The sequence below is a fragment of the Thamnophis sirtalis genome, unplaced genomic scaffold (assembly GCF_051295495.1).
Source record: "Thamnophis sirtalis isolate CommonGarterSnake01/CBP01778 unplaced genomic scaffold, rThaSir2_p1.2 scaffold_4, whole genome shotgun sequence".
Lineage (NCBI taxonomy): Eukaryota > Metazoa > Chordata > Lepidosauria > Squamata > Natricidae > Thamnophis > Thamnophis sirtalis.
The window spans coordinates 79,499,170-79,571,258 of record NW_028261384.1 but is presented as its reverse complement, the minus strand read 5'-3'; positions in this window follow the sequence as shown (position 1 = coordinate 79,571,258).

Sequence of the window (72,089 nt, the reverse complement as noted above, 5' to 3'; positions counted from 1 at the left end):
TTATTGATATTTCAATTAGTAATGTTCTTCCTTCTTCATCTGTTTAGGTTTTAGCCAGTCCTTTATATATACTGTGATTCCCCCTTTCTTTGTTTCGGCCAAGACCAGATGTAATTTCCCTAACTTCAGAGATTCCAGGATACTACCATTTCCTTTTTTAATATGAACTTCCTGTAGGCATGTGATGTCCATGTTTTGTTTTTGGAGTTTAGAAATTGTTTGTCTTCATTTTATAGGTGAATTTAGTCCATTTATATTGACCAATATTAATTTCACTTCTTCCTTCATCCTGTTACTTATTTGTTGCCTTTGTTCCTCTACTTGGTTTTGTTTCTCTTTGGTTTCTTGTCCTTACTCCTTCACTTTCTTGAACTTCTGTATCAGTCTTCTCTCTCACTTCTTGATCTAATCCTTTTCCCCCCATCTGCTGCTCCTCTTGGCTTTTGGTTTCCAACTCCTCTCTGCTATCTGATTCTCTCTCTATGTAATGTTCATAGAATTCCTGGGCTTTATTTATGGTGTCAATCCTTATTTTCTTATCTTGCCTGTATATTAACATGCCTTCTGGTATCAACCATGGGACATTATTTTATATTTTATCAGCTGTGCAGAGAGAAATTGGTAGTTCCCCCTTTGTTCTCTGATTCTCTTTGGTATCTGTTTGAGGGTTATGACTTCTTTTCCTTTATAGACCAGCTGTTCATCCCTCGTTCTTTTATAAATTTCATCTCTGACAGCCTTTTTTTGCAAATCTTATATGGCTTCCAAGGTGACATCATATTGGACCAGTTGCAGGGGAGTGAGTCTCTGTTCTCCCTGTCTGATTTTTCATGTCTGGAGGCTGTCAACAGCAAAGCTGAGCCTTGGAGAGGACAATGATAATGAGGGGAATATCCAATGGTGATGAGGAGAAGAGGAATTTCCCCATTGCAAAGGGTAGAATCCCTGAAATCTGACATGGAAGAGACCAGCTGTTATGGCCTGACCCTGAGATGTGACAGCCTGATTAATGGTGGAGGAAGCAAAAAAAGTGAGAAGCGGCAGAAGTGTCAATGGAGTGTTAAATAATCTGAAACTCCGAGACACTTCTCCAAGTTGGTGGAATTTACAACAGAGCAATTAAGTGGGTCTCCAAAGAAGGAAAATCGGCACCTGTGTGGGGGAACAGAAAGACAAAGAAGACGAATTACAGAATCTGTAGAGATGAAAGTGATTGAGGTTGCAGAGTGGAGAATTTCTACTGATTTCTGAGACTGGATTTTCGGTGATATAAATTGAGAGTTTTGTGTGGGTGGTGAACGGATTGAGAAAGAAGGAAGAACAGATCTCCTTTGCAACAAGAGAGACAGACAAGTAAGAAAATGAAGAGAGAGGACAGTGACTGTGCAATTTGAGGGCAGCAGTGATTTTGAACACAGAGAACAGGGAACAGAGAACTTGCAAGGAAATAAAGAGATTGAGGAATTCCCAAGAACTGTGGTATTCCCAACGGAGGACTTTGGATTGGACTCATTTACAACCAGCTTTGTATACTTCAGGAATTTATGATAAAAGCGCAAGAATCAATAACCAAAAATCATGAGGAAATGAAAGGTGTTCTAGGGGAAGTGAAAGATGATATAAAGAAGTTAGATGATAGAATGGGGAAGATACAGGAAACAATAGCCAAAAATGAGCAGAAAATAAAACTGGTAGAAGCAAGGACAGAATAAACTGAAAAGAAATTGGAAGCAACAGAAGGAAGACTGACTGCAGCCAACAGAAAACTTGGGGAGGCAATAGTCCATTTAGAACTGGAAATATCCTCTTTCTACTTCAGATTTCAGAACATACAGTAGTAGAGACAAAAGATGAGGACCTACCAAAACTCATGAGGGATCTTCTAGCTGACCAATTACAAATGGACAAAAGTGAACTGAGGAATAATATTGATGAAATCTACAGAGTGCATACTAATTATGCACGAAGACATAGGTTTCCCCGTGAAATACATATAAGATTAGTTCACCCTGTTTGATTACTCCTTTCTCTTGCTACATTTGGCCTACCAATATGACCTACAGCCTCTGTAGTCTAAAAAGTATATATATATATATATATTACTTGTATATATCTATGAGTAATTAATTTCATAGTTTCAGTTCAAACTATTTTAAAAAGCTAGTGCTTTTTAAAGTGATGGTGAAGGTTTTCAAAGTATTAAAGTATATATAATGTCAGAGTGGATGTTTAAAAATGTAAATACAAGCATTTATGAGATAAAATTCATTTTTGCATTTTTTTCTTGATTTCTACTTTAGTTAAAAACCACTAATCATTTTAGAAAAGAAGTAGGTAAAGAAAGTATTTCAAGCAAGAAGTGCAGCATTTTAAAAAATATTAATACTAATATATTGTTCAAAGCTATGGCTTAATTAATGAAAAGTCATCTATGAAATATTTGATCTACAAATTACCATGATCAAATTATTCTATTTTGAATATATGATGCAAAGACTCAGTTATCTGGGAAAGACCCTAATGCTAGGAAAGGTGGAAGGAAATAAAAAATGGACCAACAGCAAGGTGGATGGTCTCAGTTATAGCAGCAATGGGTACATCATTGGAAGAACTGAATGAGTGAGGATCATAACATCATAGAAAAATCTACATGGTTGTTAAAAGTTAGCACTGATTTAATAGTGATGTAATCAATACTTGGTAATGTAACAGTAAGTAAGAATGATCTTGAGAGACCTGGTAAAAAGATGCTGCTATGGGAACAATCAGATAAGAGATAGCATAGCTCACAGTAGATAATGGGCAGGGCAGAGGCTCAAAAATATCTTCGTTTATTTCATTCATCAGAAAATACTGTCCCTAGTTTCTTAATCTGTAAAGGAAATTGGGGGGGGGATTGTGTTTTCATATTTGCAAAATTCTGTCAATGTAGTTTTACAATGAAGTGGAATTAGTGCATCTGATATACTCCATAAGGCTAACAAAAAATGTCATGTAAGAATGGTAAAATTGTTACGCCATGAAATTTATTTAGAAATGAATGATGAGGCAACTCAAGTTCTAGAGGTATAGATTTAAATCTAATATGGAGACAGGGAGGACTGTGCAGGGCAGGGTCAAGAGAGAAGTAAGCATAACCCTGTAATTGAAGTCTTGTCCTTTTTATAGGAGTGTTGCACATGTGATATATATGAACAAAGGTTGAGTTCTTGATTTTTTGTACTTTTGGAGGCAAGCATTATTGGGCTCCATAGGCAGTAAGTTTGGGTCTTTCAAAATATTATAAGAGAATAATTCCCTATTGGTTATGACTAGAATGTTTGAAAAAAAGTTGTAATTTATATCTAAAACTACAAATAAGCATGGATGTTTTTAAAAGATATGATTATCACTATGTCAGGTCCGGAAACCATCTTTTGCATTGGGCCTTCAGGCCTGCTGTGGGAATTCAATGCTGTGGGAAAATGGGATGAGATTATACGGAGTATGGGAGATACATAGTCATAATAACACTTCTTTCTCAGAGAGTCAAGGACATTTTGCCCTGCACCTGGATGGGTATACTGTTGGGACAGTGCCTGATTGGGCTATGTGATGGACATGTGGATGCTGGGCAGGGGCTTGGACTTTCATTTGGGTGAGGAAAACCTGGAAACTTTCAGATTTGTATTTTCCCAGATGTGCCAATATGATATCTCTAATAGAATGCAATTTTGAGGAACTTCAAGCCTCAGAGTCTTCTTTTGTTGGGGGTGTTACTTGGAACCCTGACACACTATATATTGCCATTACTATTTGCAGAATCTCCAGCACCTGAAAAGCCAAGCCAATTATGTTAATACTATGCTTAAAGAAAGGACAGTTTGTAAATATCTCTGTTGACCTCTTCATTCCATAATAAAAATCCTGGTTAATTATTCTGTAGGTAATCTCTTATTGTTATTCTGTAGATAATCCCTTATTGTTTAGAAATGTTGGTTTAATCAAAAATGCTGGCAATTCCATATAATTCCTGTACTGAAATATTTTTGTCTACTGCTTTCCTCATTGTCATTTGCCTAATGACTATTATAGTGCTATTAATCTGTATTTCAGATTGCCTGCAGTTTCATGCATATGTACCACAGGGTGGCATGAGAGGTTTTCTTTTATGTTTTTGTTTGCAAAATGATCTGTTACTGATATGACTTGCTTACTTCATCATATGCTACTAACTTTATTTATGGAAGTCCAAAGCAGCAGAACTCTTCAGGATTCCCTATTGATGTAAATGTCTTATTCACATTCTGTCCTGAATTAGGCTAAATATTTGTAGGTCTCTTCTTGCATCACAGTATCTATTAAAAGCTTTGGATTCACTGAATAACTCAGAGTGGAATCATGGCATGATGATAATCATGAGCTGAAATTGCACATATACATCCCAACATGTCCTTTTTAAAGATAAAAAATCTTAATATGGAGCATTTTTAAGTGCCTTAGATTGCAGGATACTTGTGTATTTGAGAAATCATTAAATAATCTTTTTTTCCATTTGTGGCTGTTTTTCAATAAATCTGTGATAAACCTTTGCACTGTAATATCCATTCACAAATAATTTCATATTGTTCCTCAAACCTTAACCAAAAAAAATCATTTAGTCATCATAAACCAACTCAAAATAAAGCTAATGTTAACCTAGTCCTGACTGGGAGCACAACCAAATGGACTCATTCTACTTTATTGTGAGGCTACATTAATTGAATCTTGCTGTGACTGCTGAAAGTATATTTCTCCCCCATCACCTTTCCAGCCCAAGAAATGAGGGAGAATCTTGTCTGAGATATTTGTCATGCTCACAGCTGCCTGTTGTCTGATTATTTTCCTGGCTATGGCTATTCTCTCTTTCTCTCAAGGTCATCCCCACATACCAATACAGTTAAGTGATTGCAATTAAAATGAACATACATTCTTTTCTTGTGATCTTCACTTCAACAGCCATGCAACCACTGGAAATTAAGCAACATGCAAATTCACAATAAATGTATTAAAAAAACACCTCTTTACTCAGAGTAGGAATTTGTTTTTTCTAATTTTGTTGTTGTTCTTTAAGACATAATGAAAATTAATGTCTTCCTCCCACTTTTTAGAGCTGGAAACAGAGCCATTTTACTGATCTCCTGAATCTCAGTGCCATTGAACTATCTTCTGCTTTTTGGTCTCTTAGAATAGAGAACCAAGGTGGGACTCTCCACCATGAAGGAGACTAGATTCTCCAATCACCTTATTGCTTCAGATATCACCATCTATTACACTACAGTAAATACTACTCCTTCACCTTTGTGGAGGAACTAGATCCATTGGCTTTTTTTCTCTACCTCTGTGACATAAATATATTAATAATTGTAAAAGCTGGTATTGAATTTGTTTTTCCATCATCTTCATTAATTTGTTCTTTCCTGCTTTGTTGTGTCTATTAGAATGGCAGATTATGGGTACTTTTAAAAATTTCATTAATTATTCTGGAACCAGTGTAAAAATGTTTCAAATAATTACAGTAGTTAATATGTTAACAATATTAACAATTATGCATACATTTCTTGACATTTGGTAAATCCTAATTCCCAATGCATAGTTTTCCAGCTCCAATAGGGACAGCTGGACATTTATTAGGATGTCTTATATTTTTATGAACCTTGCTCAGCTTTTCTTTAGAATAATGTGGACTCAACCCCCTGGAGAATACAGAATTTTCATTCATATATCTGAAAAAATTAAATGACCAATCTCAGACATTTGTGTTTTTGATCCCAGATCAACTAAATTTTAGCAGTCATTAAAACACACACATCTTTACAATTTTCCCCGTAGTGAGATTTTTGGGTTCTATAGTGTTTCATAGTTCTAAGTATATGGTAGACAAAGAGAAATATATATATAGATAGATAGATATTTCTAGAAGTGAAGAGTCCATATCATTGGTGAGAAAGAAAAAGAGAGATATTGGGGAACAGAGATAGAAAATAAGTTTCAAAGGAATTGAAGATAATACTCTGAATGTTAGAATAGTACATCTTTTTTCAATGCGCAATTACCTAAAATTCATAGGACAGGTATACCATATCATACAATATCTGTCCTTTGGAACAATTAATATCTATTTGATGTTAACTGAAAAACTATAATCAACCAACCTTATCTGACCAAACTTATTTAACAGATAGCGATCTTTAAAAGGTCACTCTATATGAGACAGTGAAATGAAACATGATGTTCTCTGTTTAGCAAATACAATATTAAGAATTTATAGGTTTGCAGTGCCTGTCTGTACAGATTTATGGATCCTTTGAAAGCATCCTCTTTGCATGTTAATTCAAAAATACTCTAGATTCAAGTCCCAAAAAATAAAAGCAACAAATGTTTCAGGGAATTTTGATTGAAATGCACTCTGTAGTGTCTGGTGCACAAAAGAGGAATCTGATCCATATAGAATTGTGCAACTTGTTTCATATCTGTGTGATTTCTCTGGCAATAAGTAGCTGAAAACCAAAAAAAGCATGAACTGATTAAATATACATGCATTATGAACAAAGTCTCCTATTTAAAATCCATTTATAGCAACAAGATCATTGATAATACATTCTTATTGTTTTTTTGCAAACCATTGTTAACTGCTATAGGATTGGAATAACATTGACCATTACAGTTTTTGCTTCTGAATAATCCCTTTTCAACTTTATTCATAATAAATAATCATGATGGGGTAAAACTGAATACATTTATCAAGAGACTATCATTTACAAAAATATTTAAATATATTGTTCAGGACTAGCAAACATAACTACTGCACTAGAAAATTCCAAATAATGTTCAGAATTAATATAATTTGATAGTCTAGAGCAGTGTTTCTCAACCTTGGCTGGGGAATTCTGGGAGTTGAAGTCCAGACATCTTCAAGTTGCCAAGGTTGAGAAACACTGCTCTAGAGGAAGATATTTTGATGTCTCCTTGTTCACCTTGGCAATAGATGTTTCATTTTCCATCTTCATATTGAATCTCTTTCCTACTTTGGTGAAAGTATCCAAAATAGTTGAACTTCCATTTTTCTTGGATTAATAACTGTTCAAACCATCACACTGTGTTCTTCCACAATATGTGGCTGTTGACAAGAACCAAGTCCTTATCCAACAATGGAATGTCTTTTGCAGAGACCTAAAGATGATGACACTGTTTTCCAAAACAAAGAACACAATTCAAATTTTCATCTCAACAAACTTTCCTGAAATTATTTATTTATTTTTTGGCATTTTTTGCTTGCATAGGCTGTCATGGTTTAAGATTATTTAATACTTAAATATTTGCATTAATAAGGATTTGTATTCTTTTTTCCTCTAAATTCTAGGTGAAGTACATTCAGCCATTAAAATATCATTTCTTAAATGACAATCAATTGAAAATGAGTAGGGTTTACACAAATTCTGTGAAGTTAAAATTTGAACCAATGGGAAGTTGAGTTGTCTTGAAAATAAAGACGAAGACTAAGAGTCTTAGAGGGTCTAAGTCTAAATTGTTAAGAAGTCAATGAAATGTGAAATGCAGGTCAAATCCCACCATATTAAGTTACACCATTTGTCAGAGACAAAAGAAATTCAATAGTTGTAGAGCAATAGTCTGTAACCTGTACTAGTGTTACTCTGTCAAACATTTTGTGAAAATCAGAATAAAAATTCATCAGTTTGTGTAAATGTGATGGAAAGGAAGGGGAAATAAGTGCTTCTAGTAGCTATTATTCTCTATGTCACTGATAAAAAGTAAGAAGTACAAGTGAAACTCGAAAAATTAGAATATCGTGCAAAAGTTCATTTATTTCAGTAATCCAACTTAAAAGGTGAAACTAACATATAAGATAAGACTCATTACATGCAAAGCAAGATAGTTCAAGCCATGATTTGTCATAACTGTGATGATTATGGCGTACAGCTCATGAAAACCCCAAATCCACTATCTCAGAAAATTAGAATATTACATGCAATCAATAAAATAAGGATTGTACATAGAACAATATCGGACCTCTGAAAAGTATAATCATGCATATGTACTCAGTACTTGGTTTGGCCCCCTTTTGCAGCAATGCAGCATGGCATGGAACCTATCAGCCTGTGGCACTGCTGAGGTGTTGTGGAAGACCAGGATGCTTCAATAGCGGTCTTCAACTCTTCTGCATTGTTCGGTCTCATGTCTCTCATCTTTCTCTTGGCAATGCCCCATAGATTTTCTATGGGGTTCAGGTCAGGTGAGTTTGCTGGCCAATCAAGCACAGTAATCCCACAGTCATTGAACCAGGTTTTGGTGCTTGTGGCAGTGTGGGCAGCTGGAAAATGAAGTCAGCATCCCCATAAAGCTTGTCTCCGGAAGGAAGCATGAAGTGCTCCAAAATCTCCTGGTAGATGGCTACATTGACTCTAGTCTTAATGAAGCACAGTGATCCAAAGTCCTGTTGCTCCTGGTCCAAAGTCCTCTTTTCTGATGAGAGCAACTTTTGCCAAGAGCATCAAAACCTGGTTCAATGACAGTAGGATTACTGTGCTTGATTGGCCTCTCCATTCTTCCTCCATACTCTGGGTCCTTGGTTTGCAAATGTGATGCAAAAGTTGCTCTCATCAGAAAAAAGAAAACAAGAGAAAGATAAGAGACATGAGACCGAACAATACAGAAAAGTTGAAGGCCGTTATTGAAGCATCCTGGTCTTCCATAACACCTCAGCAGTGCTACAGGCTGATAGGTTCCATGCCATGCCACATTGAGGCAGTAATTGCTGCAAAAGGGGACTTCCTGGGAGGAGCCTGCTGGTGGTGGCAGCAAAAAATCAGCTGCCTCCGAATTCCTGGCTACGTACCTGTTTAGAGGATCTTCCATCTGACGTCTTATCAGGTTTTCTTATCCTTCAGGCAAGAAGGAAAGAAGAAATTGTTTTGCTGGCAAATGCTCTTCGATTTTTGCAGCTTTTGTGCTTGCAGGGAAAGGGGGGGCTAGTCCAAGGCAGAACGGCTGTCCGTGCTGGGAACTTCAAACTGCCTTGTGCGGGACAAAGTAGGTCTCCCCCACTCAGTTCAAAGTTTTGTTTGATTTAATCTTATCACGAGCTGAATCCGTTTGCGTGGACAATAATTGTTTATCAACATTTTAGCTTCTTTTCTTTTTCTCCTCCAAAAAATTATTTACTTAGAGGCTTTTAAAATGGCGCCGAGCAGGCTGGTTTCTCCAGTAATAACGAACACTTTTTGTTAATTGTCACAAGAATTCAAAACAAAAGAGATTGCTTATCATTTGTTTTGGTTTCACAATAGGCCAGCAGAAGCTTTTTAATTAGTTTCATTTCTACAAGAATTTTACTCCTTCATTAATCTTGCTTATCTGGAAGTTAAATGGTGATGAATCTGCTGAACGGTCTTGTTACAATGTTTACTCACTGAAAGTTTAGCCAAGCCTTAAACTTCAAAATAAAAGGGGAACTCAGACTCTTTATTTAAAGCTGCATATTCAGGCAATAGAGTTTTATTAACTGCAGGCAGATAAATTTTGAAATGGCTTCAAAACCAAATATTAACTTGAAGTCGTCACCCTCTACTTCCAGGGGCACATCCTCAGTGCCTGGCACAAAGCTGCAGCCTCCGCTTCCTACGCCCCCTGCTGGGGATGTGTTAACGAAAGAATTTTTCCTGAGTAATCTAAGCAAGGCTCTTAATGCACAGACAATTAAAATGGAAGATAAGTTTAGAGATAATAGAGAGGTGGTAAAGCAGGAGAGAAAAGAGGAAATAAAAGAAATGAAAGAAGAAATTAAAAGTGAAATAAAAGGACTTAAACAGGAGCTGTATGAGAAATTTGACGCTAAGGTTGGTAAAATTAGAGACGAAATGCTGAGACTTGTAACTGTATTAACAGAACATATTTCTGGAATGGAAGATACTCTAGAGGTTCTTAATGATGCCAATGCTAACTTGACATTGAAAACAGAGGTGGTGGAACAAAAAGTGGAAAATGCTGAAAAAGAAATTATTATGATACAGTACCGACAAATGGAGTTCGCATTAAGAGTAAGGGGGCTGCGTGAGGAGAAACAGGAGAACCTGAAACAGATCCTATCGGAAGCTTTTGACCGCCTGATGGGAAGACCAGGGACCAACCTAGACTGGCAAATTGACAAAGCTTACCGCGTTAACTCCTGGCTGGCAAAGCAGAAACAGCTTCCTCGAGACATCGTTATATATTTTACTACAAGAGAGCTTAGAAATATGGTACTGCAAGCGTCTTATAACACTAAGCTTCAAATTGGCGGTCAAGACTTGGCTGTTTTGAAAGAGATACCACCTCAAATGTTAAGAGCCAGGAGAGACTACGCTTTTTTGGTCGAAGAACTCAGAAATCGTCAGATACAGTATAGATGGGATGCACCATTTGGCATCATATTTACATTTGATAAGCAAAGGTACCGCCTCAACTCTGTATGGAAAGCCCAAGATTTTTATTATAATATATTGAAGGCCGGATACCCTGCACCATCTGGACCTAGAGAAAGACCACAAGAAGAACAGGATAGACAGCAAACTACACAACCACCAGACAAGATGGAGCATCTCTCTTCTCTAGAAGTGCAAGGTGCTATGGAACCAAGACCTAGCCGCATGACTACTAGACGTATGGAGAAACAAGCTAAAAAGCAACAGCATCAACAATCATCGGCTATCGATCAAGGAACTACAATAACAAATCTGGAAGCAGTGGGAGGAGCTAGACCTAAGGTTAAACAGGCCATGCAGGAAGCTCTAAAAATGCTTCAACCAACCAAAGATGACAACTAAGATTTTAACATAGAATGTCAACGGACTGAATTCTCCACCGAAGAGGAAGAAAATATTTCATTATCTCAAACAGTTTAAGAACGATGTAATTTGTTTGCAAGAAACTCATATCAAGTCAACTGATCAAAAATATTTGATCAACTCAAAACTTGGTCAACATTTTGCAGCTTCTGCTATGGAAAAGAAGAATGGTATAGTTGTATACTTAAGAAAAGATATGAAAGCTGAATTAATAGAAGCAGATCCCTTCGGAAGATATATTGCTTTAGACTTAATCTTAGAAGGGAAAAAGACATTACTTTTGGGAATTTATGCTCCCAATCAACAGCAAGATAGATTCTATAGAAATCTTCATGCTAAATTAGTACAGTGGGACTATAGTTCCTGTATACTATTGGGTGACTGGAATGGAGTGATAGACACTAAGAGAGATAAGAAGATTTCCCGCCTAAATACTAAGATGCGAGCAAAGTTACCCAAACCTTTCTTTGACATTATGGACGATTTTGAATTGAGAGATATTTGGCGAGAAAGAAATGCAGAGGAATATGACTTCACTTTCTTCTCGGACAGGCATCAATCCCTTTCAAGGATTGATTTTATTCTAACCACTAATGATTTGCTTTCTAGGGTCAAGAAAACAAAGATTGCGGCTAGGGTCCTTTCGGACCATAACCCAGTTTGGATGGAGTTGGGAAGGGTAGTGCAGGCAAGAAGGTCTTGGAGATTGAATGAAAACTTATTTAGATATGAAAAGTATATTAATGATTGTAAAAAATTACTATCTGAATATTTTGTTTTGAATATGAATAAGGGTACATCTATGGAATTTGTATGGGATGCAAGCAAAGCGTATATGAGAGGAGTCTTGATGAATATAAATAAAACACATAGAAATAAGCAAGGGTTAAAACGAACAGAACTGGAAGAGGAAATTAAGAGAAAAGAGCTGGAGTTAACAATGAACCCAGACGATACAAAGGTTAAGGAAGCTATTAACATATTAAAATCTCAATTTGACATGTTGATCTCTGACCAGGTAGCTACTAATTTATTATATGCAAAACACAATACTTTTTGTAATGCAAACAAACCTGGTAGATGGTTAGCTTATCAGATTAGGAAAAAAAGGAAAACTCGAAATATATCTAAACTGATTTACAGAGGGAAGGAGGTGTTTCAACAGGAAGAGATTCAAAAGGCTTTCTGGGAATTTTTTACAGAACTGTATAAAGGGGATAAAATTAATGGTTTAGACATAGACAAATATTTAGACAAAGAGAAAATACCTTCAGTTAGAGAAGAGCACAGGCAAAAATTGAATCAACCAATAACCTCGGGGGAAATCCTGCAGGTAATTAAGCAATTAAAGTCAGGGAAAGCACCAGGTACAGATGGCTTGACAGCGGTTTACTATAAAAACTTACAGTTAGAAATGGTAGAACCTCTTAGAGAATTATTTAATATGATTCAAACGGAAGGTAAAGTCCCTCCATCTTGGAAGACAGCGTTTATATCTTTGATACCCAAAGAAGATCAAGATACTACTCAACCCAAAAATTATAGACCTATTTCATTACTGAATGTAGATTATAAATTTTTTACTAAAATATTAGCAAATAGGTTAATGTTGGTTATTCAACAATTGATACATACGGACCAAACAGGTTTTATACAAGGGAGACAGATGAAAAGTAATGTCAGATTAATTATTAATGCATTAGAATATTTGGGAAAGAACAACCAGATCCCTGCTGCGTTTATATTTTTGGATGCTGAGAAGGCCTTTGATCGAGTTAACTGGCAATTTCTGCTGAAGATATTGCAAAAAATGCAGATAGGAGATAATTTTTTACAGTCAATTAAAGCAATATACCAACAGCAAACAGCACAAATCATAGTCAATGGAAGTTTAACAGACTCTTTTCAAATTGGAAAAGGTACAAGACAGGGCTGTCCTTTGTCCCCATTATTGTTTATTATAACTTTGGAAGTATTGTTGAATAAAATACGGGGCTTGGATGGTTTAAAAGGGATCAAGATTAGGCAGCAAGAATATAGAGTCCGCGCTTTTGTGGATGATTTGGTCATAATATTGGAACAACCGCAGGAATCCAGTATGGTTTTAATGAATATGATTAATCAATATGGTCAAGTGTCTGGCTTTAAAATAAATTTAGGAAAAACCAAAATATTAGCTATAAATATGAATATTAAACAAAAGGAAGAATTAGGAGTGATGCTAGGATGTGAGGTAGTTAAAAAAGTCAAATATCTTGGAGTTAACATTTTAACTTCAAATGGGAAATTATATAAGCATAATTATGAACCACTTTGGCATAGCATACAGACAGAGATGAAAAAAATGGGAGAAATTGCACTTATCTTTGCTGGGTAGGATAGCGGCAGTGAAAATGAACATTTTACCAAAATTTTTATTTCTTTTCCAAATGTTACCTATACTTAAAAAAGATGCGAACCTTTTAGAATGGCAGAAGGGTATCAACAAATTTGTGTGGGCAGGAAAGAAGCCGAGGGTAAAGATGAAAATAATGCAAGATGTACGTGAGAGAGGAGGATTGAAACTACCTAATTTAAAACTATATTATGATGCAGTGGCATTATCTGTAATTAGTGATTGGACTCATTTAACCAATGATAGAATATTGAATATTGAGGGACACGATCTGGTATTTGGCTGGCATGCTTATCTGTTATTCAACAAAAAATTGGATAAGAATTTTAAAAGTCATATTTTAAGAAATGCTTTATTGCGGGTTTGGAAGAAATACCAATATAAATTAAATGACAAGATACCCATGTGAGCAATTCCTAGACACGCAATTGAAAATATGAATACAGCACAAAAACAGGACAGAATTACTTACAGACAGCTTCTTACCTCGGAAAGGGGGGTATTACAATTAAAATCTTTAGAGGTATTAAAAGAGGAGAAGGTAGTTCAAACATGGTTCCAGTATGGGCAATTACAGGCTAGGTGGAAAATAGATCAATTTTTTTTTATCCAAGTTGAGGATAATCTGTTTAAACAAATAAGAGATCAAAGCTTAATGCATATAAAGAGGATATATAATGTATTAATACAGATGGATTCGGAAACAGAATTAGTTAAAGATTGTATGATAAAATGGGCTCAAAATATTGAGGAACCAATAATGTTGGATACATGGGAAAGAATCTGGGTAAGAAATGTGAAATTTACACAAGCTCAAAATCTGAGAGAAAATTTTTATAAGATGTTCTATAGATGGCATTTAGATCCTAAAAAGTTGGCTTCTATGTATCCGAATGTACAGCCTAAATGTTGGAGGTGTGGTTCTCTCGATGCTACATATTATCATATATGGTGGACCTGCCAAAAAGTTAAGGCATTCTGGATAAAAATATGGTGGGTCATGCAAAATATTTTTAAAAGAAGGATAAAGTTTATTCCTTAGTTATTTTTACTAGGTATATGTACTGACTTTACAGTGGTAGAGACTAATTTGATTCTGCACCTAATAACTGCAGCAAGACTGTTGGTGGCGCAATATTGGAAGAAGGAAGACTTGCCTACAATCCAAGAATGGACATTGAAAGTGACAAACTTAGCCGAGATGGCTAAAATATCGGCATATCTTAAAGATCATTCAAATGAGAGATATAAACGAGACTGGAAAAAATGGATTGACTATATACAAAATAAATATGGGACCAAGAAATTCCAGTTAGCCTATGCTTAAGATCAGAAATGATTTAAATTGTTAAAAGTTAGTTCAGTAAGAAGAAGCTAAGGTCAATGTAGAATGTCATTAATTTCTTTATTTCTTTTTTCTCAATAGATTTTAGACTGTGTTAGTTAAAAATCCATACCGTGTACGGGTTCTGGGAACTCGGGGGGGGGGAGGAGGAGGGGGGTTGGGGGGGTGGAGGGAGGGAGGGGCACACACACAAAAAAAAATTGTACTTCAATGTCTTTATGATTGACAAATGATGAAATATTTGTGTGTTTTTTTTAAAGAAATAAAATAAATATTTGAAATAAATTGCTGCAAAAGGGGCTCAAATCAAGTACTGAGTACATATGCATGCTTATACTTTTCAGAGGTCCGATACTGTTCTATGTACAATCCTTGTTTTATTGATTGCATGTAATATTCTAATTTTCTGAGATGGTGGATTTGGGATTTTCATGAGCTGTATGCCATAATCATCGCAATTATGACAAATCATGGCTTGAACTATCTTGCTTTTCATGTAATGAGTCTTATCTCATATATTAGTTTCACCTTTTAAGTTGCATTACTGAAATAAATGAACTTTTGCATGATATTCTAATTTTTTGAGTTTCACCTCTATAGGGAATCCTGTCATATCTAGTGTCAGCATGTTGAAGAGGGAGAGAGAACAATTCAATTCTTACTATATTTCAGAAATATATCCCCTTTTAAAATCCAGCATTTTTTTTAAAGGAAAAGAGAATAAAAGAATGTTTGGTTACTTCAGGCTGAATAACAGATGAGAGTAACTATAACACAATCAGACAAAGAATTTAGAAGATTAAAAAAATAGAACATTACAGCAGCAAATATGCTAAAGTGCACAAATCATGCTACTCATCAGTTTATTTTTATCCTACACAAAAAGTAAGATGCTACTAGGAAATCATAGTGATGTATTCCTATTTATCTTTCATTTATGCCAAACTAATCATGTCTCCCAATTCAAGAAGCTAGAGACTTTGGAGGTACCAGGATGAGGAAACACTATGCTAGAGAGTTCACAATAGGCTAGCATTTTGGAATTAAAGTTATTTTGTTTGTAAGCTGCATTTTGACTTGAGCAATCTTTTCTTGAATCACAAATGAAGCAATGAGCCAAAACAAAAAAATGCCTCATCCACCAGATGTTCCATAGCATTCAAATATTTCTTGGTATTCCTTAAGGGATTTTAAGGAAGAAGGAAAAATTCCATGAAAAGCAATAACAACAGAAGTATTTCATGCCTTCTAGGTAAATGGAATAAATTTTTAAAGAAGGAAACCACAACAGTTCCTAAGTATAAACATTCATCTATTTCCATGAAGATAATACAACATTAAGAAAACCCTATTTTGTAAAGTGAAATTTTAGAATCTAATCCTAAAAACAAAACTTCTCTGAAATTAAAATTAAAAAATTCTATGCATAAAAGCATTTTCTATTTTCCTTGCTTTGGCTTAAAATCAAAGTTGCCTTATGATAGTCATGATTATAATATTACTACCCTCAACCATATGCCCATTTAATAGGTAGCTGGGTCACAAGCAGAGATGGTATTGAGTTGGTTCTTATAGGTTCGGGCAAACTGGTAGCAATATCTACTGGAGGCTCCACCCACCCACCCTGACATAATGCACAATCTTCTGCTCATGCACGAGCGCACTCACATTTGTGAACAAGTAGCAAAGGTAAGTGAATCCCACCACTGGTCACAAGCTAAATACATCTGTAATTCCTTTCTGAAACCACAGTAAATTTAAAAACTCTCCCTTGTAGCCAAACGGATTAATTATTCAGAATGCTAATGGGTGAGGCTCAGCTTCTTGAGTCTTAATAGGATTTTTCATTTTTTAGCTTTGACATGTCTAGCTGACAACTTTGTCATCTAAAATATAAAGCGAAGAATTAGAGAGTCAACTATATTTGGCTTAATTCTCTTACTAATATGGATAAATGATTGAAGAAGTGGAAATTGTAAGAACCTTGGGTCAGAGGACTATGTCAGATTAGAAATCAACATGATGCAGACAGAGTTAACTAATCAATATTTCTGTTTTTTATCTGTTTCTCAATTATGTTGTGCTGAGAACATGACCAGAGGAAGCTTTGAAAAAAGGAATCCATGCTACTCCTTGGATTTCTCTACATTATAGTGTTTCACTTTAATTGCTCTAATTATGTGTCTATGGTACCTTTTCACTTATTGAGTTTTCTGCTTATATGAAAATATAAAAAAAATCCTTCTCTGAAAGCATTTATGCTGTATGAGGATTGTGAAGAGAAAAAGATCTATATTAACGGGCAGATATAGACAGCCCAGCCTTTTCAGTGAACAGGACTTATTCATCATTATGGGCATGTGAAACGGGCATATTTTGCAATGTTTGCTATATGTTTTATTTTGTTTTTAATCAAGAGTTTTTTTTTTGCCTAAAGCATGTACTTGAGAAATGTGTAATCATTGTGTGAATTTATAGTAATATTAATTAAAATTTTGCAAATTATTTGAAAAATATGTATTTTTTAGTGTGGGAATTGAGCACAAATTATGTCTTATTGAATAATTAACCAGTTTTTTATTTCAGCACCTATGGCTAGGTTTTGTGCAGCAGCATGGAAGATCTGTTAAACCTTGAGAGGCCAAGTTCTCTCTATCAGATGTATTCTAAATAATTTTATATATTATCTTTTTCAATAATTTTACATTATCACAATTTACTTTGTAATTTTAAATTTTGTAATTTTATAGACTAATAAATTATCACATTTTTATTGCTTCTTTCTGACTTCACTCAGATTTTAATTAAATGGATTTATAAAAGGGTTCAATCAAATGAACCCAGGTAAGATCGAGGGGCTGTGAATTCAATGGGGTTTTGAATCTGGGTTTTTCATTCTTAGTTTTGGATGGGGTTAGATTACTGCAACATACACGGAGATACCCTTGAAGAGTATTTAGAAACAACAACTGGAACAAAAATGCAGTCATGTTCTGGAGGCCTTATGGGTGGCACATGTAGCACCCACTGTTATATGAGTTACCCTGACCATTTTCCGTTTGGTTCCAGATCCAATTCAAGGTGTCAACTTTTAAAGACTTTATGGCAAGGATCCAGGATATCTGAAGAACCCTCTCACCCCAATGGGACTAGTTCACCCTACATATTCCAGTGAAATGGGCCTATTCCTACTTTGGACCCTATCAGCCAAATAATTTTAATTGACAGGATATAGGAAAAGAATCTTTTCTGCTTTGGCCCTTGCTCTTTGAAATATTTTCCCACTGGAGATGAAGTTCACTTTCTTCCAGTAAAACCTAAAATCTTGACTCTGCTGCTTGGCCTAGGGACCCAACAGTGGCCTTCTACATTGAGGGTGGATGACTGAGTAGAAAGGATCCCCACCTTCAGGCTGCCCATCATTTTAGTTTTAAGCTTTCTATTCATTTTTTAACATTTTAATTATTTTCTAATTTTTTAAACTTTTTTATTATATTGTAAACTGCTATGACTTGATATAGCAGTGAGATCGTCCACGTAGAAGTTCAATAGATAAACAAATAAACAATAAAATGTATTTCAACGTTGTCTTAAATTTTAGGATTTGTGCTTGTGTGCATTGTATGAGTGTATAGGTATAGTAGCAAACAGCTTATCCCTGTTGGCAGCGTTGCCTGTGAGGAGTTCTATTTAGTCAATATCACATATTCAAACCAGTTCTTTGAGAAATCAAGCCCTCAGGAATGTGTAGAGGTTAGTATTTGGCCAACAGTATGATTAAAATGGATTAAAGTATCTTAACATTCCTATGTAGTACTCTAACTTTATTGTGCATATGTTTGAACAAAATTGGCTTGTAACAACCACTTCTAATTATACAATATTTTACAGGGGTGAGGTGGATAAGAATCTATTGATGTCCCTTCCCTTACATTTCTATAATAACTTCTGTCTTATTTTATATTAACAGTCAGCTTCCAAGGAAAATTTCTGCCTAACGTATGTTCACTCTCTTCTTAGCCTTGATATATCTGAAGAGTTCTCAATAACTGGTTATGGTTCTCTGTAGAATTACATAATAGAATATTATACAAAATAATAAATAAAATAAAAATAAGATAAAATATTGATATCTATTAATACACACTATGTATATATATTGATCCCACACTTGTATAGCTTTGTAAAGTTAGACAGATTTGTAGCTGTGGAAGTAAAAATGGAAGGGATTAAATCTATTATTGTTGGATTATAATTATCCACATGGTATTAAAGATTTTTTTAAAAAAGCTTCTAATTGACCAAATGTCTGTTTTCATACAGAATTGTGGTAATTTGGGAGATTGGAATGGAGTACTTCTCACCCAACTTAACTGAACATCTAGTAAGAAAATTAAAATTAATCAAGTTAAGCTATTAACTTTTTTCTTTTTCTTTTTTTAATTTGATGGGCAATTTGTCATTGAAAAATTCTTGGGACAGAAAAATGGAAATTCAAGAGAATTTACTGTGCAGATTATTTTAGAATAAAAAAAAGAAGAACTACAGAAAGAATTTGCTATTTTACATTAAATTAAACTTTTACATCAACAACTATTGATGTTGACTACCAAATTTAACTATGTAAAAGAAAAAGAAAAGAATTTGCCAATGAACCAGTGAGATAGTTGGCCTAAAAACTGAAAAAAACAGAGAAACAAAATATTGCTAAAGACTGAAGAAGGTAATACAACATGAATTGATAATTCAAGTATTCAAAAGACTTTTTATTATTATTATTTAAATGTACATACAAGATAAAAAGTCTCTTTGGAAGAATCACAGAATAATAGGATTGGAAGGGACCTTGAAGGTCTTCTAGTCCAACTCTCTGCTAAAGCAGATCTTATACTATTTCAGACAAATGGCTCTCCATTTCTTCTTAAAAATCTCCAGAAAGATTCATAATTTATAGGAGGCCATTTTCACTATTAGGATTAGTTGTTATCAATATCAGGATTTTTTTTCCTTAGTTCTAGGTCAGTTCTCTCCTTGATTAGTTTCATCCATTGGGTCTTGTTCTTCCTTCAGGTGCATCGTAGAATAGGTGGATTTCCTTTTCCTTGCAGTAGCCTCTCAAATAATAGATTTATAATTATTTGAAAAAATAGAATTTACCAAAACGTACATAAGGAGAAAATTAAATGATAAATACCGTATTTTTCAGAGTATAAGACAGACCATTTTTCCTCAAAAAAGAGGCTGAAAATCTGGGTGCGTCTTGTACATCGAATACAGCATTTTTTGCCTCATGAAGCCCTGCCCCTTCACCAAAATGGCTGTGCATACCCTTATGGAGGCTTTCAGAATGCTCCTGGGGGCTGGGGAGGGCAGAAATGAGAAAAAATTGGACCTTTTTTGCCCACAAACCCCCAGCAGCACTCTTTAAGCCTCCATAAGGCTATTCATGCAATTTATTTTGGCAACAAATGGGCCTGTTTTCTCAAAAAAACAGACCTTTTTTGCTCGTTTTTGCCCCCTCCTCCCCAGGAGCACTCTGCAAGCCCTCCCCAAGGTTATTCAAGCCTTTTATTTGAAATAAAATGGGCCAGTTTTTGCAAAAAATGGGCTGTTTTGGGGAAGTTTGCAGAGTGCAAAAACTTTTTTTTCTTTTCAGAAAGCTCTTTAGTTAGAGTGATTGATGAGAATTACATTGATCAAGTGCTGTGCCAGCAGAAACAAGTCTTAGGTGCTGCAGTTGTCAGCTATTTCCTTCTCCAGCACATGGATAAATACACCTGGAAACATCTACCTACCTACCTACTCCTCCTCTCTCTCCCTAACTACCTACTCTCTCTTTCTCCCTACCTACCTACTGTATTTCGTTCTCTCCCCCCCCTCTATCTACATACCTACCAGTGATGTGCAGTCAGGGGAGGCAGGGCCTTACCACTGTCATCATGAAAAAAAAAAGGAAAAAGGCTGAGATAGTTGCTGCCAGAGTCACTGTGGATGACTCTGCTTAGTGCTTAACTGTTTAAAAAAGCCTCTAAAAAGTGCCCTCTGCAGGCGAGAGAACCACATGTCTCCTTTAGTCTATCTTTATGATCACTTGAGCAGAGTCAAGCAAGGGTTAACAGGCGAAAAATTCCTTATGCAGAGGAGGCACGTGGTTCTCTTGCCTCCTCCTGCAGAGGGCACTTTTTTTTAGAGGATTTTTTTAAACAGTTAAGCAGAGTCATCCATTGGAGATTCTGGCAGCAGCTAATCCAGCCTGATCTTGCCTTTTTCTTTTTACATTTTTTACATTTTCATCATGGCAGACAAGAACAGAGTTGAAATCCTCTGTGAAACAGATGGAAAAGGTATGTGGGTCAGAGGGAGGGGGGAGGAATTCAAAATTATTGTAATTTGTAAGTAATTGTAATGTGTATTATTGTAAGTAATTTGTGTGTGTGTGTGTGTGTGTGTGTGTGTGTGATTTACTCGCCTCTGCTGGTGCATGGGCTGGCACTTTATTTCCCAGCCCCAGGCTGCCACTTTATTTCCCAGCCCTGGGGCACCTTTCAGCGGTTGGTGAAATGCCTGCTCTCCCCGCAAAAGGCAGCCTCGCCACCTCCTCTCTCTATTCCCTTTGCCCTCTGTCAGTTAAGAACAAAGCCCACAGTGGGGAAGCTGTTTGTTTGTCTGTCTGGGATTCTTTGGGGGTGTGTATATGTATGTATGGCAGACATATTGCTGGAGAGGCCAAAAGCCTCTTTCTTGACAGCACTTTCAAGAAAGAGGCTTTTTGGCCACTCTGGAGGTATGTCCGCCATTAGAGGTGGAATGGCCAAAAGCCTCTTTCTTGAAAATGCTGTCAAGAAAGAGGCTTTTTGCCGCTCCCAGCGGTATGTCTGCCATACACACACACACACACACACACACACACACACACACACACACACACAAACACTCCCAGGGCTGCGGATGCAAGGCTTTGATCTAGTGATTCTGGGATCAGCGGCCACGAGGGATTGGCGAGGATGAACGGTGCTTTTTTCTGGCTATTTGAGAGACCGCCTTCTGCCAATTACCTCCCTGCGTCCCATCAGATCGCACAGGGTAGGCCTCCTCCGAATTCCATCCGCCAGTCAGTGCCGACTGGCGACTACGCGGAGGAGAGCCTTCTCAGTTGCAGCTCCGACGCTATGGAACAATCTCCCCGTGGAGATCCGCACCCTCACCACCGCCCAGGCCTTCCGCACGGCCCTTAAGATCTGGCTATCCCGTCAGGCCTGGGGATAAAAATCTTAGTTCGTCCCCTCCCGAATGATGAATGAATGTTGTGCTCTATTTTTAATATTATGTATTGTCTTATGTTTTTTGTCTTTGTACCCCCTTCCCCGTGTTTTGTAAGCCGCCCTGAGTCCCCTCAGGGAAAAGGGCGGCCTATAAATTATAATAAACATTCCAAACATTCCAAAAAACATTTTCCTCAGTCCCGAACTGGGTTTGATTCCCAGCACGTCTCTTGTTCAGCTGAAGAGAATGTGATCCACAAAGGAAAGGAAAGTATCTGAATTAGGACAGGCAAAGACGAGACTTCCCGCTTGTGGGAAACCCGGTGGGTTTAAATTGAAGTTCGTCTGTTCTTTGTGGCAGCTGCCCTCAATTAAGGAGATCTCTTGAATTAGATGGGATCCCTAATTGAATCACCAGATCAAAGCCCCGCATCCGTAGCCCTGGGATCCTCCGCTTTAAGATTTCCCTCCAGAGCTTCAGCAGCCCTGATGACAGCTCGGCACACTTCTTCTTCTCTGCACGCCCCTCCTCCCCTCCATTCTTTTCCTCAGTTCCCACGCCCCGGTGGGTCTGCACAAGTTCCTCACTTAGTTAAACGCACCCTGGATCCCAGCCTGGGGCACCTTTCTGTGGTTGGTGAAGCTCCTGCTCTCCCCGCAAAAGGCAGCCTCGCCGTCGCCTCTCTCTATTCCCTTTGCCTGCTGTCGGTTAAGAACAAAGCCAACAGTGGGGAAGCTGCTTGTTTGTCTGTCTGGGATTCTTTGGTGTGTGTGTGTGTGTGTGTATGTGTGTATGGTGGTCATACCGCCAGGAGTGGCCAAAAGCCGCTTTCTTTCTTTTTGCCTCACCAGCCATAAACCTCACCGCACATTACTGATACCGACCTACTCTTTCTCTCTCCCCACCTACCTACTGTATTTCTCTCTCTCTCTCTCTCTCTCTCTCTCTCTCTCTCTCTCTCTCTCTCTCCCCCTCTACCTACTTACGCTCTCTCTCCCTATCTACCTCCTACTGTACTTCTCTCTCTCTCTCTATCCATCTACCTACCTACCTACTCTCTCTCTCTCCCTACCTACCTACTGTATTTCTCTCTCTCTTCCTCTTTCTCCCTCTATCTACCTACCTACTTTTTTTAGTTGCCTCTTCAAAACTTTGGTGCATCTTATACTCTGAAAAATATGGGTAGAAACTTTTGAAAGTTCAGAAACCATAAAGAAATTTCAAATAGGAAAAGCACCAGGGTGAGAAAAACTTTCAAGCTTATATAAAAAATGTTTTGACAATCAATTTTTAATTCACTAAAATGTGATTATCTCTATAATGCAAAGATCTACCAAAGAATTACCAAAGGAAGGACAAGATTATACTTCTAATAAAAATGATAGATTGACTTCATTATGGAATAATGAACATAAAAATGTACAACAATACTGTGCAGTTTAAAGATATTTTAAAAGATTTTACAGGAATTTATTCATGATGACTGATCTGGATTTTTCACTTAGAAGACAATTAAGGGTCAATGTTAAAACCTTATTGGATATAATAGAATATTTTCAACCAAACAATGAAAAACAAGTAGCAGTGATTTTTTTGAATGCAGACAACACTTTTGACTGCTTGAATTGGGAGTTGTAAATATGGATTTTGAGGTGAACTTTTGTATTACATGTCCCAAAAGGCATGTATTATTGTTAATCATGAATTGACTAAATCTTTCAGAAAGAGATATGACAAGGATGCTTACTTTTTTGTTTTAGTGTGGAAGACATTAGATAAGGTGAACAAATTAGAAGTTTGAGAATAAAGAAAGAGGTTTCCAAACTGAGAGCTTTTACTGATGACTCAATTTGGGTATTGCAAGAACCTAAAAAAGGAGTTGAACATTTAATGAAGAAGCTGAAAGACTTTGGTAGATTGGTGGGTTTTAAGATAACAAAGAGAAGATGAAGGAATTGGTTAAAATATAGATATATAAGATAAGGAATTTTAATGGAAAAGATTGATTTTAAAAATGTGACAAAGGCTACTAATATTAATTGTATGTTGTTTCAGAATAACTATGCTAAAATATAGAATGGTTTAAGAAAGATCTGGTTAGAATCTCTGTTATTATGATGAATGTTTTATATAGGACATGATTTTTATTCCAAACTGTACAATATTGAGAACTGATTTATCTTTTAAACAATGGAAGAAGTATATTGTATAGAGAGATGAAAAACCCAAAATTAAATATAAATGTTTTCAAGATGTGAAAGAGATTTATCTGACTTAAAATTGTACTTGGGACATGTTATTTGGTATGGATGAAGAAATGAATGACTTTAAGATATAGGAATAGAAGATTATTAGAGGAATGTAATAGAATTTTGGATGGCATATCTATGTTGTGATAAATTTAGAATTAATGTAGATTATAGAAATTACTCTGTTAGATGTGCTACATTGAGATGGGAATACATATAAAGCAAGCTTGTCTCTAAAATTCTTTTATGATTGTCACACCAGAAAGTCTAATTTGGAAGAGAAATCAAGTTACACAAACTTGGTTGACTTATGCTGATCTATCAATTTTCCGTGAAACAGAACCTAGATTATAAAAAAGAGAAGAGTTGGAAATTGTATTTATTTATTAAATTTATATATTGCCATCTGTTTGAGAGAACAATTCTGAGTACCTTACAGATAATAAAAAGAAATTAATTAAATTAAAAGCAATTAAAATATTAAAATTATGCAAATTAAAAATTTACAACTATGCAAAAACAAAAAACAAAACAGAACCAAAAGTTAGATGTGAAGAGTTTTCCTACCCTTTCAATTACCTCCACTGGTGAGAGCCCACTTTGGACACCAAGCCAACAGGAAAAACCAATATAAATGAAAGTTATATTGTTAACAGATTTGCCTATGTATAATTGCCATAAAGATTAAAACTTGGGGAAAAGAATTTTATTTTTGCAGAAAAAAAGCCAATTTTTGAGGGTTTTTTATATATTAATGATGAACTTCTTGTTGTTAAGATATATAAATTGTTGTTGAAAATGAACTTGGAGTATGAATAGATCTCAGAATTTAAGAACTGGGAGACACAGATTTTGGGGGAATGAAAAAAGATTATTCACATGATCCATAAGGTTTACAGGCCTACTCTTAGATATATTATAATTTGGATTGCAAAAATATAACAAAAACATTTAGGATATTTAGAGCAGCAATGTAATAATTTGCTAGGTCATTTACTGCTCTTTGTTGACAACATTTTACAGGAGAATGATGAGAGGATATTTTGTTTAGAATTAGGTAAGATGAGCCAAACTGGAAATAGAAGCATAGAAAGAAGAAGCATGGCTTCAGTTTGCCAAGGCCAAACCAGAAGCAACTAACTGTTGAAAATGTTGAGGGTCATTTGAGCTCAGCTGTTAGATTCATGAAAAGCCCAAATTATGTTGATGCACAGTTCCTACCAGCAAAAGTATCTAAAACTAAGCAAATTTAATTTTGTCATTTTTGTGTCACTACACTTAAACTTTCTTTTTTATTTCCTTAGCAGGATATTAAACTAAATTGTAAAATGGTTAAAATACAAAGAACATTGCTTTGAAGTTGGATGTTCAGATCAACAGTTCAACTTTTTTTCATCCATAGAATGTTCTGCACTAGAAACATTGTCAAAATAGTCCGGCTTTGGGACATAAAATGTTTGGTGAGGGTGACCTTAATCCCTTCTGAACATCACTGTACCTTTATTCTCCATTTCTGCTATTGCCACTATTACTTCATATTATTGATGAATTTTTATTCTGGTCATTGTCTTCATCTAATGATCACATATGGTTTACAGTGATAAAATAAAGTCCCATCAATAAACGTTTAAAACCATTTAGGAACATTGTATAAGAAGAAACCAAAAAGCTGAAGACATTTGTAAATAGTATTAAAGTTTCAGAGTATTAATTCTGTTTTAAGCAATATTAGAACAAATGTCAAAAACAGCTTTTAAAAAATGTTGAGTGGTACAATCAGATCACCAATGATACAAATATTTATACCCACAGAGAACATTTAAAAATGTCTCTTCAAAGTTTCACTAAATTTTGTTTAGCTTTGTACATATTAGTTAGTGCATCCCATTTGTTAGTATATGTTGTTAGTAAACAAGCTAGAGTCACAAACTTTAATATTGTTCAAATGTTTTCAAAACACCCCTTTTAGTTTAGCAAATAAGCATATAGTCATAGGTCAAACATTTATCCTCAGGCTTTAATCCACAATGTTTAAAAAGTTTCTGGAGAATAGTTGGGGGAAAATGCCTACAATTTTGTAAGACTACACTTTTGTTTTTAGTGAGCAAAAGAGTCCTACGATGTTCCTGGTCAAAAATGGCCAATATTTAATTTACCCACAGCTAAACTGAAGGTGTTCTTTTGGTACAGATGTTATTTTAAAAATAAGTTATTTTATTGATTTTCACTCATTTGCCCAATTTATGTATTTCATATAATATTCCTTACATTGCACAAAATAATTTTTAATTTTCTCCCCTTTAAAGGAACACTTATATTATATTAAATTTTACATTTAAATGTATTACATTTATGGAAGTTATACATTGTCAAACAAGAAGAGTACAGATAAATAGAACTACAGTATATAGAAATTAAGCAGATCCAGTATGCTATAGACTGAGTGGTTAAAGGCATTAAACTGTCAGATACTCGCTCTCAGCTCTAGGAAGAAGGCAATAGCAAACTACTTCTGAAATCTTGCAAAGAAAACTGAAGAGGCCAGGGATCAAAACTGACTTGAAGTCTCCTCCCCAAAGAACACCCATTGGTTATGATCTGTATGTCAGTAGTGTATATGGTCTAGGAGCAAATTGCTTTGTAAGAATTTTAATGCTTTCTCGCTTTTCACTTATTTCACATATTGCACAATGCTATTATGTAGTCTATTGTAATTTGTTTTATCATTTTGTATGAAGTTAGACACTTGTGGTTTATTCAGTCATTACTTTATGCAACCTAGTAGATGGCACATTTATTATAATAAAAAGGAACAATTACAGAACAGCAAAATATTAACAATATCCTCAAAGGAATAAAATTCTCAATGGAAGAAGAAAACAACACACTATCCTCTTGCATATCTTCATCAGCAGAGGCAGTGATGGTAAATTAAAAACACAAGTCTACTGTAAGTTATCCACCCCAAGTGCTCCAGTACCAAAATTGCAAGCCAACTTCCCATAAGAGAAGCTGTATAAGAATCGATTTAAATGAGCACACACAGCAGCAACTCTGAATATCAGAAAAAAGAAACAGATCATCTGTACAATATCTTCCAATAAAATGGATACTACACAACTTTATCAAAAAGTGCCTTACCATTCAAACCAATATAGGACATTCAATGTAAGCTGTGAAAAGGATAACACAGCTATATATCAAAAACACTTCAGAAAAAAACAACAAACTATTTCAGCCACATAGCATCACTGTAGCCCACAAAGGAACTAGAGCCCTCCAAAACTATAGTACACCTCTGCAGAAATGCACAGAACCAAGAATGAAAGCCTTCTTGAATGCATTTGGATTAATATAAAAGAAAAAAATAATGACATTGCCACCCAACCAAGCAGAGGAAATAGATGAAAATTTTGCTAATTATTTAACTGAGGTATGCAGGAAACAGGGGGACTACTTTACCTATCCTGACATCAGCTGGGAGACAAATCTGCTGCAAGTGGAAAATCAAATTGGTTCCTGATGAGTCTAGCTGACAACTTTACCATCCAAAAGGTAGAAGAAGGAACTAGAAGGTCAGCAATACTGGACTTAATTCATACTAACAGAGATGAGATGATTGATAGGACTGAAGTTTGGGAACTTTGGAGGAGAGTGACCATATCATATGGAATTCAACATAATGCAGGCACAAGTAATCTAATAAATCAAACTAGTGTCTTAGACTTTAAGACAGCTGACTTCAATAAACTAAGATAACTTTTAGGAATGATTTCATGGATGGAAATCCGAAAAGGGAAAACCAAGGTTACCTCGCTCTGTTGTTCTGTATTCTGCTTGGGAAATTCTGAAAAATGTGATTATGAAGGCCCAATCTAACACAATACCAAAGAGGAAGAAAAACAAGAAGCCTTGAACAAAGCCCCCATGGATCTATAAATAATTCTCTGAAAAATAAAGAAAAAAGGACAAGTATGGAAAATGGAAAGAGAGACACATGACTAAAACAGAATATCAGCAAATAGTCTGAATTTGAAATGATCAAGTTAGGAAACCTAAGGTTCAGAATAAACTAAGATTTTCTAAATGCCAAAACTAAGAAAAAAGATACTTTCAATATGTAAGAAGGAAGCAGAAAGTGAAAGAAATGCCCGATATACTAATGGGAGAAGATACCAAAGAGGTGAGAGCTAGCATTGAAAGAGCAGAGCTGCTTAATACATTCTTTACATCTATTTTCATATAAAAGGGAGAAAAATTAGTCGAACATCTAAAAAGCAGCCCTGTAGTAGACAATACAGGAATGCATATCAAAATAGGAAAGGGTAAGAGAACATCTGTCCACATTGGATGAATTCACATTTCCTGGGCCAGATGGTTTATATTCCAGGATACTGAAAGAGCTGGCAAATGTGGTCTCAGAATCATTGCTTGAAATCTTTCAGAGCTCCTGGACTATGCAGGAAATGCCAGATGTCTGGAAAAGAATCAATGTGGTTCAAATCTACAAAAAAAAGGGGGGGGTGAATCTAAAAAACTATAGGCAAACCAGCTTGACATCAATGGCTGTAAAAACCCCAAATAGGATAATAAAGCAGCAGATTTGTGAGAACCCTAGAAATGAACAAAGTGATCACTAGAATTCAGCAAGGGTTTGTTCAAAACAGATTATGCCAGAAAAATCTTATTGCCTTATTTGACAAAGTGACTAAGCTAGTGGATCATGGGAATGCTGCAAAGATAGTAAGACTTCAGTAAGGCTTGACAAAATACACCACAGTCTAGGTAAGGTAGAACAATCTGAGATAGAGAGTACCACCCCCAGATGGATGTGTAGTTAGCTGACCAATTACACCTAGCAAACCACATCTATATAGAGAAAAGCATGCAGACAAACAAATTGACGGTAAATAGCAGCCTAATCAAGGAACCACTAAAACCACTCATGAACACTGATAGGCTGAGCCATTAGTATGTAAAATGACAAATCCCACTCTCTTTTAGCATATGTTACCTAGTTTAGTAATACCAATAGCACTTAGATCTTGGCACTTGGATCTTAGCACTTGGATCGCCAACATGATCGCCAGTGTCCGATGACGGATATAGCACAACAAGAAGAATAGCACTTAGACTTATATACAACCCCATACTGCTGTACAGCTCTCTCAAAATGGTTTGCAGAGTCAGCATATTGTCCCCAAAAATCTTGGTCCTCATTTCCTTTACCTCAGAAGAATGGAAGGCTTAGTCAACCTTGAGCAGTTGGCAGAATTAGCCTGCAATACTGCATTCTAACCATTGTGCCACACTCAGTTTGATAATGAAATGTCTGCAAGAAAACAACCAAATCCAGACAGAATCAAGAACCCCACATATTTATTTATTCAGAAATCCAGACATTAAATCAAGGAACACAAAATATTTATTAATTTATGTGCAACTGCTTGGACCAACTTGTGATTCTGGTAATATTTTAGAAACAAAGGGTATATATTTGCAGTGTAAATCAAAGTATATAAGATTAAGGAAGTCTATAAACTGAGCTCCCTGGGTTTGTTTAAGACAATTAAGTCACAGAAGAAACAAGTCAAATTGGGGAAGTCTGGGATGGGAATATAGGTAACAATATGTATTATCTTAAAAGGTACAGAATACGCAAAACTAAAGTTTCAAACACAAACTAAACTTAGATGATTGATTTCCAAGCGTCTTCTATCCTTTCTTTCATGCAATTAAATACAGATTGATCTTCTGTAGCCAATCTAATGAAATATTTAGGTAAGCATCTTCCTTTAACCTGAGAATAACAAACTGCATGTGCACCAAACCGGCAGTAACACCGGCAGAAATGTACCCTTGCTGTGTGTGTTTCATTCAAAAGTATATAAAGGGCTTCAAGTCAATCATAAATGTAGATATTGTTTTTTTCTAGCCCAAGAAGTTAATTTAGCCATCTCTGCATGACCTTCACTAGCCATTCCTATATTGTAAGTATTAATGAATTTTTTCACTTCTGAACATATAGTGATGATCACACATTAAAAATAAACTTCTATGAAGTTGCCTGACAATTTGGTCCAAAAGAAAAAACTCTGCTTTCAGCTATACTTTAATCTTTAAAGTCTTCTGGATTAATGTATGTATTTGCATCCAACATTTTTTGACATGTCCATCAAACATGGTAATTTTTTTTCATATTTTCACACTTCTGGCAAATATTCAAAATATCTTTCTATATTCTAGACAGCTTCTCTGGTGACAAATACCAACCAGCAGTGGTGAGATTCAAATAATTTAACAATTGGTTCTCTGCCCTAATGATTTCTTCCAACAACCAGTTCACCAAACTGGTCAGAAAGTTAACAACTGGTTCTCCTGAAGTGGTGCAAACTGACTGAATCCCATCACTGCCAATCAGTCATAATTTTATAAAAAATATCTTAAAGGGTAGAAATAAAGTAAATTTCAATTCTCCCAACCACATTTTTCCCATTCATCTACTTGTATGTGATAGCCCATGTTATTAGCCCATTCTTAATTTATTTAGTTTATTTAATTTATATCCTGCCTATATAAACAATTCAAAGCAGCAAACATAGCTAATATTCCTCTTCCTCCTATTTTTCCTACAACAACAAATCTGTGAAGTGAATTGGGCTGAGGCAGAGTGACTGGTCCAAGATCAGTCAGCTGGTTTTCCTATCTAAGGCAGAATTAGAACTCAACACCTCCTGGTTTCTAGGCTATTGCCTTAACCACTAGACCAAACAGGCTCTCTTATTATGCATTCTTTGACTTGTCCTACTTCTGTCTCATATTTCAACAAAAATATTATTTTTTTAGAAATAACATGGTCATTCTTTATATATAATTCTATTTCAAACTCAATTTACATTGCCCCAAACCATAACATCTATTTTTCTATTCTAAACTTTTCTGCTAATTGTATATAAGGAGACCATTTACAAAGATATCCTTCTGTAATCAGATCTTCCATTAATTCATTTTACAATCCTCTTAAGAAAATTGATTATGTAATCATTTTTGATCTGCAATGGGAAGCTTTTTTATTTTCTGCCGTTTCTATAAAGGTAAATGTGTTGGCATGGAAGCTAATAACATTTCAATTTTGAATTTCAGCAAGAAATATTAAGGATCTTCTGCTTTCCCAAATTTAGTTTTAATGTGAGTTTTTCACTTATTCTCCACCCTATCCATACAACACTTTTTGCCATTCACTTCTGAGAGTTGTGCATAAGCAAAAACTTATGCTAAAAAGAGTTATCTTTTTGATTTATAGAATGGTTGCCATAACACATTCATTGAAACTTTTGATCTTTGTTCTTGTTTGCAGTTGTTGAAAAAGAACAAGTTTTGTATGATCTTAAGTGAATACTGACTCATTTTTAGCTAGCACTTGAATAAAATTAACCATAAAAGAATGTGAATTGCATTAAGCATGGGAAAAATCTATTCTAAATTCAATGGATTAAATTCATTCATTCTCTCTCTCTCTCTCTCTCTCTCTCTCTCTCTCTCTCTCTCTCTCTCTCTCTCTCTCTCTCTCTCTCTCTCTCTCACACACACACACACACACACACACACACACACACACACACACACACACACCCCAAATAAATATTTGGAGTTCTGATTTATATTGAGTATATCATATATGAAATAAGAGGTTTAATATCACTTTCTACTGCTTTCTTCCCTCAAAAGTCCCCAAATTTAAAGTCATCAACTTTAAATGAGGAACTGCTGACCAGAAATCAAATGTTTCTATTGAAAGTCTTGAGGGAGCATAGGTGCCAATGTCACCATTGCCTCTGCTGGCCTTCAAGATCATGGGACGTTCCTCAGGAAACACCCAAAGTCTTTGAGATGACATCCAATGTCATTGGAGAACCTACAAGGGTGGTGGGTGCTATTTCTGTATTTATTTATCTTAGCTAGAGTGTGCCAGTGCTTCTGGGTGGAGAAGTGGACAATAGCAAACATATAAATATGAGTGTCAAAGTGTGTTCAGGATTTTCCCTTGCTAAGGGAGGTCTATCGTTATTCAACTAAATAAACATATATAAAGCTTAACAAGGTGAAAACCTAGTGTCTATCTTCTTTATACCAAGCTACTCTTGAAACCAGTAAAACTGTATAGAACTATATCCAGTATAGTTGTTGAAATTAATTCCAACCTTTCTATTAGCAGTGGCATATGTTTCCATGCACACACATATACTTTTTCCTGAAAGATTATTCAGACTATTCAAGATTATTCAACATGCATCTGTGCTTGTTGTTGCATTAAAAAAATTATTACAATTTTAAAAACAAAACTAACATTTAAATGAAAAAGAGAAAATAAAAAGTATAAATATTAAAGAAAATTTAAAAATGTTCTATTTAAAATTCTATAAAGAATAAACAATAAAAATGTTCTTACTCTATGGTTATGGTATTTCTTCATTTCTCTATAATCTTATTTTTTATTTTAACAATCAAAACCATATATCATAACTTTATTTATTTCTAGTTTCCTGTAAAAAGCCTAGAAGGGATTTCTAATCATTGTTAAACTTAGACAATGTCTTATCTCTAATTAAAGCAGTATATTTGGTCATTTCACCATCCATTCCTCCATTGTGGATAAATTTGAATCCTTCTACTTTTGTGCATAAAATAGTTTCCAGATGCTTACCCATCAATCCCAAATCTGTGCTTGTTGCTTGAGTGGGATGAGAGATCTAATCAGATTGGTATATATGTGTATTTGGAAATCTTTCTGCATTAGTTCTATTATGTTATTCATTTTCAAATATCTTTCTTTTTTCTGGTTTCCCCCATCTTATCAATTGGTTATTTTCTTCTTAGAGAATTATAGACTCCTTATAGACTAGATAGACTCCCAATTCCCTGTTATAATTTGTTTCCAACATCCCTAAATTGTAAAATTTAGAAAGTGGAAAAGAAAATTCCAATGTGGATCCATCCCTGCACATGTTTACCCAGAAACCTAAGAAGAAGAAAATAAGCACACAAAATGATTAACTGTGCTTTGCAAAATTAGCAACTATAATAATAAGATATAGGGATTAGGGAAATAATTCAAAAATAAGCCCTAAAAGTAGGAAGGGTTTAAAGCAGTGGTGGTATTCTACTGGTTCGGACTGGATTGCCTGAACTGGTAGTGGAAACCGTGGGTGCCCCGCCCACTCACCTCAGCTCTATGGCATCCCATTTAGGTCCTTTTTTCACCAAAAGTGCATGCGCGGAAGGTGTGTGCTCACATTTGCGAACCTTTAGGGAAGGTAACTGAATCCCACCCCTGGTTTAAAGGTTACAGTATTAGGATGATATGGAAACATTTCTAGACAACCCTAGGCATAATGAGCTGTAAAGGGAAATACTTCAGAGCAGAGCAATGATATTAGTCAAGATTATGTTGTTGTTCCTTAGTGATTGAATTTGCATTGGTTATCACTCAAGAAAAAAGGAATTGGTATCTGCATTTTAGTTAAAGGTGAGTATAGTTCTCCTGAGTCCAACCACATCCTCCTCCCAGGGTGAGGTTTGCTCCTACCATTATATCCTTCTGCAAAGGTCTGAAGACCTGGCTTTGCTAGTTGGCCCAGTAGGGAAGTATCACATTGGAATTGGCTGCTAGACTAATTAGCTAACCCAACCTTATCCCTGTACTATCTGCTCCCCATATTTTAATTCATATTATTGTATTTCTAGTGTTTATTTTTATTGTTTTCATTATTTTGCTATTTTATATTTTCATTTTCATTTCTCTTACTCTCTTTTTTCATTTTACTGTTGTAAGCAACTTAGAGTAACTCCATGGTGAGATGGACAGCAATTAAATTTAACAAATAAGTAAATAGTTCAAAATAAAAGAGATGAGATCATGCCATGTTATTTTAAATTTATTTGCAGTCTTTTGTAATAGATAAATTTTAAAAAGATATTATGGTCTCCTCATCTTCTGCTTCTTGTACATAGCATAATTTTGTAACATATAGTAGGTTATCTCTTAAAACAGCATAACTGGGATGTATTTGTTATGCTTTCTGTATAATGCTTAAAATGTGATTGTAACAAAAATACCACAAAAGAAAACAAAAAGCTGCAATACAGTTAGAATCAAGTTTTGACTCTCTCAGGATCAAAGCCAAAACCATTGGAGCAGAACCTTTTGAAGTATTGAGATAAAATTCATTACTTTCATTAAGCTTTGGAGAAAACATGGTAAGAATTCCAGATCATTATGTACTTCTTGAAGGGAGGTACCAAAAGATGCCCTTTGAACATAGATGGTGTCTATGCAGTGGATGAATAATTGAAATGATGAAACACATTATTGTCTATTGCCTCTTTTACTCATGCATTCTCCAGGAATTGTTATCTCAATTCTTTATTAAATATCCTGGTCATTTATCTTTAGCAGCTATAACTGGATCAGTCTGAGTTTATTTTCTTTACTGAGTAGATTTTTTTTTTTAGGTATTTAAAACAATATTAAGGGACACAGTAGCTCAGTAGCTAAGACGCTGAGGTAGTCAATCAGAAAGGTTGGCAGTTTGGTGGTTCGAATCCCTAGCACTTTGCAATAATGATATGCCAAGTAACAGAGTGAGCTCCTGTTGTCCCTACTTCTGCCAACCTAGCAGTTCGAAAACATGTAAAAATGCAAGTAGAAAAATAGGGATGACCTTTGGTGGAAAGGTAACAGCGTTCCTTGTGCCTTCAGTGTTTAGTCATGCCAGCCATCTGACCATAGAGATGTCTTTGGACAGCGCTGGCTCTTTGGCTTTGAAACGGTGATGCACACTGCCCCCTAGAGTTGGGAACGACTAGCATATATATGCAAGTGGAACTTTTACTTTTTAAACAATTATATTTTTCTTTTTGATTCTAATTATTTGTGATTTTTGTGGTTTATCTGCTGGTTTTAACAGAATAAAGATTTATTGATTGATTATTTGCTTCTAGTTTGTTTAGAAATCTGGGATGCACTGTTTGATTAATATATTAAAGTTCTTTTCAAGGCACATCCAAAAAGAACTAGCATTTGCAGGGATATGAATTTTTGCTCTGTTCTTTCTGTGATAGTGACATTCCAGTTTCCTGTAGCATTTAGAACAAGTGGAACCACAGGAGAACCTGAGACTCTTTCGCAACAACGATATGTCAAGGGAGCATCTACAGGTGTAAAAGGTAACCAGCTATTGCATATAGACATCATGACCAGAATAGTCATTAAGGAGTTCTGTTTGCCTAATACTTCTAGCTTCAATTAATGTATAATAAACATATCTTAGGAGTGTTCAAGGATTAATTTGTTTAGATGGTTTAAAAAAATGCCAGAAGAAAAAAATATATTAAAATTATAATTAATGAGTAATTGATGTACATTGGCTGTATAAAGGGTGATCAAATGAATGAGAATAACAAAAGAAACTAGCACTTCTAAGATTGTCATTTATTTCAGTGTGAATTAATCCAGTGTGAATTCTTCCTGGACTGAATGCTTCTTTCCTGTAGAATTATCTGGTATGGGGATAATGTTCAGAAATTACATGTATCAAGATAATCTTTTTCCTTGTTGGACATTTGCTGTTTCCTTCTTCTTTTCTTTGTCATTTTGTATTTCAATGGTCTAAACAAAAATGAAAAAGACCTGTTAAAACACTATCATGTTAATCTATTAAGACAAAGATTAAAGTACTGTATATTTTAATACCAGAACTGTTTGTCCTCTTTAAAATAAACTAGAAAGATAAAATTCTTTTCCAAGAGCTCATCCTGTGCAGCTGAGAGCTTATCCTGGCCAAAGAATTTTGAAAGGTTGTGTGTGCTAGAAGTCAAGGAAATGCTGAAAATATTTATTTTTTATTTAGTAACTAAATATGAGAAGGATTCTTTGCTACTGAGACAGAACTGTTGTAAAACTACAGTATTTCCACTCTTCAAAAAAGCTTGTTCTTCTCTTTATAAATAGAATGTCAAATGCATAAAAGGGGAAAAAACTATCAGGTCACAAAAACTAAGCTGCATAGTTCAGTTCATCTATTAATTTAGCTAATGCCTGGACTTGCATAATGACATGATATGTCTGTCCAGTCACCATAGCTGTGTATGGCAGCTCAGAGTGACTTAATAAATTTTTCTTCTGGAAAATTTCAAGAGCTTTAAGATCACTTATACATCATTGTGCTGCGAAGGAACCAATAAAAAATTACATTAACATTCTTACTTAGAGCCAAGGTGGCGCAGTGGTTAAATGCAGCACTGCAGGCTACTGCTAGATCAGCAGGTCAGCGGTTCAAATCTCACCGGCTCAGGGTTGACTCAGCCTTCCATCCTTCCGAGGTGGGTAAAATGAGGACCCAGATTGTTGGGGGCAATATGCTGACTCTCTGTAAACCGCTTAGAGAGGCCTGAAAGGCCTATGAAGCGGTATATAAGTCTACTGCTATTGCTATTGCTATATTGCTATTGCTTTTTTAAAACATCCAAAATAGAGAAACTGGAATTTAATGGGCAGTCTATTGAGTTGGTTAAGATTTTTAGATATCTTGGAATAGTTTTTCAATCCCCAGAAAGCTGAAATGCCATTGGCACTATCTGTCCTACAATGCAGAGACACTTACATAAGCTATAGAAAGTTATCATTTTTTCCCATAGGAATACAGTTTATTCCTGTAGCAATTAAGTTATTTGCAACTAAAGCCAGAGGTGGTATTCAGGCAGTTCTAACAGGTTCTGGAGAACAGTAGCAGAAATTTTGAGTAGTTCACTGGCAAATAGGCTGCCCCCCCCACTGCCTCCCAGCCTCCCAGCTGATCTTCCTTTGTTGCCCTGAACAGGAGAACGGAGCTGGAAAGCAGGTTAGTGGGGCGGTGAGGGAATGGGGATTTTGCAGTATCCTTCCCCTGCCATGTCTACAAAGCCATGCCCACAAAGCCACATCACGCCCACAAAGCCATACCCACAGAACTGCCAGAATTATTTTTTTTAACTCCACCACTGACTAAAGTCTGAGTGCAATTGCTGTACTGGCCTCAGAGGAGAGGGTGGGAGGGAGGGAGGGAGGAAGGAAGGAAAGAAAGAAGGAAGGATCTGGAAATTTAACATGACCTGGAAATGAGTTACTTGTTCTCCTAAGAACATCTGCATCATCCCACATCCATAGGCTGTTCTGTTGTTTTCTGTTATTGTTTCTGCTCTCCAGAACAATATATACCACCCACAAACACCTTTAGGAAAATCTTAAAACCTGTTCTTCTCTTATGCTTTGAGGACAATTGTGCAAGAGTCTGTTTTGTGTGTGCTCAGTTGCCATTTCAGAGTTGTATCCATATATTGTTTATTTGTTGTTACTAGTTATCTTTGTTCCTTATTATTTCATCAATTTCTTACCTATTTTGACCTGCATTCCTGTTCTTTTTTTTTTAATAGGTTGGGCTATTTTTTTCCTTTTGCATAAAAACAGATGCAAAAGGAAAAAAGAAGCTATGTTTTCTCCCTGCTGCCTATTACTTCTTGCCATCTTATCCCGTTAGTGAACCAATCATTTCTTTGAATTGATATATAAGGAACAACCCAGGGGTGGGTTTCAACCGGTTCGCGGCGGTCCCCGCGAACTGGTTGGTCGGCGAACCTGGAAGTAAGTAACTTCCGGGAACAGCGAAGGGCCCACCTGCCCGCCCACGCTCCTTACCGGTCTTTGAAGGCTTCTGCGCTTCCACGCAGGCGCATGGCACATACAGCGCCTGCGCGATTCTCCACGAGCAGCTGGAGCATCGCGCAGGCGCTAAGATGCATGTGTGAACTGCGCGCGTGCACGAGGATGCCGCCGGCCCCGTTCCAACCGAACCAGTTGGAACGGGATTAGCAACCCACCCCTGGAACAACCTTACATATTAAAAGAAACTTTTTTTTGGGGGGGTAACTTTTGGTATTTGCTGCAAGTGTTAGTTAATTCTGAGCCTTAGCCTTCCTGACTCATTGCAAATTCAGGTTATTTGTTAGTATTTTGTACTGGATATGTGCCCCACTCTCCATTTTTGTCAGCGAGCTCAGGCATCTCTGCTTGCATTATGGGGAATTCTAAAATGGCATTGTCACTCTGCCTCAAAGTTCCTACAACTGCCATTTTCTCGATCATTTCATCCATATTACCGTAGTTTTATTTTTCAAATTTCTATTTTTTTTCTTTCTTTTTTTCTTTTTTTTTACTTACTTGTATTACAGATTCTTTCAGCTTTTTAAATTCATTTTTCCCTAGTGGCTCAGTGTTTCAAGTGCAGTATTGCAGGCAAACTCTGCCTACAGCCTGGAGTTTGAGCCCTAACAGGGCTCAAGGTCCACTCAGCCTACTATTCTCCCAAGATTGATAAAATGATGATACAGTTTGTTGGGGGCAGTATGCAAATAATGCTTCTAGGTTGCAAACTTCCAATGTAAGCCAAAATGCTATTGCTATTTATATTTATAAATACTTTCCCCATTCCCTTCATTCTCTTTGAGGTAGCAAATTTCTTAACAGATGCAGATATTAATGCAGGTACTGATGCTTGAACATTCTTCGCTAAATTTTCAAACCTCTTTGTAAAGATTTTGATATAATTCCTCATTTTTTGTATTTTATGTCCTTCTAATGCTTCTTTCTTTCCTTCTGTAATTTTCAGAGCTTCTTTAGTAGTGCCCATTTTTTCTTTTTATTTATTATTAAACAAATTTATATAGATATCTAACTCACACATAGGGCGGCTGACAACATTTGTTGAATTCTGTGACAACAATTGCTCACCGACAGTGTATCGGTTTATTTATTTGCATTTATATTCATTCTATGTAGCAATATATATAGTCCAGTTTTCAATACTTTTTGATTGCAGCCTCTTACATTCTGACAGCCAGTATGGTAAGTTCCACAAAGGTCCTCCAATCCGGCGGGAAACTACTAAAAGCCAATTGGCCGAGCCATTTGATAGCTCCTTATAAAAGGGCTAGCTGTCAAACGGAACGGTGCTGGATTGTACATAGTTGTCTTAATAAAGAGCTGTTGTTTGTCACTGAAGCTTGAGTCTGTCTCATCCATTCACCTGATCTAACACTAGTGACGAAGATGGGATCGAAAGACAACTATGCACAAAAAGAGCTGACATTACAATCCAGCAGTACAATCCAGTTGGAGAATTGTGGATATTGAGTGGCCATTTTTAAGAGGCAAGTTCAAATTTCCCTTGACTGAACAAAATGATGATTCACACCTTTCCAGCTCCTTTTTTTGTAGAAATTTTTATTAGTTTTATTACAGAAAAAACACAAAAAGAAAAGCATCATCTTTTATTACATCTTGTAGAAAGCGTATCCATTGGTCACAAGTACATTTCGTGTGTTCTATCCACAATCACATATATTCCATTCAGTTTAAATTGTATATGTTAAAAATTTATATATTTTACTATCACCATACCACAATTTTCATTTAGTTAAGATTTCAAAAACACAGCCACCTGTTGGCATTTTTCCCCCTTCCCCCAGATCCAGTCAATCTGCCATATCTTTATATCTTTATAACATATTCTAAGAAAAAGAAAAAGTCAATTAGTAGGACATCTAACATTTCCTCTCTCTAACATATCTTTATTATTATTATAGTTAACTAGTGGTAATTTACATTTTTCTCTCCTCTTCTCTCCACAGACACAAAAAGCAACAATCTCTAAAGAACAATCTATTAATATGTGTTAACAAAATGACCATTTAAAATCTAAGACAATCTAAAAAGAAAAGGAGAAACGTTGACATTTCTAGTTGATAATCACCAAAGTATATGTTAACCTTCCCTTTTATTTTTATAGTTAAAATACAGAAAAAAATTGTTTGCCATTTCTAATCCAAATTAAAATTTCTAGTTGATAATCTTAAAGGTATACATTAACATTCCCTTTTATTATTGTAGTTAGAAAAAGACAGAGAAGAAAAAAAAGAAAAACAATTGTTTGCTATTTACATCACATCACCTCTTATTCTAATCCAAATTATTTATAGCTTCATAGCAAGGTCTAAAACACAAATTTATAAGCTTTATCATTTCACCAAATCTCAGTTGCAATTTGCAGCCTGGTTATTTATCCTAATTAAGGTTATCCTTTCATTGTTAATATCATGATATATTATATGTTAGCAAATAAACATTCAATGATAATCTATAAGAGTCTACAAAATACTAAAATCCCTACTTATTAATCATCAAAAATTAGCTAATTTTTATCATCAATTGGCATTATCAGCCACTGTCTTTCCAGTAGCGAAATAATCCTTTCTCTCTCTCCAGCAGTTGTGTCATGTCTCTTATTAAAAACTTTTCAGAGTTTAACACTTTTCTCTGCACTCTGTAGCTTAAAGGATCTCTCATGTAGTTTCATTGCTCTTTAATTGTTATTAACGTAGGCTTAGCTTTGGTTATCAAACTTGTTTATGGATATATTTGTCTTCTTAATTCCATCCTTTCTACTCTTTTTTCCCCTCCTGCATCTTGAAGTTGAAAGAAAGGCTCCAGGTTGTCAAAAACACTTTTCCAGCTTCCCTTCTTTTCACTTTTGCTCGTATTTAGTCCATTGATGAGTTCATCTGACATATTATCTTTCTTTTCTATGTTTCCATTATCTTCTTTGATCTCTGGGGCTTGAACCCCCTCCTCTTTAAATGTAGTACCCCATACACTGTCCCATTTCTTGTCAAATCTCTTAAGTCCTTCTCCAATATTTTGAAGTCCAGCCAGGATGTTTTGGATCATTAGATTTTTTTCCTCTGAATAATGATCCATTTTTCAAAATGCAAAGGAATATAAAGAAAAAAGAATAGGAAAAGGAATCTGCCACTCTAGCCTGTCAAAATTTTAGGAGATGTGTCTGTATTTATTTTAAATCTTAAACACCAGTTCTTTCAAAGTTTTTAGAATAAGAGGGTTTTTATTTTTGCTTATCTTTTCCTTCTCTTGCCAAAATATTTACCAGAAGCACTAACAAAACAGGTTTTGTGATTTTGAGTCTTATCAGGTTTTAAAAACATAAACGAATTCCAAACTCTTCCATTGCAAGGTCAGTGAAACCAAATGAAGCAGAACAAAGGATACATTGTATCCAAAACAAAAACAAAGTTCAGACTTTGGCTTCCAGGTGGCAGATTCAATAATTAGTCAATTGTTATTTTTTTGCTTTCCCTTAAATATCTTTCATATAGTTTTAACCAATAGAAGAAAAAAATTGTTGAAGTAAGAGAAGTTGAATTTAGCCAAAGGAAAAAAAATTAGGGTAGTAAAAAGGAAAAAAATAGAAAAAAAAGATCAGTCCATAGACTACAAGCAGAGAGACAGGAAATGTTGCAATTGCTTCAATCCACAAAACATCATTAATAACTAGAGCAGGAAATCTTCTAGTAACAATCCAATAAGTGTCAAATTCGCCACTTTATTCTTACTTTGAGGACTAGTTGTTATTATTATTTTAAGAAAAAAGGTTTCTCAACACAGATCTTCTGAAAGTAAAAAAAGAAAAAAAAACCTCACCAGATGGAACGCTTTTGCTTCGTCTCTTCCTTCAGGAGCTGCCTCCGACTATGCCAGCCTGGGGGCTGCCTGTTTGTCCTCAGTTGGAAGCACTACCCTTGGGTCAGACAGGGACTTTGCGATGTCCCTGTGACCAGCAAGGCTTTGGCTTCCCTGTCACCATCTCTTTGGGACGGTTTAGGTCCTACCGGACCATCCAAAGACAAAAGTTTCATCGACGGACCCGGACTGTTGGGTCCGTGCGAAGTGTTGTCACGACGTTGGCTCTCTCCAGCTCCTTTTGACCCAGCTATTGAACACTGGGATTCCTACATGATGTGGTTCAAGGGCTCCATGGAAGTGAACGATCTTCTTGGGCTCTCCCACAACCGAAAAAGAGCCATGTTCCTGAGCTACTGTGGGCCAGAGGTCTTCAACACCGCCAAAGATCTATCCAAGTCAACACCAGTTCAGACTGTCACCTGGTCGGCATTACAAAATACACTGAAAAGCATTACGCTTCCAAACTGTCTAAATTTGTGTGGTGGCTTAAATTTAACTCCCGAAACCAGAGGAGGGGGTGGAGAGCATAAATCAAAATGTTGCTGCACTCCATAAAGCCACAACATATTGTGAATTCTGTGACTTAGACTAGTTACTGCTGGACAGAATTATTTGCGGGATTTGAGACATTAACCTTCAAATAAGGCTGCTGGCTAAAACAAACTCACATTGCAAATTGTATTAGATGAGGCAAGGGCTACAGAGTCCTCAACTAAATCCACTGAGATGCTGCAGAAGCACAGCAGCCCCAAAAGCGTACACAGAGCTGTAGAAGTCCATTATGAGATTATCGAGCGAGAACTCTATGACAGCGAGGATGAGGTCTGTCGAATGCGCATGGAGAGAAAAAAAAAAGCATGAGATTTTGAAAGTCATTTCCTGCCTTATGCCAGTTGCAGGGGAAACCATCCAAGATCCACTTGCTGTTTCCGAGACTCAATCTGTCAACAATGTGACCACAATGAGCACCTTGCCCGAGTCTGCAGAAGCAAGTTTCCAGTTACACCATAGCAGAAACCCTCTGCCAGCCAGGCAGCATGACCAAGACCACCCAGACAAGAGTCATGGAAGTCCTGGCAGAAGCAAGCAAGAAAGAAGCTACTGATGCATTCCAGACAATAATCTGGCAAACCAGCACTCCAAGATACAAGAAGCTGTGAGTCACTATTTTCATCAAGGGTTCACCTTGCAGCATGGAGATAGACACCGGGTCAACTCTGACCATCATCTCCTGGGCCACACTGAATAAGTCCATTCCGAGTATCAAGAAACACAAACTGAAGCACCAAGAATTGCACCTCAGTGACCAGCAAGGGAACTGCATCCCCATTTTGGGTCGGGGCATATTCCATGTCCAATTCAAGAACTTCAACAGTTGTTCTGCTCCCAGTGACAGTTGTTAGTGGCTCCCTTTCAAGCCTGCTCAGCTTGGATTGGTTCAAATCCAAGAGTTCGAGGATGCCTTCACTGGCAGTCTTGGCAAGTATGCGGGGACCTCTATAGTGTTCAACCTTGACCCCAACATTGTCCCCATTGTCCCCTGGAGGGTCCCTTTTGCCCTCTGGCCCAAAATTGACCAAGAATTGGACAAACTAATTGGTCAGGGGATTCTGGAGCCAGTCTATCATGCCTGCTAGGAGACCCCTATTGTGACCACTGTCAAATCTGATCGGTCTATCCGCATCTGTGCAGACTACAAGTGCATCCTGAATAAGGCTCTCCAACAGAGCACTTACCTGGTGCCCATTGTGCAGCATCTGCTTTATTCCCTGGGGCCAGGGAAAGTATTTGTCAAATTAGACCTGGTGCAGGCATATCAGCAACCACTGGTAGATGGCACCACAGTGGAGGCCCAAACTATTGTGATGCATAGGGGTGCATTTAAATGCAACAGGCTCCAATTCGGCATTAGCATTGCCCCTGGACTGTTCCAAAGCATCATGGAACAGCTTTTGCAGAGGATACCAGGAGTCATCCCCTATTTTGATGACATCTTAATATCCGTTGCAAATAGGGAGCAACTTTTCAAACTATTACAAATGGTTTTGGCCAAAATTAGATAAAAGGGCCTCTGTTTAAAAAAAGAGAAATGTCAAATTGCTGTTCCAAGGGTAAAATTCCTATGGTATTGATGGCTCCAGATTCACCCAACAAATACAAAAATTAAGGCTATCCAGGATGCCCCCACACCTAGAGCCGAGGTGGCGCAGTGGTTAGGGTGCAATACTGCAGGCCACTTCAGCTGACTGTTATCTGCAGTTCAGCGGTTCTAATCTCACTGGCTCAAGGTTGACTCAGCCTTCCATCCTTCCGAGGTGGGTGAAATGAGGACCCAGACTGTGGGGGCGATATGCTGTCTCTGTAAACCGCTTAGAGAGGGCTGAAAGCCCTAAGAAGTGGTATATAAGTCTAATTGCTATTGCTATTGCAACCAGACCGAGCTGCAGTTGTTTCTCAGACTTCTCAATTTTTACAGTGTGTTTCAAAAACAGAAAGCAACAGTAGCTGAACTATTGCACTGGCTCTTCAGAAAAAATGGAAATGGGGCAGATCCGTTTGCTGCTGTCTAGAGATTGATGTCAACAGACACATTCCTGATTCAATACAACCAGACCCTGCCACTTGTATTGAACTGTGACACATTGCCCTTTAGTGTTTGGGCAGTCCTCAGTCATTGCATGCCCAATGGGACTGAAGCCCCCATAGCCTACTATGTGAGACCCTGTCAGCTGCTGAGCACAATTACAGCCATGAAGCTCTGGCTGCAGTGGCTGTGGTCAAGAGGTTTCACAAATATGTGTATGGGTGTGACTTTGAAATAATCATGGATCAGAGACCTCTGCTGGGGTTCCCAGCTGGGGACCACCCAATACCAGCATCACTTTTGCCATGAATGACCCGTTGGTCTATTTTCCTCATGGCCTACAGCTACTGCCTCATCCACCAATCAGGTAAGACTCTGGGCCGCGCTGATGCCCTCAGCAGATGACCATTGCCTGAACTTTTGGACGATCCTACCCTGGCAACCCCAGTGTTGCTAATCGACTGCCTCGAGGCTGACCCAGTGTCATCAAACAAGGTTGCCCACCACTCTGTGAGAGACAAAACCATATCTCAAGTTTTGAACTGGATGTGGAGGGGGTGACCCAAGGGGTCAGTTGGAGATGAGGTTAAACCTTTTGTTAAAAAACAAAATGAGCTGTCTTTATTGCGGGGATGACTCTTGTGGGGGACCAGGTGATTGTTCCACCCAAACTGCAAATTACAGTATTAGAGGCCTTGCACATAGGACATCTGGGAATTGTCCAGATGAAATCTTTGGCAAGGAGTTATGTATGGTTACCTAATATGGATGGGGAGATAGAAGAGTGGGTAGCAACCTGCATTCCATGTCAGGATTCCCAACCCCAGAGGCGCCCACATACAAATGAGAAAGGCTCCAGGCACCTTGGTCTAGGGCGCACATTGATTTTGCAGGGCCCGTGCATGGGCAAATATTCCTCGGAGTTGTGGACACCTACTCAGAGTGGCTAGAGGTAGTTCTCATGACCACCACCATGGCAGAGGTGGTTATCAAGGTGCTACAGAGACTTTTCTCCACACATGTCCTGCCCAACGTCTTAGTTTCAGACAACAGGCCCCAATTCATGGCCATTCAATTTGAGACTTATTTAGCAGGACATGGAATCAGGCATGCCTTAGTTGCTCCATTCCATCTGGCTAGCAATGGTCATGTGGAGAGAGTGGTGCAATCTTCAAAAGAAGCCCTATCCAGGATGGGGCTGGGAGATTGGCAAACCTGGGTAGACCAATTCCTCCTTTACCAACACATCATGCCAAATGCCACCACTGGCAGAAGCCCCTCTGAGTTATTAATGGGTCACTTAATTAATAGCTAAGGTCTTCCTTAGACCAGCTACACCCAAACTATTCTGCCGAGCCACTTACTGTTTTGACCAGCAAACTAAGAACATTTAGCATAGGGGATCAAGTTTATGCCCCCAACTACGGAGGGCTCTTTGGGTTCCAGCCACAATTGCAGAAATCACTCACTCTTACAGATTGAAACTCGAGGACAGGAGAGTTTGGAGTTGCACACTGACCAACTCCAAGGCCGTTTTGACCATTCCAACTTTAGGCAACCAGAGGTAAGTCCTGTTCAAGTTAGTCAAACCCTACCCAAAAGAAGCAAATATTCACTCTTTCCACAGACTTCTCAAGCCCGAAGGTACTGGAGTACTTATCTAAAAAGGTTGCGGGCCTGCAGCGAGTTCCAAGTGAACTGGCTCTAGGAACTCCAGCCACACCCTGGGAAAAGTTCCAGGAGCTTCTATCAGGTGAAGCCGGAGAGGGAACAGGTTCGACTCACCTGACTAAAATCCCAGCACCAATTGAACTGCACAGGTCAGAGACAATCTCTAAAAGATCCACCTACCTGTGTAACTCAGAGGTGGGTTTCTACCAGTATAGTACGGTTCATCTGAGTAGGTAGTAACTGTGGCAGACATGTGGCCGTACCGGTACGATCGGCGGCACCCTAGGCATCACCATCTTGGTTTTTGTTTCTGTGCAGAAGCATTTTTAGTACTGTGCATGCACACACACACAGTTTCTTCTCTGCAACTTGCCTGCCTGAAGCACTGAGCCTTTGATCTGTCTGCCAGGTAAGCCTGAAAGTTGCAGCTTAGCTAGCTGCCTGCCCCTGCCCGCTTCCCAACTAGAGAAGGCAGGCAAGCGAAGGCTGTGTGGAAGGCAGGAAGCATGTAGGCTGCTTGCTCCCTTCCACGCAGCCCTGCTATCCTTTTTTGCCTTCCACAGGGCCTTACTGATGATCCCCCACCCCCACTTGCTTCTGAGATCAGTATCCAGCCCGGCCCAGTGGCCCTTGGTAGAAATGCAGATGTTGTGCTGGGGCTGAGACCAGCGGTGGCAGTGGTACTGCAGGAGTGCAAGCAGACATCCTGGGGCTTCTGCACAAGCACCTACCCAGTTTCTGCAAAGGCAGGGGGAACATCTCTTGAAGCCCTCGAAGCGCTAGGCATTTTGAAGGTGGAGTGGGGGGCACCCTAACAAGCTTTAGCAATAGCAATAGTAATAGCAGTTAGACTTATATACCGCTTCATAGGGCTTTCAGCCCTCTCTAAGTGGTTTACAGAGTCAGCATATTGCCCCCAACAACAATCCGGGTCCGCATTTTACCCACCTCGGAAGAATGGAAGGCTGAGTCAACCCTGAGCCGGTGAGATTTGAACAGCCGAACTGCAGAACTGCAGTCAGCTGAAGTAGCTTGCAGTGCTGCATTTAACCACTGTGACCACAGGGCACGCTGTGAGCTTACTAACCTTGCCCTCCCTCTTGAAAAAAATAACATCTTTGGGACAACCTAGATGATCGAGAATCCCTATAGACATCTTTCATCTTAGCCTTCCTTTCTGATGCCTCCTAGGCTTGCTTATCTTCCTTCCCTTGTGGAAGCCACTCTCCTAAAGCCCATGATAGTGGAGCATCAATAAGTTATCTTGTGGTATCAAGGGTGGCTGAGAGTTCAGAGATGGCACACACCCATGGTTTCTTGATTGCTAGATCTAATTGGGAAATCTAAGCTGGAGAGACCAGTTCTGTCCCAAACCTTTGAAGCTGGTGGCCTCTGATAAAAGTTGAAACCTGAGTTTGATGCTGACCTAGAGGTTTTTGTTGGAATCCTGGTTTAAGTTTTGGACAAAGACTTAATTCATCCTAAGCTTGTGACTGCTATCTTCAAACCTTAGAGTGATTTAGAAAGAAAGAAACAGAAAGAGACAAAGAAAGAGAAAGGAAGGAAGAGAGAGAAAGAAAAAAGAGAGACAAAGAAAGAAAAAAGAAAGAAGGAAAAAGAAAGAAAGAAAGTGGAAGGGAGAAAGAGAGACAAGGAAGGTAGGAGAGAGGAAGGAAGGAAGGAAGGAAGGAAGGAAGGAAGGAAGGAAGGAAGGAAGGAAGGAAAGAAAGAAAGAAAGAAAGAGAACGTATGACCACAAATGAGCCCAACATTTTGGTTGCTAAGCAAGAGCATTGTTAATGTGTTTCACCACATTTTACAAGTTGGCCACGCCCACCTGGTCAAATGACCACCAAGCGACTCCCACCCCAGTTACATAACCACCAAGCCACTTCCAGAGAGTCACATGACCACCAAGCCACATCCACAAAATAGGCCATGCCCACAGAATAGGTAGTAAAAAATTTTGAAACCCACAACTGGTGTGATTACCTCACCAGCCGGATCAGCCCAACTAAGAGGTGAGGGATGTTACATACATTTCAAAGTATTGTGCATAGAATTTTAAAAAATTGTTTATTTCAATTTATTTTGGATAGAATCTTTTTTTAAATAGTCTAAGACAATTTAAAAAAAGAATCCACACAGAATAAAACTATTTTAAAAAATCCTATGCACAATAAATAAAATATTATTTTAAAATACATTAAAAAAATAAAAGAAAAAATCCAGCTCACTTACCAGCAGGCAGGCACTCCAAGTCAATCCAGAATGATGTAGATGTTAATACAAAGAACTGAGCAAATTAAAATGGTGAAATTAGTCCCAGGGAAATATTTTTCAAAGAAACCTTGCCACCATTTTTCCCACACAAGCTGACCTCCAACCTCCATGCCCCTCCCCTCCGGGAAATCCAGGAAGGAACAGTTGCTACTTCTCTAGCCAAAGTATTTCCTGGAGCTCAATGGTACTGGGTCATCTTTTCTTAGAAAAGAAAGTAAAGGGGGCGTGGGGGTTCTGTTTTCTTGCTTTAACGTTTTAATATCTTCAATGAAAGTACTGAAACATAGAAGGGTTAGACAGAGTGTCTTTTGTCTTGCCCCAGTTAGGATTTCTTAAGCAAATCCATTGCGCTTTCAACATGAAGCCAAAATTGGGACTTTTTAAAAACGCCGCGGGACACGAGACAAATTGTTAGAAATCGTGATTGTCCTGCCAAAGTCGGGACATCTGGTCACCTTACTGATGATCCACGAGTGAAGAGCAAGAGAAATGCAACTGAGGAGGCTGGAAATAAAAAAAACAATCTGGAAACATCTTCAACCACAAAACCAATAACAGAAATATGTACTTCAGTGTATCTCTTTCATTGTGTTATTCTTATACAAGGTGTAAGTGCATGCAATTGAAGTCTTCCTTTCTCTGTCTCTTCTTTGTGCAGGTCATTGGAGCAAGGTGGTGGTGTTGAAGACCGGCAGGATAATAATCTTTTCTCTGTAGGTAGCTGTTTTATTGTTTTGTGTGCTTGTTTCATCCTTAATGTAGTGCATGCAATTGAAGAGTTCTTTTCTATGTCTCTTCTTTGTGCAGGCCATGCATTGGAGCAAGGTGGTCAGTGATGTTGAAGACAGGCAAGGACAGTCATCTTCCTTCTGTAAGTAGCTCTTTTATTATTTTGTGTACTTATTTTATTCTTATTTAAGTAGTAAGTGCACAAAGTAATAAATTTACTTTTTTATATCTTCTTTTTGTAGGTCATTCATTGGGGTAAAGAATTCAGTGACATTGACTTGGCCACTCCGACCCATTCACATGACCTCCAAGCCACACCCACAAAATTGGCTATACCCGCAGAATAGGTAGTAAAATTTTTGAAACCCATCAATGCCCAAGGATATGATATTCAAAGCTGTGTACTGCACTGTGTATGTATGTACTAATGTGTACACACTCACAAACAAACACACACACACACACACACACACACAAGCACACACACTGAATGCAGTTCACTGACTATTTGTTCTAATGTCTTTCCTTGTGACTATCTAGCAAAATATACAGTCAAATCATTAAGCTATTCTCAGTGTTCTCATTTTATTTATAAAAAAGTATTTGAAATTCTTAACATTTAATAATGCTGGAACCTTATCAAAAACTTTGCATGTCATATTGTCCACTGTGTGCTTAATTATTCTGAATAATAAATTGCTCAGAATTCACAGAATTTATCTAGAGTTTTTCTAGCCTTCCCCCCCCCCTCCCGAGCTATTAGGTCTAGTTAGGATTTTGGCATCCAAATCCATTACATATTTAAGGCAATAGGATGGAAAGATGCTGTGGCACATCAATGCGTAGTGAAATAAAGATAGTAAAGCTCTGAAAATAAATACATATTTTATATATGATATAATTAATGGAGAATACTTTGGTTAATGTTATCTCCAAATTATTTATCTGAAAGCTACTTTTCCAATTGAGATGTTGTTTTCTTTCCAATCTCCTTTTATCATGTTATTTTCTTTCTCGTTCTGTTTATTTAACAGAAATTTTTATTTTTTAAAAAAATTCCATGGAGATCCAAGAATGTAAAACCACAGATAATTTTATCACAAACTATTTTATCTTCCTGTTAATTTTGCATCTCCACAATCCAAAATATTTGTCTTTATAAATAAGTTTTTATTTATGGTTTAGTTGTAATTCTGATTAAGGAGGATATAGAGAAAAGTTCAGTTATTTTCTATTTTCTTTCCTACATCTAAAAATCCAAACTCTAAGATGTTTTATTTTTACTTTCTATGATGACTAAACTTATATTCTGTTTAATCTTTTTAGGGAGTGGAATACATTTTAATGGACGGTTTTATTTTTAAAAAGGTACAGATTACTCAGATGGTATGGGCTCATATGTGCTCAATTTACTCTGCAACAATAACAACTAAAGGATTTGTGCTCACAACAAGCTGGAATCCAATTTAAAATGTGTAGCATTAGAAGAGATCATGAATGCGGTCATGTAAAAAAAAATAGATTCTTTCAATTCCCATCCCTCACCCTCAATTTTATTTTTCAAATCTATTTAAAGACACTTATTTTTCCTCTTAGTTTGGATAAATTGGTATTTGTGCAGTGCTCCACTCCATAGCTCTGTATTGAGCAAAATTCAAACTTTGCTCAGTGGGAATATTCCAGGGTAAAAAGTAGCATGACTGTTTTCTTCCCAAAGAGAATTTTAAAAACAGAATTCATCACTTGATCGAATTAGATAATGAATGAAAATTTGATTTTGCAGAAGCTTTGGGAGACAAAAGAAAATAATATTGCCTTCCCCATCTCTATTTCTTATCATTATTTACAAAATATAAAAATTGTTCTACATGTTGGCTCATCAGAATGGTACCGAAAATACATTCACTTACAAATCTTTCTGCTCTGCTCATAGTTATTGTTCAAGTGAATAATAACCTTTTGAGGTCCCAGATGTAAAGGGAACACCTAGACCAATATTACATGTGGGAAGAAATTAGCTTAACTATTAATTCACTATTTTGTTATTATCCATTTGTTTTGCTTTTGGGGGGATAATATTTCTAGCAACAGGAAGATAAATCTTTCCATTGCTAAAATCAAATGAACATCAAATGAACAGTCCTCAAAGAAACATATTTGGATGAAAGGAGAGAAAATAACAAACATGAATGAAAACATGAAATTGTTCAAAATCATTGTATTGATTTCAGCTTTGTAGGGTTATGGTTTTTCTGGAACTGGCTTTGACACAATGCTTTGAAAAATGGAGTGGTCGTGGGAAAACCATGAGATTCAGTAGCCTTTTATAATAATGGCAGATCAACATATGAAATGAATTTTCTGGAAAAAAATGAGATGAATCTGCTGGAAGGCTGTACTACTTCAACTTGGAAGTGGGAGAAGATCAAAGGCCTTCTCTATATTTAAAATAAATAAATTAGTGGACATGTTTTACCTAAAAAGATTGGACTAGAAGACTTCCCAGGTCCCTTTCAGCCTAGTGATTCTATGATAGGCTTGAACTTATCTTGAGATGAAGCATACGATTGAATTAATAATTTAATCCGTTTTCTTGACTATATCTCTCAAGAGATAAAACTAGCCTGTAGGTTCCTCAGATTCAATCCTGTATTCACTTTTTACTTATCTAAGACTTATGCAAAAAAGAACAAAAATCAAACTACAAGAGTTAAAATAAAATTACCTGGAGGCAGTGTCTCTTATTAGCACAGCATGCTCTATTAAGAGATTGAAAATATGGGTCACATTTCTTACCACAGACAAATTTGTTCAGAATAGAATTTTCACATCCTTCCAATTAAAAGGTAATACCAGAAAATATTCAAGGGAAAACAGAGGTCCTTTAATGAAGAATTGATTGATTATGTGCCATCAAGTAATTTTTGACTCTCAGCTCCCAATTCAATAGATCTATGGAAGATCTATCCCTAATTGTTATTTTGAATATCCCAACAATGTGTTCATTGCCCTAGTAATTGATAGCAATAGCAATAGCAGTAGACTTATATACCGCTTCATAGGCCTTTCAGGCCTCTCTAAGCGGTTTACAGAGAGTCAGCATATTGCCCCCAACAATCTGGGTCCTCATTGAGTCTATGGACCTTGCAGCTGGTTGTCATCTTCTCTTTTCTTCCACTTTTCCTAGCATTACGTCTTTTTTCAGAGAAATGGGATTGCAATGTGCAATCAATTATAAATAATAAATTTATTTAAAAATAAACATTTCCTTGAACGAAGTTATAAAAAAAATTCTTGGAAATTGCACAACTGATGTTCCCTTTTTATATGGCAACTATGAATGCATTTTCTGTTATCACTATTTCTATTTGACTGCTGGAATCATGTCATTGAGAGATAATGTGTTAATTTTTGTGTGTTTAATGGCTAACAAGTGCCTTTGCCCTGTTGGGTGGAAAGAAGGGACCCACAGAGTTCTCAAATAGGCTGCCATGTATAAAGTGAGGTACAAAAACAGGAGTTGTCATTTTTAGAAATCAGTTTACAGAGTTAAATTCAAACTGCTCAAACTGCACAAAAGATGTCCTTCAGCAAAATTGATTGGAATTGCCTACTCTGGAAAAAGAGAATGTCCCCAATCTTTTAAGGTGACCCCCAAATAATTTAATGTTTGATACATGAAATTTTGAGGTATTGAAGTTCACTGAAATATATACAAGAAGAGGATACTTGGCATGTTGTTTGATAGTATTTGTAGTTATAATATTTTGATATGAATGCCATATCTATCCTGATGCCAAGCCTATTAAGTAGACCAGACCAGGAAATCAACTCACAGAAAGGTTAAAACTTTTAAATTTGAGATTGACTATAATACCAGAATCTATTTGTGCTGTACCACAACTTCAATGAGTTAGGTGGGCAACTGCCTAAGCTGCTCGCAAATGATATTTCATTGTGCTGAACTTTAAACAAAATTCTCAATCCTTGTCAGTTCATCCTCCTAACTCTACAGTTAGGAATTTTGCTTCCTGCTTCAGACCAACAATATCTAAAATGATAGTTTACGGTCCCTTGTCTCTGATATTAATTGATACTATTTTAAATCCTACTAAGTTGTGTAATGTGTTAATGTTCTACAAGGTTTTAAAAAACTGATTGTTAGAAAAGAAATGTGCATTCTATACTAGTGATTATTTTATCATAGTTATATTCACTACAGAGCACTAAGAGGCAGTAGACAACCAGTTTCATTTAGTTGGAAACTCATTAGGTTTAAGTAACCACAGTAGGCCACAATAGAATTGAATGATAGATCTTTTCAGCCATTTACTGGGATTTAAACTCAAAGCATTGCACTTAATATGTTTAACTTTTTAGTGCTGTATTTGGCTTAGGAGTCAGCAGTGTCTGGAAAGGATACTATGAGTGTGAATCTGATATTATGCTATGAGCACAAAATCATTACCAAGGATATACTAGCAAGACATTGAGCTCAAGCTCAACCCCTCCAAGACTGAGTGGCTGTGGTTTCCATCATCCCGATTTGTGCATCTTGTTCCATCTTTGATGATAGGGGGAGAAATTTTATCCCCCTCAGAGAGGGCCCGCAATCTGGGAGTCCTTCTGGATATGCGGCTTAGTTTAGAAGAACACCTGACTGCCGTGACCAGGGGAGCCTTTTAACAGGTTCGCCTGTGCACAGTCAATCATGCCCTCGTCCTTTCTCGCCTGGACTACTGTAACGCTCTCTACATGGGGCTGCCCTTGAAGAGCACCCAGAGATTTCAACTCGTCCAGAATGCGGCTGCGTGGGGGCTGTTTTAGGCCCAGTACTCTTCAACATCTTCATTAATGATCTGGATGAAGGGATAAATGGGGAACTCATCAAATATGCAGATGACACCAAGCTGTTAGGAATAGTCAACACTCCAGAAGTTAGGCTTAAGATACAGAAGGATCTTGACAAACTTGAACATTTGGCACTATCTAACAAAATGAAATTCAATGGTGAAAAAAGTAAAGTTCTACATTTAGACAAGAAAAACAAAATGCACAGGTATGATATAGATGGTACCTTGCTCAATAGTAGTAACTGTGAGAGGGATCTTGGAATTCTAGTGGACAATGATTTAAATATGAGCCAGTAGTGTGCAGGAGCTGCCAAAAAAGCCAACACAGTTCTAGGCTGCATAAACAGAGGGATAGAATCAAGATCACATGAAGTGTTAATACCACTTTACAATGCCTTGGTAAGGCCACACTTGGAATACTGCATTCAGTTTTGGTCACCACGATATAAAAAAGATGTGGAGACTCTAGAAAGAATGCAGAGAAGAGCAACAAAGATGATTAGGGGACTGGAGGCTAAAACATATGAGGAACGGTTGCAGGAACTGGGTATGTCTAGTTTAATTAAAAGAAGGACTAGGGGAGACATGATAGCAGGGTTCCAATAGCTTAGGGGTTGCCACAAAGAAGAGGGAGTCAAACTATTCTCCAAAGCACCTGAGGGCAGAACAAGAAGCAATGGATGGAAACTAATCAAGCAACTTAGAACTGAGAAGAAATTTCTGAGGAGAACTGAGGAGAAATTTGCACTTCATATAAAATGTCTCTGAATACCATAATTAAGAGATTATCAATTTGTGAGTGACTTAGTAGGATCTCCCAATCCAGGAAACACTATAATTGAAGCATACAGATTTATTTATTTCAATAGAATACAATACAATAGCAGAGTTAGAAGGGACCTTGGAGGTCTTCTAGTCTAACCCCCTGCCTAGGCAGAAAACCCTATATTGTTTCAGACAAATGGCTATCCAACATCTTCTTAAAGACTTCCAGTGTTAGGGCATTCACAACTTCTGGAGACAAGCTGTTCCACTGATTAATTGTTCTAACTGTCAGGAAATTTCTCCTCAGTTCTAAATTGCTTCTCTCCTTGATTAGTTTCCACCCATTGCTTGATTAGTTTCCACCCATTGCTTAAACTATGCTATCACTGCTATCATGTCTCCCCTAGTCCCTCTTTTCATTAAACTACATATACCCAGTTCCTGCAACCGTTCTTCATATATTTTAGTCTCCAGTCCCCTAATCATCTTTGTTGCTCTTTTCTGCACACTTTCTAGAGTATCCACATCTTTCTCCATTGTGGCGACCAAAACTGAATGCAGTATTGCAAGTGTGACCTTACCAAGGCATGAAAAACCTTCAATAAAAGCTCATTTTGGAACAACTGCAGTTTCAAGAGTCCTGCTTTCTTGGGAAGATTGGAGAGGCAAGACCTTACATCGAGTCTACATTATCAAATAACTTTTAATCAACTATTTTAAAATAAGCCTCTCAGTCCACCCAAAATCAAATAATCTCCCCTTCCTTGATAATAGTATTTCCATTAATTTGGTATTATCACTACCATCCCCCCTATTTCCAGTCTGCCTCTGGCAACTATGATAAAAAGATCACCATCATATTGTTTTCCTGTAAGCTAAGTACATGTGTGGTTCATTTTTTTTATTTCTCTTCATTAATTGAAAAATAAAGACTTGCTGTTGCTTTTGAAAGTGATTTTATAGCTCCTTTTTTTCTAAGTGAAAAAAATGTGATGTTTCTGCTTTTGGAATGACAAGATTCTATTGCACTTCTTCATTTGCAAAGTTTCTTATGGAAAACCTGATAATACATTATGCATTTTTTATTTTGTAATTAATAAATAAAATCATCAATTAAATAATCTAATTAATAAAGAAAAGTAGGGGGCTCACTTCCTCCAAAGGCAATGGAAGCTCTTTCAAATTTCATCCTTGCTCCCAAAGAGAAAATTTAAAAATCATGAGGGACCTTTTTTTTATACTTCTGTAGAAGTACAAATTACTTTCATTTTCAAACATAACCCAACTGTTTTTTAAATTAAAAAAAGTTTTTTATTTTTAAACAAACAAAGACAAACAATACATGTGATATAAAACCCTCATCAATTACATATAGCATGTTGTTAGGTTACAAACATTTGTGCATCATCACTTTCAATAGGCTCACTGATTATCCATCAAGCATACATAGATACATTATTGACATTGTACATCGTATTGTTCAGTTATAATTGATATTCTTTCATTTTAAGCAGATACTCTGGAAACTAGATTCACATATATACCAATATTCCATTGCATCTTATTTGTCTATTTAATAATAATATGCCTTTATAAAATCACCTATCTCATTATATTAGTTTTGTAATATGAAAGAATTCTCCAATATTTTATATTTATGCATCACTACTTTCAATTATATATAGAATCACAAATTATCCATCAAGTATACATAGGTACATTGTTATCATTATACATCATATGTTCAACTATAATTGTTACTCCTTCATTTTAAACAAAATGTTTTAGATATTCAATTCACCTATATGCCAATATTCAAAAACTTCTCCAACATTTTTCATTTCCATGTTTTTTATCTAGCCATTGATAAAACAAATCCCGTATCTTATAAAATTGTACATCTTCTCTAATTTCAAATGTCAATTTACTCATTTCAGCACATTCCATTATTTTTCAAATAACTTCTTCCTGTGTTGGTATTTTCTCATTTTTCCACTTTTTTTTGCAAATACAATTCTAGCTGCTTTTAAAACATTTACAATCAGATATTTCAAATCTTTGTTGTATGTTTCTGGTATAATTCCCAATAAAAAAATCTCTGGTTTAAGGTCTATGTGTTTTTGTATCATTTTCTCCAATCACATGTAGATTTTAGTCCCGTATCTTTTAGCTTTTATGCAAGTCCACCAGATACGATAATATGAGCCTGGTGTCTGGTGACATTTCCAATACTTTTCTGACTTTTTTTTTTTTTTGCATGAGTCAGGATGATGCTTGATGTGCTGGCACAGATGATGTTTATAATTGCACTCACTGTTGGCTTAAATTTGTCATATATTTGCTTCTAGCTTGCATTTGAGATATCATGAATGTTATTGTTGTTTGTTTTTTTAAAAATGTATTTGGCTAGAAGGAATAAAGTTACCAAATTCAATTTATTTTGGGGAATTGTACTTCTAGGACAAAATAGACATAATTTTAATTAAATATCTATATATTGAAATGCTTAATAATAGATTAGAACATTAGAAAGTCTAAAAATGCCAAAAGACAATGAAACTTGTATTAATTTTTTCCTCAGGTTTTTCGGTTTAATCCCTATTAAAGTACTCACAATGCCTACCTACATAAAATGCTGTTTCTAAAATGCATTTTTAAGTTTACCAAATCAATTTTGATAAAGCAAATGATATTTTAAAAACTGTTGAGTTACCAAAAAAAAAGAAAAACAAGAAACAAACAACTGCATGTCAAATATATACATTAAGTTAAGTTTTTGAGAGATGAAGGTTCAGTTTATTTTCTCTATCTTAAGCTCTAAACAGTCACAAAGATTAAGCCAGCGGTCTGTAAAGTTATGATTAGAATGAACGAATATGCTGTGTAATAGGCATAATCCATTCAAAATTTAGATGACATTACTGTCAATGGAATGGTCATAATACAGCCCTATATGGTAGAAAATAGAAAATAATTCAGATGGGTCCCTGCCTTTGGATCCCCAGAAGAAAATAATTAGCCTTTGGTTTCCATTATTGGAATTTCAGCAATGGATAGAAGGGAGAGAGTAGGATGCAGAGGTGATATTCAGCCGGTTCTTACCAGTTCAGGTGAACCAGTAGCCACAACTCCTGGAGGTTCTGCCCACCTGCCCCGACATAATGTGTGACCTTCTGCGCATGCACACATTTGCGAACCAGTACAAAAAGGTAAGTGAATCCCACCACCGGTGGGATGGATAGGTTGATAATCTGCTAGCTATCTAAGAGGGTCTTTAATAACATTGCAAAATCCAAAGCCTTATACTTATTTAGTATAAGTAATTCCTCTCATTGTTTGAAATCAAAATTTTTAAAAATTTATTGAAAAAAATAATGGAGTGAGATGATATAAAGGCTTGGGTATTAGAGTTTGGTAGAGTAGATCAAACAATTCTCTATACTTCTCTTTCTGTTTATCAGTGTTTCCTTATGATTTTTTCCTATGTCACTAAAATAGATCTAGAAAGATGGATGCACACTGCAAGACCAGTTGTATTGGATCAAAGTATTTGAATGTAGACCCAATGCAAGACCAGGCAACACACACACGCACACACGCGCACACACACACACACACACACACACACACTTGTAGAAATATGGGTGTTACCTTGTTTAGGAACAATGCAAATGTTATCCATCAATCAAGCCTCATTTTTTTTTAAAAACGGGCCTTTTTCAGAAGGAGATGTAACGATCTAAAAAATCTTGAAGGGCTTTCAGATATTTGATTGAAAAGTTGTTAATCAAGAATGGTTCCATGATGGCTGTAAAGAAAGACAAAAAAGAAAGAAAGAAAGAAAGAAAGAAAGAAAGAAAGAAAGAAAGAAAGAAAGAACAACAAAAATGCAGCTATAAAACTGACAACGATTTGATAAGAATGTTTCAGAAAAAAAAGTTTAACTACTTTATAACTCAGACTGTAAGAAAATATTGAGCAGCTAGCATGAAAATCAGGGATAATATGACTTTATAACATGCATTAAACTGTGACTATTAGACTCTCACACTGTCATGTCTCTGATCAGAATTTTAGAAGAAAGTCTATGTTCATCTTCATTGCTGGCAAGAGTTGTGAATAAGTGGAAAATAATTCCTGGCTAACTTCAGGTGCCCCAGTCTAAAGAAACAAAAGTTCCTAAAATATCTTCATGTCCATTACATGTAAAATGGAAATAAAAGACATTTGCATCCTCTTCAGGGGTGGGTTTCAACCAGTTTGCACCGGTCCCTGCGATCCGGTTGGTCGCCGAACCCGGAAGTAAGTAACTTCCAGGAACGGCGAAGCCCCCCCCCGGCGCCCGCGCACGCCCGCACACCCGCGCCCACTCCTTACCCGGTTTTTACGAATTCTGCGCTTCCACACATGCGCAGAACACATACAGCGCCTGCGCGATCCTCCAGGAGCAGCTGGAGCATCGCGCAGACCCTAGTATGCATGCGCGCACCGCGTGCGTGCATGCGCACACCATGTGCATGCGCGAGGACGCCGCACGCGTGCGCGAGGACGCCACCGGCCTCGTTCCAACCGAACCGGTTGGAACGGGGCAAGAAACCCACCCCTGATCCTCTTCTATGTGCCTTTGTTGGATCTTATACAAGGAAAGAATGATATGATATGATAATGTAAAACCCAAGAGCCAGGATGAAAGTAAGGAAACAGTACAAGCTTGGCAAACTTGCAGAATTTCAAAGAAAATGTTAATTTATGATTTCAGATACACTGCAGTACAGCTGGAAGAGAAGAAAAACTCCATAGTTTTTCTAATCAATCAATATTGCAACTTCATTCAGGCCATTTGATGGTGTTTTACTATCTCAACAATTTTATTGCTTCTATATCAATATTCTCAGGGTTTTTCAATTCAATTAATTTGAATGAATGAGATAGTGAGAATTTTGAAATTCTTGGAACAAACCTTGGTTATTTTCAAAATATATGTTGAAGATCTGAACAATAACTTAACTTCCACCAGGAGCTGCTCATATACCCCAGTTCTGTTCACAGAACTGGAGTCTGAAAATGTCTAAAAACACATGTCATGTGGCTTTCCTCCTGACAAAGAAAAAAAGTGAGTGAGCACTAACAGAATGAAAACAAAATGTTCTTTGGATTGTCTAACAAAGGTCCTTTTGTTTTTAATTCATTTGCTTTACAGGATTTTTTTTTTGCCAAACAGTGTTTGTGTTGTTTAGATACTAACTTTTCTTGTTGAATGAAGATTTATTATCTGATGCCATACACATTGATCAATGCTTTTAACTAGCAGTTCAAATTGCTTGATTTGCAATGCAGTAGTTATTGCTCCTATTAATATAGTATATTTTTCAGCTCTGCATTTCCTTGATCTCTTCTAAAAACATTTGATGAACACAGCAAATCAATCATACTTCTATATCAGATCTGGTAATTATTTCATTTAGAAACAATCTTTTTCAAAACTGGCTTTCTTCAGGAAATCCAGCAACAGAGGCCAACTACCACTTACACATCATCACGAAATCTCCAGAAAGCCTACAAACTTGAAATTTGTCACATATGTTCCTCTTGACTTCTAGGTGCTCGCTAACAAAGGATTTTTCAAAATGACCATCAGATCTTATAGTATTATTAACATGCCCTGATGCTAAGGAGTTAGACATTCTACTCCCCCTCCCCATCTAAAATAACTCTGTTCCTGTGGTGGGTTTCAATTTTTTTACTACCTATTCTGTGGGTGTGGCCTATTTGTGATGGTGGCTTGGTGGTCATGTGATCGGATGGGTGTGGCCAACTTTTAAAATGTGGTGAAACTCAATTAACAACGCTCTTATTTAGCAACCAAAATTTTGGGCTCAATTGTGGTCATAAGTTCTCTTTCTTTCCTTCTTTCCTTCTTTCCTTCTTTCCTTCTTTCCTTCTTTCCTTCTTTCTCTTTTTCTTTTTCTTTCTTTCTTTCTTTCTTTCTTTCTTTCTTTCTTTCTTTCTCTCTCTCTCTCTTTCTCCTTCTCTCTTTGTCTCTCTCTTTCTTTCTCTCTCTCTCTCTCTCCCTTCCTTCCTTTTTTCCTTCCTCTTCTTTCTCTCTTACTCTTACTCTGGAATCAATGTGCTGGCCTCTGGCTCTAATGAATCTTTACTGTGGTTAATAACTTCTGAAATTTTCTTATTTAGAGACAGTAATTCTACCAGATATAATTTATTAGGCATAATTACTTAATTCTGTACAATTAAATGCCTCTTTGATTTTGGCTTGCTGGGAAGTGTGATAGAAACTCACATAGTATGTTGTGATTTGTTTGTTAGATTCTGGAATAAATTATCTTTATCCATCAGGACTTACATTCTATTTGTCAATAGAGACACAGCGTAGTCTGGTTGAATACTATTGGATGACCAGCTGAATTCTGGAAATGGATGATTATGAAAGGGAATGACTAGATGGATCTAGAAATTATGAACTCATCTTTAGGAAAGGGAGCTTTTAAAAAACACTCTAGAACAATTGTAATAGCCCTATAGGTCACTGACAAGATTCTCAGGTGTGTTGAGGTTGAGGCTAGCTAGATCCAGGCATTTGTTTCTACTCATGAACGTACCCTCTAAACAGGTCTAACACCTATTTTGTTGATCTCCATTTGCCAAGCAAAGGTATTTTCATTCTCTTACACTGTTAATTGACTAGTCACTTAAGTTGTATCTTAAAGCTACTTTGATCTCTCTCGATATATTTTCAAAGTTGTAAAAAAGTGTTCTTCTACTTTTTGCTATTTACAGTTGCAGTTATGGCAGCTGGATTTTATTGCTTTGTTTTCATTTGTGTTTTTTTGTATGATTGAATATGGATCTTTCTCTTTCTTTCTCTCCCCCTTTCTCTCTCACACACCTAACCCTTCACAAAAAACCCCAAGTAGGAAAAGTCAGAACAAGGCACACCAGCCATAACCACCTCCACTGACTTTGAAGTCTTTCTCTTGTGCTGCCCAAACCCCTCAGGGCTCTTCATCTGTGGTCACCCCTTCAACCTCCCACCCGTTGAAGATATGTGGTGGTCCTCCTGGAGGGGGAGCCGGGGGGACCTTTTCCCCACCCCCTGAATAGTATGTAAACTGAGGAAAGTGAGAGGGGAGAGTGGAGCTGCTCTTTTTTTCCCTGGGCCAGAAGAAGGCGACGCGGCTTCAGGTGCCATCCGGGGACCATCAGAGGCATTGCTTCTTGGCCTGAAACAAGGCGAGAAAGAAGTCTCCGAGCCTCCTCCCACTGCAGATAAGCCTTCTCATTTCTTCTGGTGAGATCTGCCACCTGAAAGGTGACGATCGTGGAGGAAAGTATTTTCAGGCAGACGATCCCTTCCCTGATTCCAAAAACAGTGCATGTGGAAGACGCTGCCACCTAAAAGCTCTTTCTTCCACAATCCTCACGTCTGTGGTGGGAGGAGGCTCGGTGGATGTCAGAGGCAAGCACTTGGTGGCTCCTGAGGGGGCCAAGGCTTCTCCGCTCAGAATGTCTTCACCCTGAAAGCATCACTGGCAGTTGCTTCCCGCAGCTCAGGAGGTCTCCACTCTCTCTGCTGCTGCTTCTTGGCCTGAAAATGCTTTCCTCCATGATCCTAATGTTTCAGGCTGAGCAGCGACAGCAGGAAGAGCGTGAGAGTAGAGCTGCTCTTTTTTCCGCAGGACAGAAGGAGGCAAAGTGGCCTCAGGTGCCATCAGGGGAGAGCCCCTCAGAGGTGTTGCTTCTTAGCCCAGAACAGAGGCTTCATTCTCTTTGACAGCTGCCTCATTTGCAGTGGGGGAGAAAGCCATGTGATAGAGTGGGGAGAAGACCATCCCTAGCAGAAGCTCAGCCTTCACCCCCCTTTAACACATGGATTTCTCCTCACCCCATTGCACAAGAGGCAGCTGTCAAAGAAAATGAACTCAGGGCTTCTTCCAACCGCCGAGTCCTCCACTCCAGCAAAGGAAGTGGGTGAGCAGGGCAAGCTGCTGTGGATAGGTGGGGTGAGAGAGTGAGTGAGCAGCAACCGGGTGGGCAGGAGGAGTGAGTGGGGGCAGGCCAGGGGAGGGACCATACCGGTAGGGAGCCTTTGGCTCTATGGTACGCAAATGTACACCCAATTTCCGCTACTGGTACGGGCATACCAGTGCGGACCAGTAGGAACCTACTACTGCTCTCTTTCAACTGCCACTTTGGCATGGGCATGGCCAGTGCATGACTCATCTGGTTTGCAGGCTTGGAGTTTAGACATTTTACTTCGCCTCCTCACCTGAAAAGTCAATAGCAATAGCAATAGCAGTAGACTTATATACCGCTTCATAGGCCTTCCAGGCCTCTCTAAGCGGTTTACAGAGAGTCAGCATATTGCCCCCAACAATCTGGGTCCTCATTTTACCCACCTCGGAAGGATGGAAGGCTGAGTCAACCCTGAGCCGGTGAGATTTGAACCGCTGACCTGCTGATCTAGCAGTAGCCTGCAGTGCTGCATTTTAACCACTGCGCCACCTTGGCATCATCTGATGCTAAGGAGTTAGACTGAGGGAGAGAAGGGGATAAGATATGAGAGGCCTCTGTGGGGCAAGCCTGAGGGAGACAAGGGGATAGGAGAGATCAATGGGGTCAGCCTGAGGGAAAGAAGGTGGATAGGAGAGGAGAGGTTTCTGTGGGGCAAGTCTGAGAGAAGGGGAGAGGAGAGGCCAATCATAACTACTCATTAATTTTCAAGCTGTGTCAATTTATCAAGCCCAATCACATAGTTTCAAAGTGGAGCATGGGTATCCAGCTAGTTTAACCATATGGAAAAGCAATTAGTTCACTAAGATAGGAACTGTTCAAACTGTACTATATGTATATAATCTTTCTCAATTTATGTAGCACTTGAAATATATTATAAAATATGCTATTTTACCTTGAAAGTACACTACTGATCTTTTTCTATAAATTTCCAATGTCCTGTTTGGCTTGTTGAGCTTTTTTAAAGTAATAGAATCATAGAATTGCTAAGAGGTCTTCTAATTCAACCCTATGCCCAAAAAGTATCAGCTTCTTTCTTGTATTGTGGTGATCATAACTGTATGCAATATGGCAAGTTCCTCCTCACTAATGCAGTATAAAGCAATACTATTACTTCTAATCATCTTGATACTATTCCTCTCTTGATGCAGCCTAGGACCATATTGGCCTTTTTGACAGCTGCAGCACACTGCTGGCTCATATTTAACTGGTGGTTTATTAGGATACCTGGAACCTTCTAACAGTCCTTATTGTTGAGTCATGTACCACTTATTTTATATTTGGGCATTGCGTTTTCCTGTCTAAGTGCAGGGCTTTCCTTTTCCCACTACTAAACCAAATCTTATTTGATAGAGCCCAATGCTCAGCTCCGTCAAGATTCTTCTGAATTTTGAATCTTTTTTCCAAAGTGTTAAGAATTTCCACCATCTTGGTGTCATTTGCAGATTTTATGAACTCCCCTTCTAGTCTGTCATCAAGATCATTTAGAAAGATGCTGAAGAACACTGGCCCCAATTCATAACTTGAGGAGTGCCACTGCATGCTTCCTCCATGTAGCTGTAGTGTCATTGAAGACTGCATGTTGATATGTGTCAGCCACTTACAAATTGATCTGGTGGTGATGCTGCCTATCCCATATTTTCTATTTTACCAATTGTAGCCTGCAGTGTTCTTTGTCAAATATCTTATTGGAGTCCAAGTAAATTATCTCAACAGCATTTCCTTTTTCACCCTACTATCCATTAAAGGGAAATTGTAAAAATAACTCAAGGGCCTATTGAAATAGAATAATGATGAATAAATAAAAAAGTATCAGTTTGGGTAATGTTTGGATAAACATTAAACCTGAATTAAATATGCTATTCATCTCTTTTGTTTATAGCACTTAGGAAGTAATGACTAAAAACTAAGGTCTCCTTTCTTTTTTCTCAGAAACCAGAATGTAGAATGATTCAGTTGAATTGACCCACAGTAAATTTATTTTAGCCAGCAAATAATTTATATGGAATTCATTGCTGAATGTCTAAGATATGTTGATAGGCAATTGCTTTAATACTGTAATTTTAAAAGTATTATGAAAAGTCACAAAGAATAAATCTGCAAACAAGCATTATCCATGGTAATTAAATGATGCCCAATTTTATTAAACCATGTTTTCTCCAAAGGCTAACCATTTTTGATAATGAAGTATTTCTTTATGAGGTCAAGATGAACCTCCTCATTGAAGAAATGTTGAAATGAGACCCAAATCTTGCCCCTTTTGTATTTTCAGGGTGACATTGTACACAATTATGAAGCTTTCATGTCATGACATGACATATTATATGTTGTCCTTTTTACAAATCTTGCTTCTGTGTCTAAACAGTTTGCTTCTGTGTCCATTTATATCTCCAATCTTCCAAATGTGGTCATTCCTACTACAAAATGAACTATTTAAGATATTCTTTGGTTTCATTGCAATTAGTAGATATGATAGTGGTGAACCTAGAAGAGTAGTCTGAAGAAAGGTCCATGTAGAGAATCTTAAGAAAAGTTTGTATCAAAAGTTTTGAACTTTGAAATTCAAGGCAGCTTAAGTTCCAAGTTCTTTGACATTGCTTTGCAAGTTTTTATAATATTTTTTTCCCTAGACTTTCTCTGTCTCTGAGGGATTCTCATGCTACTTTTTCATTCAGCCCTCTGCTCCTTCATTTGACTGCTGTTCAGGTTCAGAAGCAATTAACCTGAGATTGGAGTTATGGAAGTTTGAAGGTTTTGTAGGATTAGGTTCTGCTTAACACTCTCTGTCTGACTTGAGCAACCTGGGCTCTTTCTTCCCTAGACTGTATTTTCCTCTAAGGGAAAAATCCAAGCAGGTATATTCAACATGATGCCTCTAAAGTAAATATTTGCCAATTTATTCCATTGAAAAATAATATGTTTCAGATGAGGAAATTGATATGATGTTTCTGTGATGTGTAATGTGGATCGGTATAATTCAGTATTTCAGACTTTAATTAATATAATCAATGGAGATGTAAATGATACGTTGTCATTTCATGATAAGTAAGTGTCCTTTAACTGATTCTCTAAAATTGAGCTATTTATACATAAATTTAGGATAATGGTAATTATGTATATCAGTAAGAATATTTTTGTAAAAAAAAAGATGCAGAAAAGTTTGCTATTCTTAAGTTTTATCAAAGAAAAATGAGCCTGCATCTTCAATACAAATATTTATTGTGAACAATTTAAAACAGTTTTAAAATTTAACATTGCAGTCAAAAAGAAAATGATTTATATTAGCAAAACTATTTGCTGGGTTGAAAGTGAAGTTACTACACATATATCGTCAGCAATATTTTTGTTATTTAATCATTTTTTCTCATAACGGTTGCAAAAAGGATATAAATACAATTTTATCACAATTTGCTAGCTGATCTATTTCATCCTAATCAAGATCAAACATTCCTCGTGTCTGTAAACTAAATATTTTCATAGGAAGCATAAATTGTCAGCTTTTGATTTGGAAAATATAGGCCATTTATAGAACTGTTATCTGGATCCAATTTTTCTTAAGATGATTCTTTCTTTCGAACAAATGGCAAGGCTGTAATCTTTTAGAAAGATAGAGTACTTTTTATAGACCAAAACTATGTTAACATTCACTTCCTTCCCTAGACTAAAGTAAAAATCAATTTGGAGAGATTTGCTCAACAAACTTTGATGCCAAATTTTTTCCAAAGGTTTTGATAATCTAAGTAAAATACTATATCCTTTGTCCATATCCTTAGTGCTTTCAAAGACCTAGAAAAATGAGGATATATTAATTCTTCAGCAGCCTAATCTTTTTATATACTTAGAAAGTTATATCTTAAAATTTTTCTCAAATTAGTCAGCAGAAATTCCAAGATAAATATCCTAATCTTCCTATATCTATGTCATTTAGAAACACATAAAATGTGCCATTTTAAGTTTCCTGTTAATGGGATTCTCCAGTTAGCTATTTGATTTCATTCTCATCTTTTAACTGGCTGAAAGTTACATCAAAGCATAGTCATTTGCCATTCAAGGGGAAATAGCCATGGTGTATTTGGTCACTACTGATATACAGGTCTTTTTTGTCTTCGCTTCCTCCTAAAGAATTGTCTTTGTGGAGTAGAAGAAGGTTCAGTTCATATACAGATCCTACATTCAGAATCTTCTGGAGACATAATTCTGAACAAGATGCTTCTAACCCACCCATCCTTTCTTCCTTCCTTCCTTCCTTCCTCCCTTCCTCCCTCCTTCCTTCCTTCCTTTTTTTCCTTCCTTCCTTCATTCCCTTCCCCCTTCCCTCCCTCCCTCCTTCCTTTGCATGGCTCTCCCGAGCTCCATTTTAGCTGGCAATGTTACCATGAACCAGTCCTTCACTGTTTCCAGGGTGGACCTACAGGCCAGATCTAAGAATCCCACAGGCTGGATCTGGCCCGCAGGCTTTGAGTTTGACTCTCCTGATTTAAGTAGATACTAATTATTTATCTTTATTTTATCTTTCAAGTATCATCTTTTTGCAAGTATCTGTAGAATTGTCTTTAACTTTTCTTTCCTCAAGGAAATGGCCATTATATCCATTTTTTTCTGTTTATTTTCCTCCATGAATCATGAGTAACATAAAATTGGTACAAAATGATTTTTTCTTCTCTAACCTATATGTTGATTAAAATAGACAAGAATACCTCTGATTGCACTTCAGTGCACACTTTAATATAGTTTTAAAGGTTCCACTGAAGTGTTTCAACTAGCCCAAAAATGTAATTAATGCAGGAGTGGAATGCCCCAGCTTAAAGGTAAGGAAAACAAGAACCAACAAGTACTATTTCTGGGGAATCTCTTTTGTAGTGCAGCAGAATCTATATGGGTTCTGAATTTCCATGTTCCTCAAAGGCATGCAAACTATATTATCAAGTTATCTTCAGTTTTCAGATTGAGAGAGATAGTTTTCCTATTAAAAGCTTAGTCAAATGTTTTAATCATAGCAGCTAAGGGAATGGGGATTAGTTTTTTTCTTCTTTTTCTTCTCTATTTTTCTATTCAACCATCTATATAAATAAACATGTAAATGTTTGTTTGTTCAAATTCTTAAATCTCCAACAGTTCTTCACCAATTGCTTTGAAATTTTGACATAACGTTGCATTTGAATACGTGCATGTTTCATATACCTACTATTATATAGAAGTCACACCTGTGGCAGGTAAAAACATGATTTTTTGAAAACCAGCACCATCTGTTGGACGTAAAAGCAACACACGCTATTCTAAATATTTTACGATTCCATTTCAATGTTTCTGATTGCATTGTTATATTGAATTTTCATAGATTTTGATTTATTTTCATCTTGTTTTAATTATTTCGTGTGACATTGCATTGGAATTGAGCTGTGTCGTTTGCCATAGCATTCATTCCATGAGTATAGTATATTTGGAACAGTTTGACCTCTCTCCAGGGGAGGCGTCATCATCATTGGTGGCATCATCGGATCTTCCTCCTGTTGGCCCCAATGCAGCAGCAGCAACCTGACTTAACGGTGGAGGCACAGAAGAGGAAAAGATGGCACAGTCCATGGCCCAGCTGACGCCGCCTTCCCCAGCCTCCACTGCCGCCTCCGTCTCAGTCTCCTCCTGCCCTCCTGGAGCACCTCTGCCACAGAGCCTGGTGCTGCTCTTGCAGGGAGGAGGAGGTGTTGGGGGGGGGGCGTGAGCACCCAGCTGAAGAAGAAGATCAGCTTCCAGATCACCAGCATGACCCCAGCACAGATCTCGGGCAGCCTCAGCTCCAACAATAGCATCACTGAAGACATGGAGAGCTATGATGACCTGGACGAGTCGCACACCGAGGACTTCTCCTCCTCCAAGATCCTGAACATCTCGCTCTCCTGGGCCACTGACTTGGGGGATCCCGAGCGCAGTTCCTCTGAGGAGATGCACAACAACTTTCATGAGGCCAACAGCTCCGGCACCATCTCCCCCAACCAGCCTCGCCCAGCCCAGCAGCCCAGAGGCCTGACCAATGGCAGTGCCCACCCACCTCCCCACTACACCCATGGGGGACACCCCCAGCCTCCCTCCCATGCTGGGGTCCCCTCACCCATGTCCAGAGGGGACCCATCCAGCCCATTTTTCTGGAGGCTGCCCATCGCAGGGAGCTTGGAGAGTGCCAGGCCGGGGCCTGTGGAAGCGTCCTCCATGATGGCTCTTGCAGGTGCCACCATGACTCATTTCCATGTGGGGGCCACCTCTGCTGGGGGAGCCATGGCCGGTGCAGTGAGTGGCAGGGCCCGCCAGGTGGGCAAGACCCTCACGACCCTTGCCGCTGCTGGTAATGGCATGACCCTGCCCAGAGGGAACCACTCTGGGAATGTTTCTTTCTTCGCATGCTGTTGGTAAATGTGCCTGGTCCAACATCTTTCCAGCAATTGAAAATTGTTTCTCATGTGGACAATTATATGTTGTGTGTTCTAGAGTCAGCAAACCAGACAATCTCGATATCTGCACAGACAATGGATCAACAAAAAATATTGTATACCCACAAGCATTGTGAAATTAAACATATTAGAAACTTATGCTTTCTCTTTTCTTTCTTTTCCATTTAACCAGACTGGGCTACCGCAGCGCGTGGCCGGGTACAGCTAGTTTTTAGTAAAATAACAAGATATATTGATTGTCCAGGCTTCAGAGACCTAACTCATTATCCACCCAAAACTAAGATACTTATAGATATTAACAGTAATAACTAGAATATCTTGGTACATAAAATAATTATTTGCTGCTTCTCTAGTATATTAGCTAATATTACTAGTAATACACATATTAGCTATCAATATGTGTTAATTAAATATAAGATATAAAATGTAGATTAGACAGCATCACCACAAGATGGATTTGTAGTTGGCTGACCAATTGCACTCAACATGCAGTCATTAATGAAATTGCATCTACATGGGAGGGGGGTTAACATGCAGTGGGGTACCCCAGGGGTCTTTCTTAGGTCGCATACTCTTCAATATATTCATCAATGACTTAGACAAGGGGATAGAAGGAGAATTCTTCAAGTTGGCAGGAATAGCCAATATTCCAGAAGATAGACCCAAGATACAGAAGGATCTTGATAGACACTCAGTTCCATCTAACAAAATGAAATTCAATGGAGAAAAAAGTAAGGATTTAGGATTTAAGAAAAACCAAACACACAGGTATAGAATAGGTGGCTCAATAGCAGTAATTGCAAGAGGGATCTTGGAATTCTAGTGGACATTCTCTTAAATATGAGCCAGCAATGTGCTGCAGCTGCCACCCCCTCAAAAAAACCACAGTCTTTGGCTGCATTAAAGGGATAGAAAAATGAAAAATGATGTGTTAATACCACTTTATAATGCCTTGATAAGACCACATTGCAAATATTGCATCAGTTTTGGTCTCACAATTTTAAAAAATGTTGAAAAATGGTGCAGAGAAGAGCTACAAAGATTATTAGGGGACTGAGAACTGAAACATATGATGAACAGTTGCAGGAATTAAGTATGTCTAGTTTAATGGAAAGAAGGACTAGGGGTGACATGATAGCAGTGTTCCAATATCTGAGAAAATGAGATCAACCTATTCCCCAAAGCACTGAAGGCAGGTCAAAAAGCAAAGGATGGAAACTAATCAAGAAAAGAAGCAACCTAGAACTAAGAAAGAATTTCTTGACAGTTAGAACAATTAATCAGTGGAACAATTGGCCTCCAGAAATTGAAACAACCCTGAAAGTCTTTCAGAAGAGATGGTATAGGGTTTCCTGCTTGAGGAAGGGGGGTTGGACAAGAAGATCTCGAAGGTCCTTTCAACTTTGTTATTCAGTTATTCTGTTAGACATGATCCAATCTATGCTACCAAAAATGAAATATGAATGATAAATACTATTGTCCAATATTTTCATCTGCCAAAATTTAAATTTTGCCCTTGCAATCAAGAATAAAAATTGTCATGTCATGTGTTATGAAGATGAAGACTTTCAAAAATATATAATCTTGGATTCGCCTGTGAAAAACTTTGCAATGACATTTATTAGAGCTCCACCTGAACCTTAGTCATACTATAATTCCCTTAGGGTTGAACTAGGGTCTTTATACCAAGATTTTTCAAATTCTTCCCCTGTGGAAAACAAAATGTGTGTAAAAATCTGAATTACAAAATTCATATGTATTTATACAGAGTTTGTGAATAACTACTTATGGAATTCTTAAAATTTCCCATAACAAAGGCCAAAGTCGAGCTAAAAATAGTGGCAGTGTGTTTATTCATGGTCTGACAGGCAAGATGGATAAGAGAGAGAAAAGCAGAAAGACTTTTCCAAATGCCTCAGAGGGCTATGTGGTGTGAGTTCTTGCCAACAAATGAGTGCCTGCTGAGTCTTTTGGAAAGAGATGCCCACAAATTCCACGAGTGCAGATTTTCCTGGCTTTGGCAATCAGTACACTGGCCCAGCTGCTGCTTGGTTCATCAACAAGTCAATCATGTAGCTTAAAATATGATGTCTGGATAGACCATAAATATTATACAGCCCATTTCATGGAAAATTATGAAATCCAAGCTGTTTGTCTACAAAATCAAGTCACATGAATCACATTGGAGCATATATCATGTGGTTTTATTATTTATTTATTTATTTAACCTACTAGGATTGCACATTTGTTTTTCCCCTTAGCACAACAAGATTATTGGCATTTTGTGCTGAAATAGAGCCAAAATGTAATGTTCAGTTGTCAGCCTTTAAAGCATTGTGTAATGCAAAACCAGCAAGACATTTCAGTAACCTGGAACTTATTTGATATTAGAGAGCAGAATTTATCATCTTTCCCCTTATTGTATCTAAGGAAAATATGAAATGCTCAGGGGGGGGGGGATACATATTTTGGAACATTGTAAAGAAGCTTGTAATCACTCCTGGTCTTTTGTTAGTATGTTGCCTTGATCTTGTCACGTATCATGAGAAGAATTTACCCATGTCTAGAGCCTATTATTCATCCTTAAGCTTCTGCCTGTTCAAATTTATGACATCTTTCAAAAGCAAATTGCCAGTAAAGATCTTAATAAAATGTCATTCTGAAATGTTACTAAAAAGCTAAACCTGTATTCTTCACTAGATCTGTGCCAAATTGACCACATTTTAATTTTAATACATAAATGAAGCTTCCTTCTTGGATTTGAGCAATTTATGTGGTACAGTTCCATCACATAAATCCATCTGTCCTTATGTGAATGCAACTATACTGATGGATTAACGAGGGACTTTAAGCTTCTGTCCAATATTGTCATCATCCACATTGTTGCACTCCCCCCCCGCCCCCCGTTCAATAATATCTGGTTCTCAGAGCTCTGCCTAAATAAACCCCTGTACTTTATGGGGGAATATTTTTCAGAACTGGTTTGT